At 35.8% G+C, this 66,875-nt stretch overlaps 8 protein-coding genes, 2 long non-coding RNA genes and 1 pseudogene across 13 annotated transcripts; 6 read left to right on the forward strand and 5 right to left on the reverse strand.

Annotated features, from left to right (window-relative positions):
- Window positions 1-1,009, reverse strand: part of LOC104746752 (peptidyl-prolyl cis-trans isomerase CYP19-1-like) — a 1,091-nt pseudogene extending 82 nt beyond the window's left edge.
- An 808-nt stretch (window positions 1,010-1,817) lies between these two features.
- On the forward strand, window positions 1,818-3,419 carry LOC104746753 (emp24/gp25L/p24 family/GOLD family protein). Its single transcript, XM_010468276.3, has 4 exons — window positions 1,818-2,223; window positions 2,477-2,663; window positions 2,819-2,926; window positions 3,155-3,419. Exons 1-4 carry the CDS (start codon window positions 2,008-2,010, stop codon window positions 3,286-3,288), a joined length of 645 nt encoding a protein of 214 aa, XP_010466578.2. The 5' UTR covers window positions 1,818-2,007; the 3' UTR covers window positions 3,289-3,419.
- Window positions 3,420-3,552: 133 nt separating this feature from the next.
- Window positions 3,553-5,278, forward strand: LOC104746754 (aluminum induced protein with YGL and LRDR motifs). The gene is made up of 4 exons (XM_010468277.3): window positions 3,553-4,052; window positions 4,338-4,578; window positions 4,660-4,780; window positions 4,883-5,278. Exons 1-4 carry the CDS (start codon window positions 3,853-3,855, stop codon window positions 5,065-5,067), a joined length of 747 nt encoding a protein of 248 aa, XP_010466579.1. The 5' UTR covers window positions 3,553-3,852; the 3' UTR covers window positions 5,068-5,278.
- A 116-nt stretch (window positions 5,279-5,394) lies between these two features.
- TIF3C2 (eukaryotic translation initiation factor 3 subunit C2) lies at window positions 5,395-8,543 on the reverse strand. Of its 2 annotated transcripts, none has more exons than XM_087489577.1 (3): window positions 8,415-8,543; window positions 8,226-8,274; window positions 5,395-8,112 (listed from the first exon to the last, which is right to left on the reverse strand). In XM_087489577.1, exons 2-3 carry the CDS (start codon window positions 8,253-8,255, stop codon window positions 5,677-5,679), a joined length of 2,466 nt encoding a protein of 821 aa, XP_087345703.1. In that variant the 5' UTR covers window positions 8,256-8,274; window positions 8,415-8,543; the 3' UTR covers window positions 5,395-5,676. The 2 variants fall into 2 exon arrangements, with proteins under 2 accessions (XP_087345703.1, XP_087345704.1); XM_087489578.1 differs by lacking the exon at window positions 8,415-8,543 and adding an exon at window positions 8,382-8,406.
- Window positions 8,544-25,282: 16,739 nt separating this feature from the next.
- LOC104748453 (putative F-box/kelch-repeat protein At3g22870) lies at window positions 25,283-26,943 on the forward strand. The gene is made up of 2 exons (XM_010470092.2): window positions 25,283-26,576; window positions 26,921-26,943. The coding sequence occupies exons 1-2, from the start codon at window positions 25,283-25,285 to the stop codon at window positions 26,941-26,943; spliced, it is 1,317 nt and encodes a 438-aa protein (XP_010468394.1).
- Window positions 26,944-26,991: 48 nt separating this feature from the next.
- On the reverse strand, window positions 26,992-30,340 carry LOC104746756 (meiotic recombination protein DMC1 homolog). The gene is made up of 15 exons (XM_010468280.3): window positions 30,036-30,340; window positions 29,802-29,884; window positions 29,269-29,360; window positions 29,095-29,166; window positions 28,960-28,998; window positions 28,749-28,806; window positions 28,618-28,663; window positions 28,494-28,539; window positions 28,265-28,326; window positions 28,099-28,165; window positions 27,926-28,018; window positions 27,760-27,828; window positions 27,596-27,674; window positions 27,321-27,487; window positions 26,992-27,215 (listed from the first exon to the last, which is right to left on the reverse strand). The coding sequence occupies exons 1-15, from the start codon at window positions 30,050-30,052 to the stop codon at window positions 27,171-27,173; spliced, it is 1,035 nt and encodes a 344-aa protein (XP_010466582.1). The 5' UTR covers window positions 30,053-30,340; the 3' UTR covers window positions 26,992-27,170.
- A 969-nt stretch (window positions 30,341-31,309) lies between these two features.
- Window positions 31,310-32,357, reverse strand: LOC147926588 (uncharacterized). Its single transcript, XR_015581368.1, has 5 exons — window positions 32,231-32,357; window positions 32,073-32,141; window positions 31,903-31,968; window positions 31,500-31,800; window positions 31,310-31,398 (listed from the first exon to the last, which is right to left on the reverse strand). It is a non-coding gene; the product is annotated as an uncharacterized LOC147926588 (long non-coding RNA).
- A 9,664-nt stretch (window positions 32,358-42,021) lies between these two features.
- Window positions 42,022-44,603, forward strand: LOC104746759 (ATP sulfurylase 1, chloroplastic). Of its 2 annotated transcripts, XM_010468281.3 has the most exons (5): window positions 42,022-42,925; window positions 43,193-43,598; window positions 43,690-43,950; window positions 44,037-44,123; window positions 44,221-44,603. In XM_010468281.3, the coding sequence occupies exons 1-5, from the start codon at window positions 42,414-42,416 to the stop codon at window positions 44,356-44,358; spliced, it is 1,404 nt and encodes a 467-aa protein (XP_010466583.1). In that variant the 5' UTR covers window positions 42,022-42,413; the 3' UTR covers window positions 44,359-44,603. The 2 variants fall into 2 exon arrangements, with proteins under 2 accessions (XP_010466583.1, XP_087345705.1); XM_087489579.1 differs by having other exon boundaries at window positions 42,129-42,925; window positions 44,037-44,603.
- Window positions 44,604-47,827: 3,224 nt separating this feature from the next.
- Window positions 47,828-49,122, forward strand: NRPD7 (RNA polymerase Rpb7-like, N-terminal domain-containing protein). 2 transcript variants are annotated; one of them, XM_010468283.2, is made up of 2 exons: window positions 47,828-48,111; window positions 48,455-49,122. In XM_010468283.2, exon 2 carries the CDS (start codon window positions 48,476-48,478, stop codon window positions 48,998-49,000), a length of 525 nt encoding a protein of 174 aa, XP_010466585.1. In that variant the 5' UTR covers window positions 47,828-48,111; window positions 48,455-48,475; the 3' UTR covers window positions 49,001-49,122. The 2 variants fall into 2 exon arrangements, with proteins under 2 accessions (XP_010466585.1, XP_010466586.1); XM_010468284.3 differs by having other exon boundaries at window positions 47,932-48,101.
- On the reverse strand, window positions 49,054-52,599 carry LOC104746761 (putative calcium-transporting ATPase 13, plasma membrane-type). Its single transcript, XM_010468282.2, has one exon. It carries the CDS (start codon window positions 52,225-52,227, stop codon window positions 49,162-49,164), a length of 3,066 nt encoding a protein of 1,021 aa, XP_010466584.2. The 5' UTR covers window positions 52,228-52,599; the 3' UTR covers window positions 49,054-49,161.
- Window positions 52,600-61,865: 9,266 nt separating this feature from the next.
- On the forward strand, window positions 61,866-62,995 carry LOC147926589 (uncharacterized). The gene is made up of 3 exons (XR_015582903.1): window positions 61,866-62,004; window positions 62,088-62,275; window positions 62,778-62,995. It is a non-coding gene; the product is annotated as an uncharacterized LOC147926589 (long non-coding RNA).
- The last annotated feature ends 3,880 nt before the right edge of the window (window positions 62,996-66,875 follow it).

Here is a 66,875-nt window from a genome sequence, read left to right on the forward strand (position 1 = left end):
AAACGACATAAAAGAACAAAAAAACAGACCAAAGTTAAACAAGAAAACAAGACAGGGCCTGCACCAATAATTATAGGCTTTCTAGTCATAGTAGTAGGAGGGATCAAATGGTTCTCTGTGAAAGCTGACCGCAGTCTGCGATAACCACGGGCTTGGAAGGAATGTTATTAAAATTTCTGATCACCTCGTCTTCAATGCTCCTGATGACGTCGAATCCTGCAATAACTTGGCCGAACACGACGTGCACACCATCGAGAAGCGGGAACTTTTCCAAGACAATCTGGAATTGACATGCGTTGGTGTGTGGATCACCGACGGCCATGGAGAGGACACCGGGACGGTCGTGCCTCTTGATGTAGTTCTCGTTCCTGAATACACCTCCGTAAATCGAGTCGCCTGCCTTTGTGGACGAGCCAACGATATTTCCACCAGTCCACATGAAACGTGGTTTAATACCGTCGATGGTTGTTCCCTTGTAGTGGAGTGCTTACCATAAGTCTTTCCTATGCCTCTCTCTCCGGTACAGAGTGCCCTGAAGTTCTCCGCCGTTACTGGCGTCGTGTCAGCGTAGAGCTCCATCACGATCCGACCAGCTGGTCTGCCGCCGACGGTAAAGTCGAAGAAAACCTTAGGGTTAAAGTTAAACAGAGCCGCCAGTTGCTGATAAGGGGAGACGACGTAGTGATAAGGGGAGATGTGCTGTGTGCTATTTCCTACAGCAGTTGCTCCCAATGCCCCAACCGTCGCTGGACCTGGACATGTGCAATTACTCCCTAAAACCGTCTCAGTCAAGCAATCTAGATCATTTTCAATGATGGATAAACGACGATTTGTGTCAGCAGTCAGTTTATCATGACTCTTCTCAAGTGCTTCAAGGCGTGCATCAACACTGGTGTGCGTCATCGGACCAATCAACAAGGTAAAGAAGATGAAATGATTCGGAGATATTTAGGTTGCAGAGGAAGGAATCCGTAACGTATCATATTTAAAGAGAATTAGAGAAGGATTAAGAGGCAGCATTAATTGTTTTTTAGTATTTATTATTTTTGTGAGAGAGCATTAACTATTTTTTCCTTAGGTCCGAGAATTAAATGTTTTGTTTTCTTGTTTTTTTGTAGAGAGCATTTGATGAACCTTAAAGGTTTGGAGGTCCGTCTTGTTGAAATGTTGGTTGTATAGTCATCATAATTCATAAGTGGTTTGATAAAATTTTGTCTACTAAAATCGTTCAATAATTAGTATTATTGCTCATAACGGGCTGTAGATAAGGCCCATCAAATTCTAGCTTAGCCCTAAATCTCTTATATTTTACATGTTTCTCATATTTAGAAAATCTCCCTAAAAAAACTGAAGCTTTCTAAATCTAAAAACCCTGATGATATTTAGAAAGCTTCAGTTTTTATTTTCTTTCTAATTTCTATGGTAACATAAAGATAAAGAAAGGAAATATGAATCTTTAGATTTTTTTTCCCAGAAGAAAAAAATATTTCTTAGAATTTATAAAGGGAATCTTCGGCATTGTTGACCCAAAAAATAAAATATTAATATTTTATTGTGATTTAGGTGTTGATATTATCATCAAATTATTCTACTCGAAAACAAATCGAAATCGTCATGTCTTGGGTTATAGAAAAGCTCTAAACTCTATTTTAGGGGCCAGAAGAAGAAAAAAACCTATAACAAAAGAACCAAACCAAAATAATATTTGTAAAAGAAGAAAAAAAAAAAAAAAAAAGAAAAAAAATCATAAATTTAGACTGATCATTAATACTAATTAAGTAGTACTTTTTTTTTTAATCTCAAACTCTTTTAAGTAGTAAAGACCAAAAACCGTTGACCAATCTCAAAAATATCACGGTTTCGTTATAAACCGTTTTTAATTTCCGGTTTTAGTCAGCTAAAAAACGCAATAAAAAACTTCCTTCCTCTTTTTGTCTTCTTATACTCGGCGAATTTTCTCGAGAAACCGAAACTGAAAATTTTCAATCGAAGATCTGAAGAAAAAAGATGGAGAGAAGACAAGCGAAGATCCATGTCTTTGTATTGATCGGTCTGATACTATTGAATTCGATCAATCAAATCTCATCTCTCTCTGTAACGGTGAACGATGAAGAATGTGTTCAAGAGTACGTCCTTTACGAAGGCGATACTGTTTCTGGAAACTTCGTCGTCGTTGATCATGATATCTTCTGGGGTTCAGATCATCCTGGTTTGGATTTCACGGTTAGAGATCTTTACTTAATTACCTTTTCCCCCAAATTTCATAGCTTTCGATGTGTGTTTCCTTCGATAAATCCGATGGTTAATTTTGAATTGATCTGATCTTGGAATTGATTTAGGGTTTGATTAGAATTGTGGGTTTGATTTGGATTGTGGAAAGTTTCAATCTTTGATTGGTTTGGGGGTTTGTAATTGTGTTGGGGGTATAGGGTAATGTGTTGGTTGATTCATTGGGAATGTGTGTTTTTGTAAATAGGTGACGTCTCCAGCTGGGAACATTGTACAAACATTGAAGGGAACATCTGGAGATAAGTTTGAGTTTAAGGCACCAAGAAGTGGGATGTACAAATTTTGTTTCCACAACCCTTACTCTACTCCTGAGACCGTCTCCTTTTACATTCATGTTGGTCATATTCCCAATGAGCATGACTTGGCCAAAGACGGTTCGTTTCCATTCCATGTTGTCATTGATGCAATGAGAAAAATGTGCTTTGTTGTGTGATGATGGTTCTCTTCTTAGATATATCTCGTGGCATTGAGTTTGTGCTGTTTTGTGTGATGCCTTGTTCGTTCTCTTTTTGTTGTATGGTTATCACAGAACATTTGGACCCGGTAAATGTTAAGATAGCTGAGCTGAGAGAGGCTTTGGAATCTGTTGTTGCTGAGCAGAAGTATTTGAAAGCACGTGACACTCGTCACCGTCATAGTAAGTCTTCTCCTCCGTTCAGCTTATGCTCTCTGTTTCTGTTTTATCCCTTTTTGGTTCCAGCCTCAGACCACTCCAGTAACTGGCTCCGAAGCAGTATAACAATATAGTGAATTTGGGAAAAGAAAATATGTTTCTCAACTAGATACGTTTCAATGTCAAAAGATGCAACCTTTACGATCTAACATTGCTTTGAATGATGGTTTTTGTTTTGTTAATTTGGTGCAGCAAATGAGAGCACAAGAAAGCGTGTGATATTCTACACAGTAGGAGAGTACATGTTCCTTGCAGCAGCAAGTGGGCTTCAGGTTCTCTACATCCGCAAGCTATTCAGCAAGTCAGTCGCATACAACAGAGTTTGAACATAACAAAAACCTCACCAAAGGTTTTATGTCCTTTTATATGTTTGAAACGGTGAACCAATTCAAAACACAATCGTAAACAGTTTTAGTTTAATTATTAAGAGCTTATAAAGACCACCCCTTTTTTGTTCTTTTGGTTTCTTACGACAATTTTCTTTGACTTCAGTTTACTTGAGAAGAACTTGTTTAGCTTTATTTCTGATTCATCGATCAATCATCAACTTGGTTTTAGCATACACAACTTGTTATGAGATCCTCATAGACAAAGCCCAACCATTAAAGTGAAAGAGTTAAAAAAAGGAAGTCACAAATAATATACAGTTTCATACAAATATCTGCAAAACGTGGAGGAAAAGGAAAAAATCGAATAATTCTATGATTCTCTATCCAAGAAACGAAAAAGTCGTAATGAAGTGTTGCCATTAGTTTATAAAATAAGGTTGTCACAAGAAGAAGTGGTTGGCCATTCAACGCATTCTAAAGTCATTTACTTTACCATTGATTGATCTCGCTCTCGCTCTTGCTGTGTGTGTGTTAACTGTGTGTGATCGGGAAAAAGAAAAAATGTTGGCGATCTTTGACAAGAACGTGGCGAAAACCCCCGAGGCTCTACAGGGTCAACAGGGTGGATCTGTTTGTGCTCTTAAAGATGGGTTCTTGCCGAACCATTTCTCTTCTGTTTATCCTGGCGCTGTCACCATCAATCTCGGATCTTCTGGTTTCATCGCTTGCTCCCTCGAGAAACAGAACCCTCTCCTTCCCAGGTCCTTTCTAATTTCGTATATGGGTCATGATAGTGACTGTGGCTTGTTTGGAACAATCTGATCCTAGATATGAGAGATTTGTTTCCTTGCCCTGCAAAGATATTTTAGGACATGTTTAGATTAATTGTTTTGGTGAAATGAATCTGAGCCATTTGATATGTCGGTTTGTCTGATGACAATGTCTTGATGGTTTATTTGTCTCGTCTTTTATTAAATGTGTTGGGAACTGGAAGGATGTGATTTATTAAGTTTTGATTTTTTTCTATTCAATTTTGTGTGTGATAGATTGTTTGCTGTGGTGGATGATATGTTCTGCATCTTCCAAGGACATATAGAGAACGTTCCATTTCTTAAACAACAATATGGACTAACCAAAACAGCCACTGAGGTCACCATTGTGATTGAAGCCTACAGAACTCTTAGAGACCGTGGTCCGTATTCAGCTGACCAAGTTGTTAGAGATTTTCATGGGAAATTTGCGTTTATGCTCTTTGACTGCTCCACAAAAAATGTCTTCCTTGCTGGGGTGAGTTTGAATTTTGGCTTCTTTCCCATTTGACACTTGTTTCTGCATATTGTAATGCTGAGGTTATAATGCACGGTGCAGGATGCAGATGGGAGTGTTCCTCTCTTCTGGGGAACTGATGCTGAAGGCCATCTCGTTGTTGCTGATGATGTTGAGACTGTGAAGAAGGGTTGTGGTAAATCTTTTGCGCCATTCCCTAAAGGTATGTGTAGCAAACCATTTTGCGGGTTTTGAAGACATGTCACTGTTCTTTGATCTAGTGGATACATGAATTAGGATTTGATTTTTTGTATACATAACGCAGGATGTTTCTTTACCTCATCGGGAGGCTTGAGGAGTTACGAGCATCCATTAAATGAGTTAAAGCCGGTACCAAGGGTTGACAGTTCGGGTGAGGTGTGTGGTGTAACTTTTAAAGTGGATTCCGAGGCCAAGAAAGAAGGTGTGCCTAGGGTCGGAAGTGTCCAGAATTGGTCTCAACAAATCTGAAGCTAATATGTGAACTAGCTGGAGAAAGGCTTGTTTGTTTTTTCTTTACTTGTTGGACTCCTGTGGCTGTGTTCCACAGATTTGAGATTTGATCACTTTTACTCTTTTTCATGATATTCTCACTGAGCCATTCTAAGGACTAATGGTGCTCTTAATGCCCTGCATCTGTACTTTGTAATAACAAAGCTAAAAGAATAAAGCATTTTATAAACGTCTGATGATTCTCAGTGCATAGATAATGTATGTTAAATATACTCTGAAGTCTGAAAACAACATTAAGTTTCCTGCAACAAAGCATAAGTTCCAAGTTCTAAAGGCTCTAACCAATAAGACTTCAAACCTATTCAATGGGTTTAGACCAATAACACATTTCAACAAGGGACGAAGAAACTAAGCAAACAAAGAGAGTATAAGACCTCACAAAAACTAGACCTGCAAGCACATGAGAAACCAATGTGATGAAACAAACAAAATCTTTCTCCTATTCAATAGGAGTGACGCAAAAATTAAACTAGTTAAACTTTCCAAGAAAGCAAAATTTCTAAAAAGTTAAAAGTCTTAATAGAGCCTAAGGTCAACACTGCCTGCAGATCTCTCTCCTCAACCTCTTTACGCAAGAACACCTTGGTTAAGACTCACCATACGGCTTGAGCCATCCATTTGCATACCTCTGTCTTCTGATTTTGCTGCTGCATAGTCCTGACTCTTGTCCCTTATCCTTGAGCTCATATCCCCACTAGTTCTAGACGCTAATGCTCTTTCGTTGCTTTCTGCTAGAATCAAGACTTTATCGGTTAACTGAAAAGCCAAGGATTGTAATCTGTTGTGTTGCACTCCATGGAAGACGATGCATTGAGTTGGCTGGTCCAATCTTGCATCAAGCTCCTCGTTGATCATCATCTTGTTCACAATCTTATGGACCTGTGACTCAGAGATGTCAAATATTTCGGCCAGCTCGTCAAGACTTACAGACTTGTAGCAGGAGCTCGAGTATGTGAACAGGTAACTCCTTAGAGCCACTTCAATGATCCTAGCTTTCACCATATCGAGGATGCTGTCACGGTTCTTGAACACTCTCCATACATCAAGAGAGTTCAAAACTTCAAACGCCTCTTGGAATCCCCCTTTGGTCAGGGCTCTTGTGGCTGCAATGACATGGTCACGTATAGTTACAGGCGGTGCAGTGAACGCTTGCTTCTCACTTTTCTTAAGCAGGAAATGAATGTTCTTGCTAAACAATCTGTGGTTAGCATCATGTGAGTTTGCTGCCATGTTTGGGACTTCAATTAGCATGGCACAGGTGAGATGAACAGCCTCCAATAGATCGAGGTTTATGTGCATGTGGTACGGCATTTGTCTTCTCCTCTCTAAAAGCACCTGCTCTGGTGTCTTGTTTTGATCTCGACTTTGTGAGACACCTTGGCCAAGCAACTCCCTCACTCTATGACCAGAGTAAAGCTCAGAGAGGCAGCTATGTGAATCAGTTATCATTCCAACCCGGAAGGCGCAAAGACCAAGTTGTGCCATTGTCCTGTTAAAGAGAATCTGTGTTGAGATGTCCATGTATTGAATGTTGTCTTGGAGATGACTCATCAGCAACAGGTCTCTAGCAGTCACAAAATTGTCATTTAAAGCATGTTGATAGATATCACATAGCATTGCTCTGGCTTTGGTCCTTTCTTCTCCATTACTGTAGATAAAAGACACAAGAGTATCCATCATAGCTCTGCTGCTCTCTGCAAAGGTAGGCTCACGAGGAACAATCTCCGGAACAACAATGAATGGAGGATGAGTTGAACTTTCCTCTTCGGCTTCCTCAATTTCTTCATCAGCCAATTTCCTCATAGCATCAAATACTTCTTGAGGCTTGTAGTATATTGACTCCACTAGTCTTAAGGCTACCTTTGAAGCAGCTTTGTAATCACCTATTCTCTCCAAGTATTCTTGGATGTTCTGAGCGAGGACCAAGAACATAGGCTCATCCTTCAGTCTCGTAACATACTCGTTAGTGTGAGGATCAATGCACTGCAAACTCTTGAAAAACTCTGTCTCAATCCTCTCTAAGAATGCAACCAAATTTGCCTTGACTCGAATAGTTCCACCATAGTCTACTGGCTTTGAAGTTTCCTTCTCATTAGGTTCAACGGTGTCATCCACAACAATGTTATCGTACTTGACAAGAATGTCAAGTATGGCAAACATGTTAACCACAGATGTCTTCCAGAGATTGATCGGCATGTATCCGTTGAGACCACCTGGACTCACATCCAACGCTGCTGACATAACGCTAAACAAGATTTCGAGTTTCTGCGCAGGAGTCTTGGCGATCTTAGTCAAGTACATAAGCCTCTGTGCATGAGTCTTACCAGTTTTGAGTTTAAGTCTATCACTTCTTCTTTTGCTCCAACGAGCCGCCACAGTTTCTTTGAACTTCTTGTTGACCATGTTCCAAGTTATCTCCTCATCATCTAAACCAAACAACGTCTCCCAAGAAACAATAACATCATCAGGTTGTTCCTCCACCTCATCTTCATACTCATAACCGTCCTCAGTTTCTTGAAACATCCTAAACCTTGTGATATCTTCTTGGTACTGCACATTGTTCTTCTTCAACTTATGTCTCATTGCGTTCAAAGCCTTGGAGTTACTAACACTCATCTTCTTCTTTGTTTTCTTATTATCATCCTCCTCAAGCCCTTGTTTATTAAAGAAAAAGAAATCTTCCATCATCACAAGAGCTTTGATATACAATCTCGGAGCCTTCACAGCGTTCGTAACCTTCATGACCTTCTCAACCTGTTTGTTGAGTTTCTCAAACGTTTCTGGCACGCAAACCCAATGATTGATGTTCATATAATGCTCAATCATCCCTACGGTGTTGGTCATCTCCTCAAAACGTTTATCTTCTGTTGGCTTTATCACACGTTTAGTATCCGTACCACCACAAAACTCAGAGTCATCACAGTCTGCAAGGTAACGAAGGTTGTTACCGGTCTGAACCTCTTGTTCAAAATCACTCTCATCTTCATCACTTTCACCTCCACCCTGTAAAAGTGTAAACGAATCGTATATATAAGCAAGAAAAATTATTCAGAAACTGAATCAAAGCAGAGGAGAGTTATAAAGAAAGATTTTGATAAGTAAAGAAAGGTTCATACCTTAACGAAAAAACCAGAAGTCGTCACCATCTTCCTTAGAAACAAGAACCTGTTGCATGAGAGGAAACAAAGAAAAAAAAACTTCAGATCGATACGATGAAGATATATTAGTGTAGAGGTAACGTCAGCGATGAAGAAGAACAGACGATGAAGAACCTAATATGAAAGATGAAGACGAATGATATTTACCTTGATTGAGAGGGTTTGAGACGATGCTTGATGAGAATTAACGAATCGTTAAAAACAGAGAGGAGTATTAGGGTTAGCAACTTATAAAGTAGTAATTATTTTATTTTTTAAAGAAAAGTAAAATCAAAATTATAACTAGAAGAAAATGGCAAAAGTGAAATTAAAATAAAGAAATAATTAAGGGCGGTGAAAGCACCTCACATTAGTAATATATTATTAATATATTTAGTATAATTTAATAAATAATCTCATTACTAATAAATTTCATCACTAGAAGAATAGTTGTGTATAGTTACAAAATTTAGCTACAAAATAAGTAATAGCAAATATTTACTACAGACTGTGATAAAATGTTACTTAATTTGGTTGAATAATTTTTGTAGCTAATTCGTCTGTGTTTGTAGCAATTCAATAACAAATAGAGACGACATATAATTGTAGCAGATTTACTACTCAGTTAGTTACAAAAAAGTTTGTAGCCCCTGAGTTGTCGTAATTGTTTGTGAGGAAAAAATTATTTATAAACCGACATTATTTGCCACGAATCAATTGTAACAATTTGCGTCGCTTTATGTGTAGCCAATAGTAGCAACAAGTTGTTCGTAGCACTATAGCGATAGAGAATACAGTAGCAATTTTAGTGGGTACAGAGACACAATTAAGTAGTGAATAATGGTGAGGAATAGATAGTGGTTTTCGACAGATGATAGTGTAGCAACAGTAATGTATTATCACATCATAGCAAGTCGTAGAGAAAGCTCACCATTCATTTATAAATATCACCATTGATCCAAATAAGAATGAATTAGCAAAAATGAATTTTTCGGACAATCGTTCCTCCATTCTCTCTCTTATCTCTCCTCCTGTTCACAAAAAAGTAGATCTCGTTTTTTCTTCTTTTTTTTCTTTTGTAATCTGTGCTTAACTGAACTAAGAAGATCCAAGAGTGAGCAAAGGTCCTCTACTACCGACAGTGGTGGCTTGGTTCTCTCTTTTTGGTGTAGTTATGGCTCCGGTAAATGGAGAAGAAGATCCGGTGTAAAGGCCCCTTGTTTGAGGACGCCAGTGGGTTATCGCCGGAGCTTCTCGGCTCCTCTGTTTCAACGGTGGTCTGGTGGTTAAAGGAGGGGATAGATCAGAGTTTTGGCGGTTTGCTAGGGCAGGAACTGCCAACGTCGATGCCAGTTGTCGGAAGTTGTGCACACCGAGAGGGTTGTAGGGGGTCAGGTGGCTCGCCTCTAGCCGGCGGCTGCTCTATTTCGTTTTTCTGTAAACCCTAATTTTGTACTGGATCCGAATTGATATAGGCCAAGGCCCAGCCCATTTGGGAGTTTTAATATTAATTAAAAATATATCTATATACATATATATATATATCACCTTTTATGACTCTAGTATATAATATATACATTGCTTTGAAGTCTACTTCTTTACGATCACACATGATCTCTTTCAAAAATTATTCTGCATTATATACTATGTAGATACCAATTACTATCAATATTGTAGCTAATAGAAGCAACTTTCCTACAAATACCCTAGGCAAATTGAAGCAAGGCATTACGATGAACCCGAAGGTAATTGTAGCTAATTAGTTACACGCATTGCGTAACAAATGATAACAAGTTTAAGACAAAACCTTGGATATCCAACTGTAACAAAGTAGCTATGGAATGGTATGGCTATTTGTAACTAATTGTTACAAATTATCTTGTATCAAATTGGTAGCAAATTACCACAATTAGTGACAGATGGAAAATTTGCTACTACCAAATAATTACTAAATTATTTTGCGGCAAATTAGTAACAAATATTTTTTTGCTACAAAAAATGAGTTATACCTACAAATAAAATCGTGACTATACACAACTATTCTTGTAGTGCATCTCCAATGTTAAAATCTATCTATACATTTTTGGAGTACAAATTTGTGCTCCTTTTTTTTCCAACGGGTCGAGCTTTTTTATTTATTCTAAACCGATTACAACAATCGGATCTTTCCAAAATATAAGCTTTTTCTTTTAAACATTAAAAGATATTCATCCCTAATATATATAACTATTAGGATTCCAACATCCCTACAATATAGCAACTAATTGATAATTATTTACATGTTAGGCAACATATAATTAATATAGAAAAATTGCAAACACATTTAGGTAAATACTTATACGTATTATCAGATCCTAACTATAATCAAGATAAAAATTAATGTGCATCCTATAAATAAGGGAAGATCAGTTCGTTTTGTTAATGTGCCTTTTATAAATAAGGGAAGATATGGATTCCAGATTTGCAAAGTATTCAATCGGAATCCACAAAACCATATAACAATAATATAGTTTTTAAGCTATAAATTCGGTTATGGTAGGGAGTTTTATAAATAAGGAAGAAAAAAATGACGATTTAGTGCTAACATAAGGCCATTAAATCAAAATAATATCTATATTTAAGTTTCTTCATTAAATCCCCTATTTAATAAAACGGAAGTACACGACTTCAAATTTGTAGACTATATAATTTTAATAGTAAGTTATAAATGGGTTATAAAAAAATTATATTAATTTGTTACAATATGTTAGGTGTGCACGGAAGATCGTAGGAGATAATCTTAATTACAAAGAATAAAAACAATAAACCGAATATTATGTAGGAGATGTTAAGTAAGTCAATTACAGAATATACCTGAAACAACCCGACCCCTTTTTTTTTTAATAATTAAAAACAATATATAATTAAGCATCCTATACTACTTAATTAACCAACCCAAACCACAACTCAACATTAAACCAGCAATAACATTAAGCACAGCGGAAACATACCAATAATACAAAACCAACAAATCATCAATACAATAACATTCCTAACCATTCTATCCGGCAACCTACCATAACACTAACCAAGGTTCCAACAACATAACCAACAAATCCAATAACACACAAACGAGACCCTAGATCATCCTCCTCCTCGTCGCCATGATTCCACGATCACACTTTTGCCTTTACCTGCACACCACAAACAACAATTGAGATGCGTAAGTATTATCATAAATACTTAGTGAGGCCGTCCTTCCATCTACTAGGTTATAAACACAAGCATATGAGACCCTCATGTTTAAGCAAAACAAACAACACACAACAATACATCAAACCAGGAAAACAAGTCTCGGCTGAGACCAGTGTCGACCGATGCATCACGGTGTCGATCGATACTACAAACAATGGTGTCGACCGATGCTAAACAGTGTCGACCGATGCCTCTTCTGCAGACACGATCTGCGCGAACACGAACGTCGAACTCCCCTTCCAAATCATCTCGAATCCGTCCCAAACACACCCAATTACCTCGGAAATCACTGGGAATCACAAAAGCAACGAACCCAAGCAACAAAACAACACAAACAGCAAAGAAAACACCCAAACAAGAGAGATCTCATGCTTAGATCAACCATGGTCAAGCACTCACCTTATCAACTGATTATAACAACCAATACAACCAGTTGAGACCCTCCTAATGTCTGAAACAGCCCAGAAACGCCCTACAACAAGCCACACAACCAAAAACGACTTATAGCAAAACTGGACAGAAACATCAGAAAAGAACAGTCTCAAAGACGAAACCCTAAAATAAAAACCAACCGTTACCTATCAAATCGCTCCGGTGAAAAGCTACCACTAGACGTCACGAAGCTTCCCAAAAAATTTCAGCACGATCAGGCACCACACGAGACCACGATCTCAGTTACAATCTCCGATGGTCCCAACTCGCGTCTGAGAAAACGTGTCTCACGAAACTGCCAATAACTCATCGAGTTTAAATCCAAATCTACTTCTGTAAAAAGGCGAATTACGATGAAAGACTTGGGAATAAACCTACCAAATTTCATTACCTTTGAGAACGATTTGATATGCCGAAACTGTTTCCTCCCAAACCCTAACGATTCTGATCTTTCTCCTTTAATCTCCTTCACACCACAATAGGCTCTCTCCTCTCTCTCTATCTCTGAAAACGGCGACAAGACACCCTAAAACCCTTAATTTGTCGCTTCTCCACTTATAACACGATTTAGGGATTTTCCTTGTACCAAACCGAATCAAACAGCAATTAAAACGAACCGGACCAAACCAAAAAACATGGTGTCGATCGATACACCAAGGGTGTCGATCGACACCCACACCAAAACCTTAAAAATTGGTTCGCGGATGTTACAATTCTCCCCCACCAACAAGGATTCGTCCTCGAATCCCGAAAAACCGTCCAACTGTCAAGGACCTCCGTGCCACCGTCAACACGGCCCGCACGTCCTCGACCGGACTAAATACCGTCAGCCAAGGTTTCCCGTGCACTGTCGCAACAGCCCGCACACCTCCGACTGAACCATGAGGTCTCCCTCTAGCCAATATACTCGCATCAAAGACACAATTTGCTCACAACTCAGTGCTTCCCCCGTCCGTGGTTGCAACCAACGAATCATGCCGGCTCGCTATCAGGCCAACCGCCTTAAACTACGGCATCCAGGAAGTCACTCACACACACTCCCCCCGCTCTTGGATCGCAACCCTCGAGACATACCGGCTCACTGCCAAGCCGCGGCTCACAGCTACGGTATCTAGGGAGTCTCAAATATCCCGCTCTTGGGTCGTCACCCTCAAGCACGCTCTCGGATCGTCATCCGAAGCCTCATACCACTCCCACTCTCTGGCCACAAAGTCCACCGAGCTATCAGTATCACATGAGTTGGGCCCACACGGCCTTGAGCAAAACAAACCTGATGCCATCGAGTATCTCCCGGCTAGATCTACCTCAACACTTCCCACAAAAATTCCCCTTTTAGAAACTTTCTAATTCTGGAAACTTTCCTTTTGTGGAAACTTTCTATTTATGGAAACTTCCAAAAATAGAAACCCGAGCTATTTCTCTTTTTCCCATGACGACAACATTCAAACATAAAGGAAAATACTCATCTTATTAATTTCAAAATGTCATAATCGTTACAACCTCAACGAAAATACAACAGAAACAATAAGATACAACAATCCAATCCATCAACCCGCATTCCGAGCACCACCTCATCTTAGTACTGAGTCGCCCAACCAACCACCCCTAAGCGACCAAGTATCAAGAGAGATGGGCTGGAATACTCCGTACCCGCTCCAGCCACGGACTACAACTCAGACCCGGCTAGACAAGCTCAAGTCGCGGCCTGCTTCTCAAACCACTTCTTAAACCTTGCCTTTATCCTCGCCTCAGGCTCCCAAGTCTGCTCCTCTACTTCATCACAGTCCTACAGGACTCTCATCAAAGGAAGCTTCTTCTTCCGAAGTTCCTTGACTCTCCTCCCGAGTACCCTCAACGGTCTCGCCTCCAACGTCATGTTGGGCTGAAGATCCTCAGGAATCTTAGGCAACAGCCGATCACCCTCGTGAAGACACTTCCTCAGCATCGACACATGAAATACCTTGTGGAACGCACGCATAACCTCAGGCAACTCTAGCCGATATGCCACTGGTCCCACCCGCTCAACCACTCTGCACGGACCCATCTACCTCGGACTCAACTTAGTCTCTGACAATGACCTGTTCGGACCCCGCAACATAGCCATCTTGAGGTACACTCTATCGTCAACCTGAAACTCAAGATCCTTTCTCCTCTTATCAGCATAGCTCTTCTGCCGATCCTGAGCCTCCCTCATGTTCAGCCTCAGAACCCGAATCTTCTCTGAGGTCTCCTGAACAAAATCCGCACCATATATGCTCCTCTCCCCCACCTGAGTCCAACATAACGGTGTACGACATGGTCTCCCATACAAAGCCTTATAAGGAGCCATCTTAATACTTGCCTGATAACTGTGGTTGTAAGCAAACTCTACCAGGTTCAGGTGATCTGCCCAATGGCCACCCCAATCCAACACACAAATCCTCCAGCGTCTGGATCGTCCTCTCAGACTGTCCATCTGTCTGGGGATGATAAGCTGTACTCATATGCACCTTAGTGCCCATCTCTGCCTGAAATACCTTCCAGAACACCGAAGTGAACTTAGAATCCCTGTCAAACACAATGCTCGCTGGCACCCCATGCAATCTGACTATCTCTCTCACATACTTCTTAGCCAAGACCGCTGCTCCATCAATCTTCTTAATGGATAGAAAATATGCTGACTTAGTCAACCGGTCCACAATGACCCAAATAACATCAAAAGTTCGTGACACTGGCAATCCTACCACAAAATCCATCGTGATCATATCCCACTTCCACTCTGAAATGGGTAGACTCTTTAGTAATCCGCTTGGAACCTGATGCTCAGCCTTCACCAGCTGACACACGTCACACTTCGCGACCCAACTAGCTACAACCTTCTTCATCCCGACCTAATGATAGTACCTCTTAAGATCACGGTACATCCTAGTCGCTCCTGGATGAATAGAAAAACATGCTCGCATGAGCCTCCCTCAAGATCTCCTATCTCAAATCCTCATCCTTGGGCACACAAATCCGACCGTGCACCAAGATAGTACCATTAGTTGAGACCTGATACTCTGAATCAACATCCTTAGAGACATTCACCAGCCCCAAATCCTTCTCCTCAGCCAACCACATCCTGCTCAGAAGATCCGCTCCATAAGCCGCCTCCTAACCCAATGGTTCTCGAGGAACCACACACAAGCTCAACGCACTGACCTCTCCTACCAGAGACTTCATCTCATGGTCCTGTAGTAACCTATCAAACCAAGGAAACTCCTGATCTTAGTGACATTCTGTTGTCTAGGCCAATTCCTGATAGCCTGAATCTTCTCCGGATCTACAGAAACTCACTATGCAGAAACAATGTGACCCAGAAAGCCCATCTCACGCTGCTAAAAACTGTACTTGCTCCACTTAGCAAACAACTTCTGCTCCCGCAGCTTCTCCATAACTGCCCTCAAATGCACTGCATGCACCTCAGGACTCTTAGAATAAACCAGGATATCGTCGATGAAAATGATGACAGATACATCCAGAAACTCCTGAAACACACTGTTCATCAATCTCATAAACGCTGCTGGCGCGTTAGTCAATCCGAAAAGCATCACCACAAACTCATAGTGCCCATACCTCGTCCTGAAAGCAGTCTTCCTCACATCTGCCTCATTTATTGGTATCTGATGATAACCTGACGCCAGATCTACCTTAGAGAACCGAGTAGCACCTCCCAGCTGATTCAACAACTCATCAATCCTGGGAAGAGGGTACTTGTTCTTGACAGTGACCCGGTTCAAACCCCATTAGTCAATGCACAAGCGGAAACTCCCATCCTTCTTCTTAATAAATAACACCAGTGCTCTCCACTGTGATACACTAGAACGTATAAATCCCTTGCTCCATAAATCCTCTAGTTGCTTCCTCAGCTCAACTAAACAAATACTCAAGTATGCCGACATCAACTCGCCGCCACCTAAATATCAACCCTCTTGTTCGTCCAAGAACCTCTAGTAACTTGCCACTTAGGGAAACTTCCCCAAGATAACTTATTCCAGAAATAGCTTTTCCACTTGGCAATTCTCCACAGTAAATCATCAATACGAGCGTAATAAAACAAACAAGTACCATACGTTCGCATATTCTGATTCACCGCGTCAAATGCTTTGCAGGCAGCTAACTCAAACCACTTGACTTATTCCCTCCAACAAGTTTACCAAAACCTTGGATCTAGCAACCCTGTCCAACTCCAATGAACTTCATCCAGCATCGTTACAACGATTAGTTTATCCTGCCATGAAGGCTTTTCGTGAACTTATGTATCTGGCAAACATGCCTCTCCCGGCTCAATCCTGTTGTAACTCCCCTTCCCGGGACTCCGGCACCACCGGCCTCACAATCCTGGCACACAGCCAAACATTCATAAACGCTATGGTCATAAAACCTTGTCCCAAAAGTCAACACATTCAAAACCCGAGATTAAACCACCGTCAATCTCTCAAGGTCTACATTCAATCTTTATGTTTATACTCACGTCCTAGGAATTTCTTGCTCCCAACTCTTCCACTCTTAGGTCGCAACCTTCGAGTCATACCGATCTCACTCTCAAACCAGCGTCTTCGAGTTATACCGTCTCACTCTTGGACCACAATCCTCAAGATCTCGGTATCAGGGGAACTACTCATCCCCTCAGGAGAACAACATCTCCTCTGCCACTCTCGGAGCCCTCAGCCCCTCGAGCTATCGGTATTCAGGGGAATCACCATCCCCTCAGGAGCAACAATCCTTAACGACTATAAACATCTGTCGACACAACTACCTCCTGTGGTCCGAGTATAACATTGCAATGTTACACCTGCCCACTCAACTTATATCCAACTGGATTAACCACCAAGCAGAGAAGTATCTGCTCCAACTGCATATGTCCACCTATCCGCCTCTCTAGGCCCGATACCTCTTGAGAATAATCTCATACCGGTCATCTACAACCGCTCCATCCTCTTAACATAAGGTGGAAATTCCTCAACATCCGCAGCCCTCGACTGCACCCCGCCACATGCGGCACAACTGGAGCCTACAATGGTACCCCTCTCAGTAACCGCTCCAACAGCACGCCAACAGATCCGCCAAGCGATCATCTCGACCCTGGGCTCCACCTGCTGCAACCCCACACCTGGGTTCCCAGCACCCCCGGCACGCTCACCAGCTAATCCCCTCTGGTCCCTCCTGATACGCTTGCGACCCTCTGACGTACCTCCTCGTGGAACTCTGGACCACACACTCGCTGGCTTCGGGACCCGCCCGACAATGACCACGACCACGTCCCCGTCCACGACCAACTACTCAAACACCTTAACCACTGATCTTCCAAGAGCAGAGGCTAACAAGCAGAAAACAAATCAATACCACACAAAGAAACATAACAATAACTCACCGTGGAATCTCATTGAAGGCTTGCAGAGGATGTTCTAAGACTCCATGCCACACACAATTGACTAACTCACATAATCAATTCAAGCATGCAAATCCCAAACATCTACAGCACAAAGCCTAGTGAACCCAAACCTAGAACCGTAAGGGCTCTGATACCAAAATGAAACAACCCGACCCCTTTTTTTTTTAATAATTAAAAACAATATATAATTAAGCATCCTATACTACTTAATTAACCAACCCAAACCACAACTCAACATTAAACCAGCAATAACATTAAGCACAGCGGAAACATACCAATAATACAAAACCAACAAATCATCAATACAATAACATTCCTAACCATTCTATCCGGCAACCTACCATAACACTAACCAAGGTTCCAACAACATAACCAACAAATCCAATAACACACAAGCGAGACCCTAGATCATCCTCCTCCTCGTCGCCATGATTCCACGATCACACTTTTGCCTTTACCTGCACACCACAAACAACAATTGAGATGCGTAAGTATTATCATAAATACTTAGTGAGGCCGTCCTTCCATCTACTAGGTTATACACACAAGCATATGAGACCCTCATGTTTAAGCAAAACAAACAACACACAACAATACATCAAACCAGGAAAACAAGTCTCGGCTGAGACCAGTGTCGACCGATGCCTCACGGTGTCGATCGATACTACAAACAATGGTGTCGACCGATGCTAAACAGTGTCGACCGATGCCTCTTCTGCAGACACGATCTTCGCGAACACGAACGTCGAACTCCCCTTCCAAATCATCTCGAATCCGTCTCAAACTCACCCAATTACCTCGGAAATCACTGGGAATCACAAAAGCAACGAACCCAAGCAACAAAACAACACAAACAGCAAAGAAAACACCCAAACAAGAGAGATCTCATGCTTAGATCAACCATGGTCAAGCACTCACCTTATCAACTGATTATAACAACCAATACAACCAGTTGAGACCCTCCTAACGTCTGAAACAGCCCAGAAACGCCCTACAACAAGCCACACAACCAAAAATGACTTATAGCAAAACTGGACAGAAACATCAGAAAAGAACAGTCTCAAAGACGAAACTCTAAAATAAAAACCAACCGTTAACAATCAAATCGCTCCGGTGCAAAGCTACCCCTAGACGTCACGAAGCTTCCCAAAAAATTTCAGCACGATCAGGCACCACAAGAGACCACGATCTCAGTTACAATCTCCGATGGTCCCAACTCGCGTCTAAGAAAACGTGTCTCACGAAACTGCCAATAACTCATCGAGTTTAAATCCAAATCTACATCTGTAAAAAGGAGAATTACGATGAAAGACTTGGGAATAAACCTACCAAATTTCATTACCTTTGAGAACGATTTGATATGCCGAAACTGTTTCCTCACAAACCCTAACGATTCTGATCTTTCTCCTTTAATCTCCTTCACACCACAATAGGCTCTCTCCTCTCTCTCTATCTCTGAAAACGGCGACAAGACACCCTAAAACCCTTAATTTGTCGCTTCTCCACTTATAACACGATTTAGGGATTTTCCTTGAACCAAACCGAACCAAACAACAATTAAAACGAACCGGACCAAACCAAAAAACATGGTGTCGATCGATACACCAAGGGTGTCGATCGACACCCACACCAAAACCTTAAAAATTGGTTCGCGGATGTTACAATACCATAAATTATATATAATTAATTAGACTGATAATGCATATCTGTTTCAAATTTATTTCCAGGAATAACATCTTAAACTGTTCTCTTTGGGGAAAATGGGATCAAGTGAACCAAATATCTAAAGAATTGGTTGGTGGGATGGTCATATGTTTAATTTGATGGGGCAAAGTAGTAGAGTACAAAGGTTATCCCCTTTATAATAAAACGCAAGTCTACAACATTAACATTGTTTTAGTAGACTTTATAATTTTAATAAATGGTTACAAATAGGTTATACATAAATTATAAATTAATCCATATATTAACTGTAACAAATAAAACCTTCATTGTAACCGAAAATCTTAAACGGGTTATTCCAAATTGATAGTTCATGGATATTTCAAACTTTATTTTCTGAAGATCACGTATATGGTTCCAAATATCTAGAATCACAATATTACCAATTTATTTTCCACAAATTTTATTGATAAATCATATCAATAAAAAAGTTATTAAAGGGATAAAAATATACTCTCAATCATAAAAAAGGAATTAAATCTCGCTAATTTAACAAGATTAATCGTGATCTTCGCGATCGTATTCAGAAATTAAAAATTAAACCTTAATTAATGCTAGATTATGATCCGTGCTAGAGCACGGCTTGAAATTCTTTTTATTTATATTATAATTTTAGAATAAAATATAATTTATATGATTGATTTAAAAAGTTTTTAAAGTCCTAACATTAATCTTGATCTTCAGAATTATATTTTATTATAAAATTATAGTATAAATAAAAAGACTTTTAACCCGTGATCTAGCACGGGTCCTAATCTAGTATTCATGAAATCGCTAAAATACAGTAATAAAATCTACTAATTAGTACACCTACACGACACTTTAATGGAGTATTCCTTATCTACATAATAAATATTCAATTTGATATCACACCAAATTCTATCATCACGAAAAACAAATCTATAAATAACGTGTGAAGAGAGACCCAAAATGCCCAATGGTAAGATTTTTGTATACTAATTATACTGGCATCTATAATGGTAATATATAGATTATTATTTTTACTATACTATCAACTAAATAATTGTTTGTTTTTGTAGATGTGCTTGACCAAATCATTAATAATGGGAGATGCAAATGCTAGAGCTGAACAACAAGCCAACAAGCTTTGGTAGAGATTAAAAGTGAGTATAGACTGTTTTTTTTTTTTTGAACAAACTGTGAGTTTAATAGACTTTAATATTTATAATATAGAGTTCTTTTTATTGTATGGTATAGAAGTAATTTATACTTTTTGGTATAGTGATGAGAGATTGTTGTGTACCTTGTGGGGTATGTTTTTTGAATAGGTCTTTCATATTTTCATTCAACTACCGGACTTATGAATCAATTTTGTATAAATTTTGTTTCTTCAATTTATTGTATTTAATTTTACTAAATATTATCTTTTTCGTTTTTTAAAAGTCAATTTCCTCACTAACAAAATCAAATATATATTAGTTTAAACTATCATAAAATGGGGTTATATGATGTAACAGTTTACTATAATAAACATAAAATATCATAGAGCATTGGTTATATGTCATTATTTATTTTGTTGATACCATCAATATTAACAATAAATTTAATTCACATAATTTGGGTAATGAGTTGTATTAAGTCTTAAAAATATAAATATATTTACAGATATAAATGTACTTTACTCAAACATTATTTTAGCAAATCTGAGTTTTATTATACTTAAAATACACATATTTTGTTTCTTCGATTTATTTATTTTAACTTTTACTAAATATTATCTTTTTCGTTTTTTTAAAGTCAATTTCCTTAGTAACAAAATTGAATAGTTAGTAGTTTAAACTATCAAAAACGGGGTTATATGATGTAAAAATTTATTAGAATAAATATGTAATATCATAGAACATTGGTTGAATCTTCATTATTTATTTTGTTAATACTATCAATATTTACAATAAATTTAAGTCACATAATTTGGATAATGAGTTGTATTATTTCATAGAAAAATAAATAAATTTACAGATATAAATGTATTTTACTCATACATTATTTTAGCAAATCCGAGTTTTATTATACTAAAAATACACATATAGTACTTATAGTTCTTTCAAATCTAAAACATAAATTCAGTAACAATTACAATTTTTTATTGTAAATTTATCAAGATCTATAACACTGCAACATCTATATTAAAAATCAAAGAAATCAATCATTTTATAGCACAAAATCATAAAATTTATATATAAAAGTATAAAAAGGTATTTGTTCCGTGGTGTACCACGGGGTAAATCTTAGTCTATACTATTAATTGGGGAGTACACTTAGGCATAAAAAAAAGACAAAAACATAACATATATCCATGTTGCCAAACAGACCCATTTACCTACATAATTTTTTTTTTAAAAAAATTCCTAAACTAATGGTAACAGTTTTTAAAGAAATAAATGATTAAATCTTTTCATAATTGGTTAAACGATGGATACTTAGATTTCAAATCTAATTTTGGATATGGTAATAACCCATAAATAATTAATTTCGAAAATATTAACTTTTCTAAATAGTTTTCTAAATTAGCTATTAAACATTTATAGTTTTCTAAATCCAGTTAGTTGTCGTGTGTTAAATTTGATTCAAATCATTCCAGTATTTTAGGAAGATATATTAACTACAAAATAATACATCCTATATTTTATGAAATTATATTCAGTATAAATAATAAGTTCAAATATTTTAGGAAACTATATTAGTGATTAAGTATAAGAGATCTCAATCTTTAAAAAATATTCTAATAATTAAAGTTAGAGATTTATACAATTTTTTAAAAACACTATTACAGATTAAAACATGACATTAAATCTCTTTTAAAATGATAACTTAAATTGATGCGAGATGCTAATTAGTTGAAATTAATTAAATATTTCGTAAAATATGAAAAATATTTTTTAAATATATATAATAATACAAAAACGAAAACACAATAATTATATTAAAACATTTTGTTATCTTTCTAATATACAAAATGAAAAGATTAATGAGAAGAAAAAATATCAAAGATGTTCTGAGGCTTTCTCATATCTTTATCAATTTAAATTAGACAAATTTATATTTAAATTAAATTAGACAAAGTTATATTTTCTGTCAAAATTTATGTATAATAGGTCTTCTCACTATTTTTAATAAAATACAAACAATTAAAAAAAAACCTGCACTAAAGTGCGGGTTGATCCATAGGTTTAGTTTATAGAAATTAACCCCAAAAAATTTGAGTTTTACTAATATATAATTAATTAAAAATACTAATGTATAGGGGAGATCGAGTAAGAGACGGGAACGAATAATTTTTTTGAAAACATTATATAAACTATTTTTATAGAAAAAAAAGAACAAGAAATATATATATATATATATATATATATATATATATATATATATATACCAAGATGGGATTATAAAATTTGGATAGTTAAATTAAATTTCAAGTGAATGCAAAATTTATGGTGAAGCGATTATTATTTCAAACATTTAGAAATTTGATGAAAGAAAACCAGTATAAGTTTTATGTTATAAATGATGTACCAAATAATTATATTTACAAATAAAATGTATGTGGATGCGAATCATTTACCTACTTCCTTATTTGTTGGACTAAAATATATAATCTCAAATTGATAAAATCTTATAAGAACTACGGTTATAAGATAGAACAAAACACATGACATACTGTATATGAGATGGGACGGGTTCCCGAAACAGACATACTATCTTTCTTTTACTACTTTTTAATGTACGTAAATCTAATCATCCTCTTTTCTAAATCAAACTAAAAATAAATTGGCACAAAGTTGGATTATGAATGTTAATAACATTTTTAACAAATAATAACTCTGCATAGTCAAAACCTAATTGCAAACTTCGTTTTTTTTAATTAACCCCGCACGTATGTGCGGGTCCAATCCCTAGTACCTATTATTGGGTATCCCATCAATGCAATGTTAATATATTTAATAATTTTTATTTTTTTTATACAAATTATATTAATTTTTCATTAATATTTTTAAAACATATCAAACTAACAAAATCAAATTTATCTATAAGAAATGTTATGAATGAAAATAATGAAAGACTGTGAGACCCCGTGCTACAGCACGAGATTATATATTTTGTTAGTTACTTTTTTTTGTAATTTGTATTTTTGTAATATAGTTTTTTTTTTTTACTTATTTTCTTTGTTTATATAGTGTTTATTTGTATATTTGGGGTTATACAATAAATTAAAAATCCTAATAGAGTAAGTAGTTTGTAAAATATAGCTTTTCACGGAAACAGACACACCGCAATAGTAGATAGTAGTTTTGTAAGAGAATAGACACTCCACAATATCGGATAGTAGTTTTGTAAGAGGATAGACACACCCCGCTTCCATGGCTTAAATTATAGTTTGATAAAAATACATGTTTTAACGGGTTTAACTCAAACTTTTTTTATATATTAAAATTTTTAAGAGTAAAAATATTAATATTACTTAAATATTTTATAGACTTTAAATATATTATAATATTTTAAACTTTCGACGGAGTTCAAATATTTATAATAATTAAAACATTCTATAAAATTTTAAATATTTATAATATCTTAAACTTTTTAAAAAAACGTAAATATATTATAATATGTTTACTTTTTAAAAGTTTAAATATTCTCAAATATAGAACCAAATTAAACTGTTAAATTTGGATACATGATAAATCAAGCTTCTTGCTCATTTGTACTTAAAACATTTTAGTCATATATTTATAGTGATTATGAACCATATTCCAAAATATTTAGTCGATGTGGGATATACAGTACATTTTTTCTGTAAATTAGTTTACAACTTTACATATATATAATTTATGCGGTTTTAGTTCTTTCCATCTATACTACTCATAATTAATTATTATAATATCGTTAAGGAAATATTAAAAAATCTAAACTAAATGATGATTTGTTTTTATTTAATTGTATGAAGTTGATTTGTTGTTTCCGTAAATATCTCACAATATAAAAGCAAATCAAATAAGTTTACTTATATATACAATTTCGTATTTAATCTATTAATTATTTTGGAAGCAAAAAAATATACAATCGATAAGTATTAAAAATTTCTCATTATTATTAATATTCGTAATAATTATAGGGATTAAGTATGGTAGTAGTTAATATTTGATATTACTGAAGTCATTAAATACTCGGATACCAATTTCCTTATTTATAGGGATTATACCTCTGTTTGGTGATGGGAATAATTATTTGTGAACCAAACAACATACATGATCTGAATATTATGAACCTGGAGTACAAACAGATCCGCGGATTTTTTCTTCTATTACCAGGTTAAAGAGGATCCGCATCCCAACCCGGTGGTAATTAAGTGGGCGAGCAAGGGGTATTTTTGTCATTTAGTGAATTCGAAACTATAGGGTAATTTAATTAAATTAAGTGATTCTCTAATATTTTTAATGAAAAATGTACCAAAACAAAGTCATGGTCCAATTTGAGTCTAGTGAGTACTTCAGCTTTGATAGTATAGATATGAAATCAAAATATAAAGAAAGTAAGTAATATAATTAGATATAATTTTTACTAATTATTTTTAAAAATAATGGTCATTTTATCATACATTTAAAAGAATAAATAAAAGCTAATCAAGAAAGAATGAGTTTTAGTGTTCATTTTCCTCTTAACATGGATCAAAGTAAATCACGATTCTACTTTCATTAAATTGATCAACAAAATAATAATTAGATATGATTTTTACTAATTATTTTAAAAAAATAGTGGTCATTTTATCATGTTTTTATGATAATCAAGAACCAATAAGTTTTAGTGGCCATTTTCTTCTTAACATGGATTAAAGGTAAACTTAATGAAGATAGGAATCGTGAATGATCTCACCTGACACCTTGTGAAAAATATAAAGCTAAATTTATATATTGGTGATGAGTTTTGTGGTGGCAAAAAAAAAGAAGAGTAAAAGTGATTCCAGTGTTAGAAACCCTTTAAGTGAAAAGCCAAGCTTCAAACTATACTTCCTTGGTCAAGAAGTCAGCTCCAACGGTTTGCCTTGGACTGATTTGCTCAACTGTTTAATTAACATACTGATTCATCATAGAAATATTTCCATTTTTTTTAACTAAAACAAAACGTAAAACCCTACTTCTTTTTCTAATTAATTTAGGGTATGTGTATATAGCCGCGACCGTGAGAGAGATTAGAGAGGGAGAGAAAAGGGTTTGAAACAATGACGAAGTTGACGATCTCCCATCTTCCAAGAGATCTGTTAGAGAGGGAAATTTTCTCAAAAATTCCATCGAAATATGTGGGAGCAGTGCGATCAACCTGTAAAGAGTGGCAAACTTTAATCAAAAGTTTTATGACTATGAGCTTCAAGATCCGTAACGAAGCTAGGGAAGAAGGGGAGTCAGAGATGATCGTGTTGACAGATAACAATATTTGTTTAATCAGCTTTTTCTTGAATGGAGGAGATCCATATATAGAGTTTAAAGGCAAACGTGTTTGCCTAGACAAGGATTCAGAAAATTCAGAACAATTCATGATATCTAAAGTGTTTCATTGCGAGGGTTTATTGTTATGCATCTTGAAACACGATGCTACTAAGATTATGGTTTGGAATCCGTATTGTGGGCAAACATGGTATATCCAACCTAGGTTTTCTTACCGCGCACAAGGACAGGACAGGTTCAGTTATGCTCTCGGATACTGCGAGAATAATAATAGGAATAAATCTTTTAAATTCTTGAGGTTTATAGATTATGTTTATGAGCAGTTTTTTTGGTATGAAATCTACGATTTTGACTCTGGTTTATGGACAACTCTTGAGATCACCCCACACTGGCAGATAAATTTTGATGACCTTGGCGTTTCTCTCAAGGGAAACACTTACTGGCTTGCTACAAGAAGGAACTCATTCTACCTTTTCGTTACTCACATCATCTGTTTTGATTTTAAAACTGAGAAATTTGGCCCACTTTTGCTTCTGCCGTTTCATGATAAGTATCAATTACCCACAGCTAGGAATCTTATGACGTCCCTATCTTGTGTTAGAGAAGAGAAGCTTGCTGCTTTACTATATCAGAATGGTCTTGTTGAGGTATGGATTACGACTAGGATTGAGGCCGAAGAGGTGTCGTGGAGCAAGTTCTTGGCTGTGGATGTGGGTAACTGCCGCCATATTGGTATTTGTAAAGGGAGTTTCTTCATTGACGAGGTGAACAAAGTCGCCATGATTTTTGATAACGACTGGAAGCCCGACACGTTTTTCGTCATTGGAGAGGCTGGACACATTGCAGACGTTGATCTCGGAAGACCAACTTGCGACCAAAGATGTATGCCATTCGTGTGTCCTAACTATGTTCCAAGTTTAGTGGAAATCAAGCAACCTCCACGGTTCAAAAGGAAAAGACAAAGCAGTTTAGAAAACTGTCGATATAATCGAAACATGCTGAAACTTGTCTCTCTTGAAAAGCTTATGAAAAAAAAGGAGATAACGAGGTTATCAAAACGGAGATTACGAGGTTATCAAGTCTCGGTTTACAGAGCTGAGCTTAATTTATTTTTATGTATACTCCTTTTGGTATTTATTTTAATGTTTAGTATTATTTATATCAATATATAATCTGGTTTCTTTTTTTTTAACTGTATTGGACTCTTATGTCTGTGTTCCACATATTTGAGATTTAATCACTCTTAACTCTTTTCATGATATTGCTCACTGGAGCCACTCTTTAAGGACTGGTACTCTTATTGTTCTGCAGCAGTTTTAAATTTTGTTAGTAATTATTGATAAAATATTTATTTATAGCAAACTCCTAAAACAACTTTGATGATTACAAACAAACCAGAGTTGTTTTGTTTGCAGCTTTTATCAGATACATAGATTGATTTTGTACTACGCTATAATGATCGTCTTATTTGGTAACAAGAAGAAGCTAAGAATAAAAATAACTCTATTAATATTCTGATTCGATGCATATATCTATCAGTCACGAGTAAAATAAATCCCCTTTTGTAGAAATCGTTTGGGGCTTAATAACGCATAATAGAAACAAGCAGCAAAGTTAAATAACAGACATGATTTGGTAATTAAGGCATGAAAGAGCTCGCTCGCTCTAATCCTTCGCATCTGCAATGCCTCCTGAAGTAATCTGGAAAATGTGATTTCTTCTGTTAAGGAATACAAATATAAGTCATTTCATTATGGATGAGTAATCAAAATCATATCAAGTGTGTCTGTGTGTGGATTTGGTAAAAAAGGATATGGCTTCAGCTTCAGGGAGATTTGGAGCATCGAAGACTTTGCAGACACGTTGCTCTCCTTTGCCTTTCCTGAACGAGAGCCTGATTGTGGCTGCGTGAGCTAGAACATGTCCACCTGCTGGCTTCTTTGGATCTGATATGAACATCCCACCGCCTGGGTCGGCTATGACTGCAACCACCAAATTAAACAGTGATCCTTGTCAAGTTAGTGCAACCAAGAAACCAAAAGAATCAATGCTATATGACATTATTTCACACAAGTTAGTGTAAAGTAAACCTTGGTTGGTCATGTAGATAGCAACGTTGAATTCCTCTGCGATTTTGATTAGCCTGGAAAGCATCTGAGCTAGTTTTTGCTGCAACATAGATAAATGACTTATTGAGCAAAGCCAGATTGTGTCAATGCTTATGCTGTAGTAATGTGTGGGAGGCAAAGTTAACCTGGCGGTCTGCGAGTTCTCCTCTTCCAGTGAAATCGACTCGGAATAAAGCAATGACTGAGTCAACAATCTGGAAAACATGGTAAACTCAGCAAAATTAGTTGATATTCGTGTTGAGTTTTGACGGATGTATAACTAAACTAAGATAATCAGATGTGTTTGCTTACCAGAATCCTAAATGGTTCCTCAGACATTTTTGCAGCAAGGCCAAGAAGCAAGTTGTACTGATGCTCATATGTATAAGCACGAGCATAAATGATCTGTCACATCAAGATTCTGAATGTCAATTGCAGTTCCTGAGGCTGAGAGTAAGTAAAGATGTGAGCTTAATAATGCTTACATTGTCAAGCACTGCACCTGGATCCATTCCAAATCTTTCAGCAATTGGGACAATCCTATCAGGGCGGCTACAAAATTTAATGGTTAAGGAAAAATCATGGAACAGAAAGATTCTAATGACGCTACAAGATCTAGCCAGAAGATTTTCTATAAGATATTAAGGATACAAGGTTCCCTCAGTGTCAATGTAAGCCACTTTTCCATTTCCTCCTTTCATGTTTGTAGGAAGCTGCATAATATAGATACAAAAATGAATATACCAATGGCAGTGAGAGACAGAGAACCTCAATGGTTCTATGCTGAAAGAAAGTAAAATCTCATCTCATGCATTTGAAAGGTGAACGGGACACCATAAAAGCTAATTCATATTGAGACAGTAGGAAAGAAACAACAAACCTGCGTAGTGACACAAAGGGTATGTGCTAACTGAGTTTTCCCAGACCTGAAGTGAAATTAAACTCTGTTAGAATACAAACTAATTGACAGGAAAATTCTAGAGCGGGGAATAGTTGCTTCTCACCTGAATTCCCCAAAAGCCTCTGTGATTGCTGAGGTTTCGATTCCACCTACCAAGCATTGTGAAACAGTCAAACCATAACTCTTAAGTAGTGTGATTAAGATTGAAACCAGTTAAAGCAAAACTTAGTATACCTCCTAAGAGATCATCGAGAGCTTGGCACCCTGTAGTGATTTTCACAACTGATTTTCTCTATAAACAAAAACCAACTTGAAGGTTTCAATAGCTAATAACGAAATGTTGAATAAGCCATCAAAATTTCATGGTTCAGTTAGTGGGATCAAGCAACAAGACTTAGATATGCAAGACATACTTCTAAACCTTAGTAAAATCAATGAGTCTAACCTTAAGAAGAGCATCACTTCCAGTCATATATCCAAAGTTCTGAAGGAGAAACGTTTTGACAATTAAAATGAAGCAAATGCAGGAAGTTACATTACATAGATAAAGAAACAACAGATGGGAAACGTTTAAACTAACCACAACTTTCTCAGCAGCTTCACAGATTTTTTCAACTTTGGCCTCTGATAAACCTTTGATTCCAGTGAGGTTCTGCGTCAATCAAGAGGTTTAAACAATAAACTCATGCAACCAACATTTACACAGTCTATATAACCAACGAGTGATGATGATGCTTAACAAGCTGGTTAATACCTTCTTGGTATGCATCATGAGACCATTGCAGGTATGGATCCCAGCATCCTGTAGTTTCTTCACATCCCCAGCGTTGATACCTTGAGCGATCACTGTGCACACGCAAAAATAGAAGGTACGAAATCAAAATCAGCTACAGATTTGAGAGCCAGACACAGAAATCGAACTACAAAATTCATTGGAATACACTCGAATTTCACAAACCGTAAACGAAATAGATGTAGATTTAACACTTAACCATCATCTATTCGCTATCAAGGAGAATCCATGCTCAGAAATCAATATGTATCCTAGATTCATACTTAAATTCGAAATCAAACAGAGGCTTAGATGAACGATTCGAGATCCGATTTCATAAGACCCAGCGATTAAGCAGCAGCGATGTTTTAGATAAACAAATTGGGTAAAAATTAGAAGAGATAAAACACAGAGAGACGATTCCGAAAACAGATGATGAAGATTCGAAACGAAATTTGAAGAAATCAGCTAGAAATCGAAGATCCTAAAAGCGTAAAACGAGTTTATAATCTTACATTTGTCAATCGCTTCAAACAGATCGTCGTCTTCATCGATTTCTTCACGCTCAACGAGCTGCATCTGGCTCGCTTCTTCAGCTCTATAAATCATCATCGGAACAAATAAAACAAAACGAGAAGAATAGAATCAGATACACGATGAACGAAGAACCAAATCGATGAACGGAGAAGAAGAAGAAGAAGAAGAATCGTTGGGGAGAAAGAGAGAGAGAGAGAAGAGAGATCACTTACTTAAGAGCAGCCAACATTTTCTCGCACTAGGGTTCTCTAAGCTTGAAACGAGAGAGTAAGAGAGAGATAGAGAGAGAGAGAGAGTAATAGAGAGTAAGAAAGAGGTTTTGAAATTCGAAATTTGAAAAATATTCGCTGGAATTTGCTTCTGAGGGGGTTCGTTCAAGGTCTCTTTTAATGGCGGGTTTCGGAATTGAAAAGCGTTCTTCAAATTTCGTTTAATTGAACATTTGGGTTCCGCAACTGAATTTGTTTACACTGTGTGTGCACTGCGTGATAAAATTGAACAGCTGTGATTTCGCCACGTCGTAGTGATAATCATTCTTATGGACGGTCAGATAAGGAAGCTGCGTGAAAAAAATCAACCCACTTGCATAGCCTCACAACAGCGCACGTTATACAATTTCCTAGGTCCGCGCGCACGTTATACATTTAACACATTTCTTAAAAAAAATATACGGATGGATTTAGGCCCGTAGGCCCAGTTAACTAACTTAGCCCAACCACACATTGGGAGAGGAACAAAACAAACCATTTGAATCAGACCAATAACCATGTGAAATGATATATATATATATATATATATATATAATTATATATTGTGAGGCTGAAAGTCCAAGTTTCATTTGCTTGTGCTCATGAAAGGTTAAGCCTGTCAAGCCATTAACACCACATTCTTTCATGATTTCGTTCTAATGAGATTTATTTAAGAAAGGTGTAGTGTGAAGTCTCAACGTCGAAACGACCACATGTAATGTCATACAACAAAGTGATATGAACCTTAGTTGGGTAACCCTGAAACCAAAAAAGTCAAGCTAGGATCATGTATAATTGTATATAGCTTAATTGTACACATTTTATTATCAAAACATAAATCAAACTAAAAGAAAAAAAAAAAAAAAGATTCTTCTAGGTCAATATAAGAGGGGGGTATTCAACTTAGATTTATAAAGATTTGGTAGGATTTTAACATTTTAGGATTCTGGAAGATTTAGGTGAGTTTTAAGGAGATTTCATTGTGTTTTAGAGTTTTTATATTTTTAAAAAGGAAAGGAGATGTGATTCTATGAGATTTGATTGTAAAACTTTAGGTGATTTTAACATATTTTACATCTCAAATATATATTTTTGTGGTCTTGAAAAATAAGAACAGTTGCATCTTCTAAAGAACGTAACAATATATATATATATATATATATATATATATATATATATATTCATTTGCCAATGTCATTTGTTCACCTCCTGAGTATTTAATGGGAGTTGACAAACTGTTTGCAGAAGCACGGGTTTAAGATTCAAAGGACCACTAAAGCTAGGTGCTCTGCGGTCTGTTGGTGCCGTCTGCTGCTCACTCTCGGATCTAGCAGACGAAAATTACAAGTTGGATTGTTTGAAAGTTTCTTTATAAAGAACAATCAGATATGAAATGTATTCTCAAACAACAAATAGCAAATGTCAAACCTTTCAAAGATATGGCCTTTCTCTGAAGCTGAGTGGCATAATACGGTCCTGCTTGTTAGTGGCCCACTCTGGCTTTGGCGTCTTACTGGCTTAACCTTGGCCTCGGGAATGTCATGCTCTGAATCTGGTGACATTCGTTCTAAAGAAGAAGCAGTTGTAATGAAAGTGAATTTCTCTTTGCAGTATGGTTCATCCACCTCAGTATTGGAAGCTTTTTCCTTTCCGTTCATGTTTTCACCTGCAGAGGTTTTTCCTTTCCGTTCATGGTTGCAGCCTATCAAATACTTGCTCTGTCATTCACCTGCAGAGGTTTTCTAAGATATATTCAGACCACCAGAATTTGATACTTAAAAAGTGAAAATCATATATACCTACGTCTGGTTTTTATCTACAGATTACTTGCCTTTAAACTGTGCACATATATTTCTTCATCTTCCTTACTCTCAGCTACATCATCGTCATCAATTCGCTTGAACACAAACAAACAATATAAGAACAAGGATTTAGTGATGGAACCAATGAACACAAACTACTGATAGTGCAATCACAGATCGCTTGGGAAAATTAAATTACCAGAGATGATTGTGTTTTCAAGTCTCTGACGTCAAAATTCCAAGCGCTCATTCCTCTTTGATATTCGCTCTGACATCAAAAATATTGTTTCATATCCACTCTACCATTCGACTCATAAAGTATTTAGGTAAAACTGTTCAGACTAAGGGGTTTGTCACCTTTGATATAGCTTCCTCGTCAGCAGTGGCCATTCTTTTAAGTGCAAGCTGTTGAGAGGAGGCCGGTGATGTCGAGAATTTTTGGCTTTAGAGCTGTCGTAGACTTTCATTTTTTTTTTTCTTGAAGTCTTTTAAAATTCTAACTCAAAAGGTATGATTTTGAGATGATATTTTTTAACTAGAAAACAAAGAAAAGTCTTATAGAATCATTCAAAATCTCAATTTTAAAAGAAGTTGTGATATTTTGAATAACAGTATATTTTATAAATAACTGATTGAATAACAAGAAATTTTAGATTATTTTAAATGATTTTACATAAATCCAAATTGAATAACATAGGATTTTAATAGATTTTTTAAAATCATCAATTGAATAACATGTGATTTTAAGAATACTCTAGAATCTTTTAAAATATCACTTGAATACCTCCCCCCCTTAAGTATTTCAATGAACCAACGGACCATTCGGGGTCGTTCATGCGTCATGACATTAAAGTAACATGATTACGACCATTCTTGTTCATCTTTTATGCTTAGTTATATTATATCACATTGGTTTTTAATAAGAATCATATGGAAGCTCTCTATTGTAAAGGTATATCAGTATATGTGGTTGGCTAGATACAGACAGAATAGTGTCGATTGAAAGAGCACATGGATGCTCAACGAATCTCCCCATATCAAAAGAAGTGGATTACAAAATACCTTTTTTATATAATTTTTTGTCCTAAAAGATTTCAAAACTTTGTATATAATTTTTTGTCCAAAAGATTTCAAAACTTTGTATAGGATATTTTTATATTACACTACATTTTCCTCTCACTTCGCATATGCATTTTGATTATAAAATTCATATATTACCATCACTTTTTGCAACAAGTTTTTTTTCCCCCCTTAAAGTTGATGAACATAATAATATCCAAACTCTACCGTCTAAATCGAAGTTTTATGTGTTAGCTATTTCTTTAGTACGAATGGGTAAACATATGGTACTCATATGGTGGTACTCAAGGTTTAGAAGATTATTCAAATTGGGGTTTATATATTTAGATGCATTTGACATGAGTGTTCAAAGTACACAATCTCTATATGTACTAAATGTACAGTTCACAAGTTCAAAATATTCTCGATCGAAGTAATATCATGGAGAGAAAAAGAAGGAGAAGGCTTTGCTTTTATGGGTGTGAATCTATAAATGGGATGTTTCCTCCTCAGTAAACACTAATTTCTTTAAATAAAAACAGTAAAGGGGACCATTTTGCATGTTGCATCTTCTATTACATAGACTTAGCCCCACTTGCAAATTCACTACCCCCACCAAACGTTGCCGTGTTAGTAAACTCCATGCTCTAAGGTACGTACAAGTTACAAAACACACCAATATGTGTTTGTATGCATATATATATCCATGGTCCTAGCTAGCTAGCTACAACTCCTAGGGTACACATACCGGAGCCATCATCATCAATTTATCATCGACATCGATTTATCATTATGATCATCGGGACTCTCTCTCTCTCTCTCTCTCATCTCTCTCTCCTCCAATGTATGTAGCAGTGGCAGTAATGTGGGTGATACGTTTGTATAAAGCTGGAAAGCAACGTTTGGATCCACTCTCTGTTGGCTTAAGCATGCTTCTTTTTAACTCTTCTCATGTATTCTCTCTCTCTACATATTCTAATAACGTTATAACAACTCACAATTTGCAACAGATATTATCACATACATGAAACAAAGAAACAGTAGTACGATCATTTATATTTTAATGAAGTTAAATATCATCAGAAACTCAAAAGTGTACAATTGTTATATTCATTTTTACATGGATTGTGAGATATATATTGATATTACCATTTTCTACATAAGCTTTAATGGCTTTTAGAAGTAAATAAAATTGTTTTCAAAAATACCACACATTATAGCAATTTTATAATTGTAGATTCGTATATAGTCGTTTGGCGAATGGCTATGAATATGATCACTTTTTCTTGGCTTTGGATGCAAAGTTACTGATGTCATTAAAATCAAACAACCCTTTCTATTTAATTAGCATCTATGTTATTGCTTTTTACGAAAAGAAAAATAAAAGAAACATAATACTAAAATATAGTACCATTGTATTCGATAGATGATCCAAGACAAAAAGATAAGTTCGAGTCGGTAGCATCACATATATGTCTGATCAAGTGCTTCTCAATTTGCATACGTACACATCAAACAGTTGCATCAGCCTCCTCGTGAGTCATGTCAAAACATGTATGACAAATTTGTACGCCTAATCTTCTCAAGTCGTGTATACATCTAACAACTCAAGCGGGGATATTTATGTATACTATTTTTTTAACCAAGTTAATCATTGAAACACTACAAGTAAACTCACAGATGATTTTGTCTCTTGCTTAGACTTATAAACGATGTTAATTAACAAAAAAGGGACCTTGATTAATTAGGCATATAAACTTTTCTCTTCACCATGAAGCTTAACTATGTGAGCGAAATATCTATATACCCTTTCATTTGCAATTAGTGTTGTGACTTATTTATTTGTACCAAACCAAATAATATGGCTTCAAGTTTAACTTGTTAATGCATTGTAATTATCGGACATGAAATATAGTATCTAAATATTACTAAAAACAAAATTAACGATGTATATAATACTAAAAACCATTATAAGTTATTCTTTTGCGTACACACACCAATTTTTATTAACAATTTCGTCACACACATCCCTAATTACTGGAAAATTTAGTTGACCGGCTTGAAGCTTATGTGAGTAAAATATCATTACTCTTTTCATTTGCAATTAGCGTTGTTGACTTATTGGTGCCAAACTAAAAACCTTAAAAAAGGAACAATGAAAATGAAAAACTTCTAAGCCAATAAGAGGTTTTGCCTTTTTATCTTTCTACCAAATACAAAAAAAAGTCGTTGTCAAAGGATTGTCCATATCAATAATTTTCAATAGCTTGCAATGCAATATCGCGTAGCTGTCACAAACCAACAGCTTGCCCAGAACCTATCGAATTTTGAGTAAGTTTTGCATAGAAATGGTATCATCCCATTGTTAGTGATAAGGAATCTTTTTGAGGAAAGTTTGTTTTATTATTCAATTCTCTTTCTATACATTTACAGCAATAAACAATTAAATAACATCAGGTTCACATAGTACTTTATTTATTACACATCTTCCAGATTTATATATATTTTTTTTGTTGTTACATGTTAAAGCTATTTATATTATGTAAATAAAAAAGGTTGCTGTAACGTCTCTAGAGCTATTAATTACTACAACGGTAATTGGCATTGTGGTAGATTACAAGAACAAATGGTCGTAAAACATGTGTAGTCGGTAATTAAGCATGGATTCTGTATGCACATAGATAATTATATAGTTTAGCTTTACAAAAACTCAAATATATTTTGTGTGTGACAAAGACTGGCACTTGGGTCAATAATTATATATATATATATATATATATATGCACTTTAAATAGATCATGAGAATATTCCATATGAGCTCACTTATAGGTATCACCTCAATTGGTTAAAATTATATTCAAAAACCAGTTTTTTAAAAAAAGAAAAGTTTTTTTCCTACAAAATACTTTAATGTCTTGTAATAAAAATATCAAAAATGTTTGAAAGGGTTATAAGCAAATTGTACGACATCTAATATTTTTCAGAGCTCTTTCTAGAAAACATATATATTTGTGGTGTATATTGGATTTTTTTTTAAGTTGTTTGTATACAGTTTGGCTTCTTCGTGAAATTTAGATTATACAATATCATTAGTGGGAACACAAGTATACAATCTTTCATTTGCTTAGTGGTATATGAGAGAATTATAAAGTAGTTAACCATGCACGATGAGCTTATATATAGAAGCCAAAAAATGTAATGCTTCACATATATTATATATAGTCTAAGAGTTTCCGTAGGTTATACTTTATGCATGTGTTTAACTTCACTTTTTCATGACTTAGGCCTTAGTTAAAGCCACTATTTCTTAATTATATTGAATATGAATCATAAAGATATGTCTCTGCGGTGGAGTTTGAAAACTAAATTAAACCTAATGATGAGTCTAATTAAAGTCTATATAATCAATTCGAATAGGACAACAAGAAAACTGTCGTATTTTTTCTCTCCGACATAGAAAATAATAATTCTGAACATACTATTAAATAAATGGTTAATATAACTAATTAAACCAATTCGTACTACTATGTTTCAAATTAATTAACCAAGAGTGGATGTATTCAGACGTATACAAATCGAAATCGTCATCAAGTCTTCTATAATAACATAGTGATAACTGATTAAGTAGGTTTAACATTTGATTAACAAGTCTCAGAGTGATCGAAATCTCAAAGAACCTCCTATTAACATCTAACATCTTCTAGAACATTAATCTCATAGAAAACTATAATCAATTTAAAATATTATTATTATTTATTGAATTATTCTTTATCAAAACAATTTTTTCGGTATTTCAAAACAAAATATCAAGAACTAGTAAAGAAGAGAGAAAAAAAAAAAAAAAAAAAAAAAGGGGTCCCCATCAATATATATATATAGTAGAGATCAGTAATTAATAAGAGTTACAGAAAGAAGCAAAAAACAACAACACACAAAACTAATCCGTCTCTCTGTAAGAGATGAGAGAAGAAGTAAGTGCATGAGACTTAGAGAATCGGCGTGACATTATTCAATTTTATTCACGGTTCTTACTTTGGACCACACTCTTTTCTTTAACGCCTTTTGTTTGTCACTCGTTCTTTTTTTATTTTTAGTTTATCTTTTTCTCTTTCACTTTCGACCCACAAACTCTTGTTTAATTGTAAACCTGACCCTTCTCAAACTATGTTCTCTTATCTCTCTCTCCCTCACGTTCTCCTCCTCTTCTCTTCTATATAAACACCCGTCTTCTTCTTCACTTGATGAACAGACAATTTTTATCTCTTTTCTTTCTCACTCTTTTTTTTTTTGGGTTCTTGATCTGGTTTGGTGCACCGGCATCTGATGAAGCTGCCAGCATGATCTAATTAGCTTTCTTTTATATCCGTTGTTGTTTTTCGTGACGATGGTTTAAGAGATGAGTGTCGATTAGATCATGTTCGCAGTTTCACCCGTTGACTGTCGCACCTTTTATATAAACCCTAATTTTTTCCATCTCAAAATCCACAATATATATCTAGGATTTTTTTCACCTTTTAAGACACTTTGTTTTTTTTTTTTCTCTCTTATCTGATCTGCGAGATTAATTCTCTTTTCTGAGGCTTAATATACTGTTTCATCTGAATTTTCATCATAGATATGATTGTGTCTATCACTGTATGCAGATCTGAAGGAATTTTGTTTTTGTTAGGGTTATAGAGTTATATGACTATAGGAAACCCTAATTCGTCATTTCGCAATTTTTTTTTTTTTTTTTTTTTTTTGTTAAATGTGAAAATGTTATTATGATGAAGCTAGGGAAGAGGAGATTTGTTTTTGTTTACAAAGATTAGAGAATTTTATAGATTGATGAGTTGATTATCTATAATTACTTTTTGGGGATCTCAAGAGAGACTTCCAACTTCTTACCCTGTTCTTGTAGAAAAGACTTTCATATACATCTATATTTTTGTTATTATAATAGCTTAGGGTTTCTGGGAGTTGAAACTGAAGTTGTACACGATTGATACATATTTGAGTAAAGTTTTCTGGTGTTAGTAGTTACTTTGCGCGGAGCTAACTCTACTTGAGGATCCTACTATATTTACCAGAGATATGCAAATAAGTGTTAAGAATTTTGAGAAATTAATATATCCAAATTTTATAAGAGTTTACTACACCAGTAATGATGGTTGGCCAATAAATTACTGTTGTGAAAACCTTAGGCTAGGTTTTAGAGCCATTTCAACTTTGGCCTCGAAAAAAATAGATGTTTTCTGTGATTTGAATGGCTTCGTAGATCTTCGTAGATGTACCATGGCGAGTGATAGAATGATTAAAGAGTGTTTCAAATTAAACCCAAAAAAAAAAAAACATTGAACAACTAAAACTTGGATATGTCAATTTTACTGTTTCATTGCTCGAAAATGGTCCCCTTTGCATTTTAAGATATACACATGAACCAGTTAACAATTGTTTCAATCACTACATTTCAATTGTATAATTCAAAGTTAATTATGTACACAAAATATACGTTAGTTCATATGATCGAAACATTTCTTGACCTTTTGCCTTATCAATTATCATAATTCATAAGTAGCAAAGTACAAACGATCATCCATATATCATCATCGGTCGTCATCATCTCTCTTTTTTTCTTGCTTTTAACTCATCGATCGTCATCATCTAATAGGTACGTCTATAATAGGGATGATATGATTCGGTTAATGGGATTTCGAAACTTTGGCTTTTCTATTTGTATGGGAAAGCTCCACCGAGTGTACATTTTTTTTTTTTTTTGCCTAATTTAAAATGAGATTCTCCAAGTTGCTTTCGTCTCTTTCAAACTTTCCTTTAATGGTTTTAGTTCGTCAGTTACAAAAAAAAATTCGTCTGTATGTACATAATTACATATGTGGAAATCCTTACACTAAAATGTATCAATCTGTTCCTACATCACATTCAATTTTCTCCAACCGTTACTTTTACTTATCCAAGAAAAGGCCAAGCATTAATTCGCCCTTTTTCTGTATTCTAACGTTAAATTAAACATTTTAATTTATGTAGGAATTTTTTTTTTTAACTATAGTCAAGACATTATTTATTTAGGGATCTGAGTAAACTTTAGGAAAATCAAAACCAATATATTATAGTACTAAAGAAAAAAATAGAAGCTTGCATGAATCAACCAATTATTAGAAATATCTTATAAAAAGCCTACAGCTTAATTTATAAATCGTTAAAATGAAAATTTCTTACACAACTTTCAAATGAGAAAAAAGGCTATTGAAACAATATTTGTAAGAAATATATGCATTGAAGGATTTTGAACTAGACTGATGAATTTGTTGGTGAAAAATACATACTTATTTGGTCATTTAAATAAAACTCCCTGAAAAAACTTGTAGTTAAATGTAGAATAGTTGTACTCGTATGTGTTAGTGTCGTATAAATATTTCACTAGTAGAACTGAAACCTCCTGTGACCTGTCCATGATTATTGAACAATACAAAATAATCTACTGCTAGACGACCACACATGAACGAAGAGCCCGAACATGACCTTTGGAGGTGGACCATAAACTACAACCCGAACATGCCCTTGGCAAATACTATAAATTCAGCCCACCATAATTGAGCCTCTTTTTCTCCATAATACTTGGGCCTAATCTTCGTTATGTCATTGCTACTTTATATAAGACGCATAGACATGCCCGGAATGTAATCATATTGGAGACCTACTTTTCAAAAGGTTCGTCAAGTACCGGTTGTTCTTGGATTGAATCAGACGCACGTACGCATGCCTGTCCTTACTATAGTTACTATATTCCTCATGCGTTAGAAAAGTGCGGATATATAGTACATGGAGCTTAGACTCACTCAAGTCAACCTTGTTCCTTTGGCTCATTTGTAATAATTTGGTGAAGTCTTCTTTAGAACCTTTGGATGACTTCGAGTTTCCATTCTTAAAGAGACTCGGATTAGTCGAGAAACTTTGGCATCTCCTCTCATATGGATCTTACTTAATTACTTTGGGTAAGTGGACTTGGACAGTGAGTCCCAACAAAAGTTTTAATTGGGCATGCATGCATTAATTAATTTATGTTCAGAAAAACAAGAATATTTATAGTTCAGGAGTTATATAATACGACGGACTTTAGTCATAAGACAATGTACGATGAAATTTGAAATATTGGATTTTAGGAGTTTATATATATTAAATTGAATAAATTGCGATTTCTGCTTACAGTATTAAATTAATTATCTGGTTAATGATTACGAGAGCAAAGCAGGTAGGTCGATCATCAATGTTTTAATTTTGATTTTTGACACATGTTGAATGTGAAAAAGGTCCCCAGCCACCAATAAACTGGTCATTAAGCCCTACATAATCCAAGTCCTTGATTGTCTTACATTTACTTAAATACTTCCTCTGTCTCACAAATATTGAAGTTTAGGATTTTACACACATATTAAGACATGGAGAATATATGATTTATTTTTCTAATACTTTTTCACTTTCCCACCTTCCCACTTTTACAATCCATACACTTTACAACATCAGTAATCATTAAAACAAAAAATTATTAAAAATATTCAAAACATCAATCTTGTTGGGACAAAAAAAATTCTCTAAAACTTCAATCTTTGTGAGACAGAGGGAGTATATGAATTAGTCAAAAAAAAATTGTGTTAACATCCAAACTGAATAATTTTTAAGATAAGAAGAGTAAACTTGTAAGTTTGTAACGTTTGAGTATTTTGGAGTTCATAATGGGAAAAAATGGTTAAGAACATAATTGGGAGATAAAATTCATTCATCTACCAGTCTACCAACTTTCCAATTTTGACAATATTTACCACGTGCACGGTGCATCTGCGCATGCACAGCATCATTGTCAGATTAACAAACACATATGTTTATCTATAAGAAAGAGAAGAAGAAAAAAGAAGATGAGTTCGTGGCTGCGCTTCGGGGTCAAGATTGGTCTGATTCAGGTCAATATTGAGGAGCTTTTATAATATAAGTAGTAGTAATCAATGGGTCGGCAAAATGTTTTCTAAAATAACATTTTTTTTATTGTATTCACAATGATACACACCTCGTGTTTTTTTTTGTTTTTTTTCGCCCTACAATAATATCCAACTCAATAATGTTCCTATCTTTATCAAATTATATCGAGTTTTTTTTCGTAACGTCGTTGTCAAGAGCCGATAGACACACATAGCTACGATCCTATGGATAAGAGTAAAATTGGAAACATAGAATTATACCTAAATTTATCCAAATCACGTTCTAGTAGATGGTAAATACTAGATGGTAATTTTTTTTTCTTTTTAAATGAATGGTTATATAAGATAAGAATAAGAGAGAATAATCTACAAAAAAAAATGAAGTAAATCTTATCAAATAATTGAATAAAATTCTTAAGAAAGTAAATATAGCAATGGCATGAGTGTTACATGATACATCTATAAATTTTAATGTTTAGCTTCATTTTTGTTTATTAAAATGAGATTGATTACTCAAAAAGTAGTACACTAGTATTATTCTTAAAAAAATGAGAAAAAAGGGGAACAAATATTCGTGATGTGACGTGGCAGATCGAGTGGTGTAATATTCTAATATCAAGTGGTTTGTGTAGTAAGCAAATGCGTGGTCGAACCTGACCGTATTCTTGGGATGTATTCAACTGTAGCATCATCGGTCCTCACCACACAGCCTCTTACCTCACCTTTCCTAACTTTTATTTTTATTTTATTATATATATATATATATATATATATATCCTTAACAACATACAATAGCTAATTTACTCTGGAATCTGGATATATCTCATCTAAAATGTCCCAAAACATTAAATAAAAATTTGTTTATTTAAAATAGATTATGACATTTTATTTTAAAATATGTTCATAAGCCTCTCAAGTTATTTTTAATCACTAACGAGAGAATATAAAGAAAAGTATATTCCACTAATAGTATATTTATGTAGTACTATACTACTATCATTTTGGTGGTCAATTATTTTTATTTTCAGAAAAACTTTCTTCTTTAATATTTTTTTTTTATAAATCACACGTATAATATAATCGTATTTAAATACGGATTATGAGTAAATATGATGACATAACAACGATAATAATACAAACCAATATGAAAACATCGATTAAAAAAAAGTAGTACTAGTATATGTTTAATAGTAATAAAAGAAAAGTATAGAATGACTCTGTAGTCTGTACTATACCAATAAGGTAACCTCGTTATAATATATGTCACACTACTACTATTAATATAATAATCATACACTGAATAAAATTAATTAAATAACTAATACCCGTCCAGGTACATAATAATACGGTCCTTAATTACTATTAACTCTATAAAACCAATCCAAACACCAAATCTCATTTTCCAATTGAATTGGGAACAAACCATACCATCATCTCCAAGCTCTCTCTCCTCCATTAGAGAGCCAAAAGCTTGAAGAAGCAGCCATTAGCCTAACAAACCATTCAAAAACATGGCTTCCATGGCTGCCGTATTAAGCAAAACTCCATTCCTATCTCAACCACTCACCAAATCATCATCCCCAAACTCCGATCTCCCCTTCGCCGCCGTTTCCTTCCCTTCGAAATCCCTACGCCGTCGCGGAACCGTGGGATCAGTAGTCCGAGCCGGATTAATCGCGCCTGACGGAGGTAAGCTAGTGGAGCTTATCGTGGAAGAGCCGAAACGGCGGGAGAAGAAACACGAGGCGGCGGAGCTTCCTCGCGTCGAGCTAACGGCGATTGACTTGCAATGGATGCACGTGTTAAGCGAAGGCTGGGCAAGTCCACTCGGAGGTTTCATGAGAGAATCCGAGTTCCTCCAAACTCTTCATTTCAACTCGCTCCGTCTTGACGACGGATCCGTTGTTAACATGTCTGTTCCTATTGTTCTCGCTATCGACGATGAGCAAAAGGCACTTATCGGCGATTCTAAACGTGTCGCTCTTGTTGGTTCCGATGGTAACCCCCTCGCTATCCTCACCGAGTAAGTTCTTCTATTATTCTCGAATCAGTTTTGATAGATTCATGAAGAAGAAACTGAGATTAGAATTTGATTTTTAGCTTTTATCTGTGTTGATGATTGGAGTTAGACTAGATCTGATTCGTTTGACAATAGACACAAAAGCTGAATACTCTGTTTATGCATCACTGTAGATATAGTACTAGTCAATGATTATAAATGCATGATTGAAGTTGGATATGGATTTATTAATTGGTTACTCAAAAACTTGTTTGTTTCTGTTTTGATCAGCATTGAGATTTATAAGCATCCGAAGGAAGAAAGGATAGCTAGAACTTGGGGTACGACAGCTCCAGGTTTGCCTTATGTAGAAGAGGCGATAACTAATGCTGGGAACTGGCTTATTGGGGGTGATCTTGAGGTTCTTGAGCCAGTTAAATACAACGATGGGCTTGATCGTTTCAGGCTTTCGCCTGCTGAGCTACGTAAAGAGCTGGAGAAGCGTAACGCGGATGCTGTGTTTGCTTTCCAGCTGAGGAATCCGGTTCACAATGGTCATGCTCTTCTTATGACTGATACACGTAGGAGACTTCTTGAGATGGGATACAAAAACCCTATCCTTTTGCTTCATCCGTTAGGAGGGTTCACAAAGGCTGATGATGTTCCTCTAGATTGGAGGATGAAGCAACACGAGAAGGTAAAGAAACAACACTTATTGATTGTGTGTCTCTGAGTGAGAGCAACTAACAATTGCTGTATACTAAATGGTGTTTTTGATTCTAAAACAGGTGCTAGAGGACGGTGTTCTTGATCCAGAGACAACAGTTGTTTCGATCTTCCCTTCTCCTATGCATTACGCTGGTCCAACCGAAGTGCAATGGCATGCCAAGGCCAGAATCAATGCTGGTGCTAACTTTTACATTGTGGGTCGTGATCCAGCTGGAATGGGTCATCCCGTAGAGAAACGTGATCTTTACGATGCTGATCATGGAAAGAAAGTACTAAGCATGGCACCAGGACTCGAACGACTCAATATCCTTCCTTTCAAGGTATATAGAAAACACAATTGAAAAAGATTCACCCCTTATTGTTTAGGCAAATGTTGAGATCTGATTTCTTGGTTCAATTTTCGCAGGTTGCTGCATATGACAAGACGCAAGGCAAGATGGCTTTCTTCGATCCGTCAAGGCCTCAAGATTTCTTGTTCATCTCTGGCACTAAGGTAAATCTATCAGTCCTCAAGAGAAATATTACATTGTTTAATTCTTCATGGTTATACTTACAAAACAAATCTGTAACGTTTTTCGATTTTTTTTCAGATGCGCACATTGGCAAAGAACAACGAAAACCCGCCAGATGGTTTCATGTGCCCAGGTGGATGGAAAGTTCTGGTGGATTACTATGAGAGTTTGACTCCAGCAGGTAATGGTAGAAAACCAGAAGTGGTTCCGGTTTAAGACAAAAGACAAAACTGTCTCTGCTTCGTTTCAAGTTGTAACGTTTGTATTGTAAGCCTTGTGGCAACAGTCATTGTTGTATAGGGAGAAAGCCTATGTATGATTAGGCTGGACCTTTTTCCAAATAAATTACAGATAAGACTGTTTCGTTTTGCAAGACAGTTTACGAAACTTGTAATATTGGGGTCGAAAACTTTGTACCATACTGAATGAAACGATTGTGTTTATATATTCAAAATTAAAAACAGCCAAGTAACTTTCTTACAAATTTACGAGTAAAATAAATCATTGAATCTTTCATGTTTGACTTCATAACAGTCAGGTAAGTTTGTTCGACAAAAAGAAAGTAATCACATATATAAAATTAGAGTTTCAGTCTCTTCTTATTGGTCCACTTGGCAATACAATTTTAACAAAAAAAAAAATTTCTATTAAAACACAAATTTAAAACAATTAATTTTCACATTTAACTCACATAATATAAAACTGAAATCTTTATACCTTCTCCCTATAAATTATTCATTAACTTTATTTCTCCACTAAGTTGTATTAATCAATTGTATTAAAACAAAACAATAAATTAGAATTGTAACTCTCATTTTTCTAAATGTAATTTTTCATCATTTCTCTTCCTATAAATACTCATTATCTTATTCTCTTAGTCTATCACTCTTTCATTCTCTCATCTTCTTCCAATACTCTCAAATCTCTTTTTTTTGTTTTGTTTTGTTTTGTTTTGTTTTGTATTTTTTTGTTATTGTTGTTATATGGGTTATAAAAAATCAAATCAAATATCATTGTAAAAGCTTAGTTTTAGAGTTTGTATGATATGTATATCTTATATATTTATTTTAATCTTTTAAAATGTTTATCTCCCTTTTCTATTTTATATTAACATCTTATAAGTCATTATTTTCATACTTCCTTACAATATTCACCACACAATAAGATCATAAAGTTGAAATGATCTATATGTAATTATCTATTATGTTTCTGGTTATCTCACATATTCATGTATCATTTTTAACAATTTATAAAGATCAATATAATATTTAAAGATCAATATAATTATCCTTTTATCCATTTATAAAGACTATTTTGTTTTGTGATCCAATTGTTAAATCTGCAGATATCAATATAATATATATATATTTTTTATGATTTGAGGTTTTTGAAAACAAAAAGAACATAATTAAACAATTGGTTTTTTGTGTCTTTAATCAAAATAAAAAATGATCCAAAAAACAAAACATATTCAACTGGAAATTAAATATAAAAAATAAAATATCATTTCACTAAATTTTCTAAAGATGAAACCATTAGTATGAAATCTAGCACTATAAATTAAATTGATGAGTGAAAACCAAAAAATATAAGTTATCCTTGGGATTTTAAAAATTATTGAGATTGAAGAATTCATATAATTTTATAAGTAATTTAGTTTGTCACTTAAAAAGTAATATTTTTTATTTTGAAATATTATGTGTAAGTGTTGAGTTTATATCAACAAACAACCAAATCATGTGAATTTTGATTAAGCCACTTGGTATTCCCTTTATTTTAGTTTATAAAAAATTAAAATATTTATTTATAATTAAAGACATGTAACTCCATTTAACTCAAATGTAACTCCTATCCAATAATTGTACATTAATTCATTCCTCCTACTAACTTATTATCTTTCAAGAGAATTTAAATTTTAATATCTTTTTATTTATTTTGGTTGGCTAAACTTATATTCATATTTTGGTTGGCTAAATTAATATATTTCTCATGTAAAATTATTGTTTATAATATATTTCTCATTTCAAAGTTTAAAGCAATATATCATATATATAAAAGTAAGGTTTTGGTCTCTCCTTATTGGTTGATTTTCATTTAATGTTTTCTATTTTTTTTTTTTGCTTTCTAATTGCTTTAAACAATATTTAAGATCCAATAAACACAATACATTTAACTCACACATTAAAATAAAATTATAACTGAAAATAAAATAAATTATGCATTAATCATATTCTACCACTCAATTTTATTCAAACACAATAAATTACTATTGTAACTCTATAGTTCTAAATGTAACTTCCATCATTTCTTATCATATAAATAAGCATTCTCTCAATCTATCATTCTCTCATATTGACATTATTTTACTATCTCATTTTCACATTCTCTCATTCTCTTCTACACTACCTCAAATCATTTTTTTTTTTTTGTTATTTTTGATTTCTTATTTTTGTTGTATGGGTTATAAAAAAAAATGAAATATCATTGTAATTGTTAATGCTAAATTTTAATTTTAGAGACTACATGATATATATTTTACATTGTTCTTATTTTAAAAGATTTATCTCCTTTATCTAATTTGGATTATTATCTTATAAGTAATCATTATCTCTTTCTCTCCCACCAATATCAAATGTTGTTATATCTCATATGTGTTGTAAGAGTTTGATTCTATATTTTAATTTAGAAAGTATTATATATATATAGATATTACATTGTTCTATTTTTTTAAGATTCATCTCCATTATCTAATTTGGATTACCATCTTACAGTAAACATTCTCTCCTCCTCTCCTACCAATATCAAATGTTGTTATATCTCATATATGTTGTAACTTGTAAGAGTTTGATTCTATATTTTAATGTAGAAAGTATTATATATATTTAACATTGTTTTCAATTTTTATTTTATTTATATAAAAAAATATTTCTTTTACATTTCTTGCCTTTCTAATCTATTCATATTTATTTTTTAAATTTGCATAGTTAAATTTAAATTCACATATGTTGGTTTTAACAAAACAATCAACTTTATTTGAGAATTAGATGTTCATATTCACTTTTAAACGATCAATGTGTAACATATAAGCATTTTGTCTTGCAATCACAAGTTCTATTTCCATTGCTTAACTCCATGGTTAAACTATAATATATGTTGTCCTATATATATATATATGTTCAAGATTGTATTTAAATATTACATAATTATTCAGTTAGCTAAATTTATAGTCACATATATACAATATATATACATAAGAATTTATATTACTTATTAACACCATAATTCGACCCATTATTTGCTTAACTCAATATTGGTTTCAAAGCCAACTAAAGAAAAGCAGAAACGATCTTATTGATATTAGACCAAAACATGGGCATACAAACATAATCACTTACACGGAAGATATTTTAAAAAATAACTTATTATTGCAACATCAACTTATGAAGAGTTTACATAATCAGTTAATTAGAAAATCTATAATACAATAAATGTATTGGAAACAATATCAGTCAATGATAAGATTGGATCCTCAAAAGCAAGAAACAACATCTTCATAATTCATAAAAAATAAACGCCACAATTATACATATCTGAACGAAATGGTATAAACATATAGTGTATAAATAAAAGTGATGGCAAAGCCCGTATATGCCTAATTAAAACGAAATAATACAAAAGAGAAAACGAAAAAGATCAAAAAAACAAGAAAGTACCAACTACACCACAACCCACGAGTTGCGTGGGGAAGCACCTAGTCATATTAATGGATGAGTTATGTACGGCCCAGTTGTAGTAATGGGCCTTTCATATGTAAATTAGGAAACCAACTTACGTGGTCTACTCTCGACGACGACGGATAGTGTTGTCTTCTCCGACGCTTGGTTGATCCTCACTCAGCAAGTGGAAATTGGAGTCTGATTCCGAAGTTGTTCCATCAGAGCTTCTAGTTTCGTCTTTCAGTAAGTTCAGGTTAGAGCTTTTGATTTTTCAAACCGAATTTTTCAGTAGATTCAGCCTTAGGATTTGTGCAGAACGATGGTGTATTATAACGTTTTGGGACTACAAACTGGTTTAAGCTTGGTGGTAAACTCAATGTTGGTTTGATGGTTAATGAAAAGTCGGAAACTTTTTGATTCTTCTTTATTGTAGAGTTTCATTTCTATAATTGCATGCAAAGTGTTTGTTAAAATGTCTGAAAGAAAACTTAAAGTTGATAATTTTATTTAAGAATTAGTAGGTTGTTTCAGTAGAATGCATAATCTTTTAAATCAGAATGTGATTTGACTATTTCTGATTCTTGGAAATGTCACAGTTTCAGGCTGTGAAGAAAAAAATGTTTATCAAAGTCAAATTGCCATGGGACGTTTTGATTCCAGCTGAAGATATGGACACTGGCCTCATGCTCCAGAGAGCTATTGTAGTTCGTCTACTCGATGCGTTTGCTAGCAAGAAGGCAACGAAAGATCTTGGATACTTCATAACACCCACAATTCTTGAAACAGTCGGCGAGGGCAAGATCAAGGAACAGACTGGTGAAGCTGTGTTTCCCGTGGTTTTCAATGGAATCTGCTTTAAGATGTTTAAAGGAGAAGTTCTTCATGGTGTGGTGCACAAGGTGCACAAGCTCGGTGTCTTTTTGAGATCTGGTCCTTATGAAACCATTTACCTATCTCACTTGAAAATGTCTGGTTATGAGTTCATTCCAGGAGAGAACTCTATGTTCATGGATGAGAACATGTCCAGGATTGAGATCGGTGCCACAGTTCGTTTTGTCGTGTTGGATACTGAGTGGAGAGAGGCAGAGAGAGACTTCATAGCTTTGGCTAGCATCGATGAAGACAATCTTGGCCCGTTCTAAAGATTGTAATCTGAGTTTTCACTCTATAAATAAATATGCTATTGTAAAAACGCTTTTCTATGTAATTGATCAAATCTTTATTTCAAATCTATTTAACATATTAAATGAAAAAAAAAAACAAATCAATGCTTCATAATGTAAGATCAAATTAAGAGCCTCTTTCATGATCTCTTCTTCCATTTCAGGTAGCTAAAGAAGTGTTTCTCTGGAACTGGAACAGACTTCACTAACCATCCAATAGGCCACGATGCAGCTGCTATCGCAATGCAAACTCCCCATTGACCCCAGTTCAACCTCTCAGTATCAGCAAATCGCTTTAGAAACTCAACCATCACCACTTGCAAAACCACAGTCACAACTATAATCCCAATGAAGAGCCTGTTCTTGTGTAAACCCTTGAACACGTTCTTCTTCTCCAAACTCCTCGCGTTAAACTCGTTGAACACCTGACAAAGCACAAAGGTGTTGAAGATCAAAGTGTTCTTCACCTTCTCTGTCACATCGAAGATGGACCTTCCTCTAAACTGAAGCACCAAGAGCACAGAGATTTGATAAAACGCTTGAGCCAAAAGATTCCTCCACATGATGTTTGTGATCAATGGCGCCACTCTCCCTATAGGTCTCTTCTTCATCAAATCATTTGTTGGTTTCTCTGTAGCTAAAGCCAATGCACCAAGTGTGTCCATGATCAGATTCACCCACAGTAACTGAACCGCCGTCAAAGGAACTTGTCCAGCTGAAACCGCAGCCACGAAGTTGATCACAAGAGCTGCAACATTCACAGTGAGCTGAAACTGAATGAACTTCTGAATATTGTTGTACACGCATCTCCCCCATTTCAAAACCGTTGCAACAGAAGCAAAGTTATCGTCCAAGATCACAATATCAGAGCTCTCTTTCGCAACTTCTGTGCCTTGAATCCCCATAGAAAGTCCAATATCAGCTTCTTTCAACGCCGGTGCATCATTAGTACCGTCTCCAGTAACGGCCACAACATGGCCTAGCTCCTTGAGGCATTTCACCATCAGTAGCTTATCAAACGGTGAAGATCTCGCCATTACTTTGATTCTTTCCACTTTTGCTAACCTTTCTTCTTGACTGTAGTTTCTAAACTCTTCTCCTTCTACCACAGCTTCACTGTTCATCTCATCTTCAGGTGTCAAGATCCCACACTCTACAGCTATTGCTCTCGCCGTGAAAATGTTATCTCCAGTGATCATTTTGATGTTTACACCAGCGAATTGACAATCCTCTACTGCTTTCTTCACTCCAGGTCTACATGGATCTTTGATTCCAACAATCCCAAGTAAGCTCAGCTTCTCTTCTTTCAACTTCTTGATGTCTCCATTGTCTTCTGAATACGCAAAGGCTATGCAACGAAGAGACTTAGCTGCCATAGATTGGATAATGTTCTCGAACTGAATCTTATCATCTTCTTTAATCTCTCTCACAACTCCAGAACCATCATAGAACGTTGAACACATAGCTAGAATCTTCTCAGCAGCTCCTTTCCAATGAACAACATTAACTTCTCCACTCTTCTTCTTCATCAACACACCACTTCTCTTCTTCTCTGAGTTGAAAGCTTCCACATGAACAACGTTATGTTCTTCAGTCACTTCCTCCATATCCATCTTCAACTCCTCAACCGCCCAGCTCAGAATCGCTTTCTCAGTTGGACTACCAGAGAACTCATACTCTGTTCCTGACTTAGCCTTAAACACACTCCCTGTAGTGTTCATCCCAACTCCTTGATGAAACAACTCAACCAATTTCTGAGACACAGAAGAAGCTTTTCCTGACTCTAGACCAAACCAGAAATCAGTTACCTTCATTTGGTTAAGCGTCAAAGTACCGGTTTTGTCAGTACAGATAACCGTTGCAGAGCCCATTGTCTCACAAGCAGAGAGCTTCCTCACCATAGCTTGATCTTTCATCATCCTCTTCATCGAATATGCTAATGTTAATGTCACAGCTAATGGTAATCCTTCTGGTATCGCAACCACAATGATTGTAACCGCTGCTGCAACCATCTTAACCACAGCGTTCACTATCTCATCGCTCTTCGTCTGCTTCCCATTATACTCACGGTTTCCACTCTCGTCTTTTGTCGTTCCAGTGAAGTAACGGACTAACAGAACCAAAAGAACCAAGAAAGCTACAAGTAAACCAACTTTACCTATCGAAGAAGTAAGCTTATCGAGACGAGACTGCAATGGAGTTTGCTCGTTCGTGTCACGCGAGATATGACTCATCATTTGTCCCCAAGCTGTGTTCATTCCGACAGAAGTAACCGCCATTTTACCAAACCCATCAGCGATTTTAGTCCCGGAGAACAAGAATGTGTTTCCTGTTAAGCTAACCTCGACGTGATCGCTTTCTCCAGTCATGCTTGATTCGTCAACGTGCAATGAATGTCCCTCGACGAACACACCATCCGCTGGAACTTGATCTCCAATGTTCAAACAAACGATATCTCCAACGACAATGTCAAAGATCGAAATCTCTTGACGACGTCCGTTTCTAACTACATCGATCTTGATGTTGCTACTTACTTTAGAGAGTTTATCGAACTGTCTGTTCTGTCTGAAGTTACTGACCGCAGAGACAGCTACCACCAAGAAAACGGCTACGAATATACTTCCTCCATCGTACCATCCTTCTTTCACTCCGTGTTCTTTGATACCGAACCCGAGAGATAGCGTTGCACAACCGAGAAGGATGAGAATCGTGAGGTCCTTGAACGCTTCCACCACGAAATGGAAGAGACTCTTGGATGGTTGTCTCGTGTAAGTATTAGACCCGAACGTCAAACGCCTACGTTCAATCTCATCAGCTTCTTCGTTGATACCGACACGTGTGTTAGTCTTCAGAGCCGAGACTAAACCGTTAGGACCACCAAGAGACTCAAGTTTCTCTTGGTTCTTGTTCTTGACGAGATCGTTTAAGGTTTCAGTATCAATCTTGAAGTGATCTCCATGAAGATCATCTTTTTGATGGTGGTCAAGATCAATGGCGGTGTAAGAAAGGGAACGAGGGAACAAACCGGGTTTTCGGATAGCGTGTTTGGCGCAGTTGAGGAGAGTTCTCGAACAGTAGATCTTGATGAACGCTAAATGCCATTTCTTGTTTGGTTTGCTTAGGGTTTTGGGAAGTTCCAGAAGAACCTCAACGCCTACCACCTTGTTCTTCTTCTTCTCTGCATGATCAGGAACGTTTCTTCTCATTGTTTCTTGGTATTTCTTAAACCGGAATTACTAAACCGAAAAGACGAAAAAAAAGAACCAGGAAACTGTAAAAATCTTTTGTTTTGTGAAAGCGATGTTGTAAACGGATTGCAAAATAAGAGAGCTGATGATGTAAAGATGATAGTTTCAATTGGTTTTATAGTTAGTTCATTAGTCGGTCATTACGTATCATCTACGAAGTTTCGTAGCAATGACAACGAAAGTCATGTTCGCCAGAATCTACCGCATTAAAAGCGAAGCAGTTACCATAAAATCGATATTAATACTTTTTAATTGAACGTATCAAATTTTAAATCAAGTTATCCACAATAATATAAATGAAAACGAGTGAAAAGATATACAATTGAATACAAACTTAACCTATTAAAAAATCAAGCCACATTAAGTAAAGTATCTAAGTAACCAAAAAAAAGAAGTAAGTAAATATTTTCTTAGATTTTCTAAATTAATATCCTTACACTAGGGGAATAATTTTAATTGTTTATGTTTAAAAATTACATACTTTTTAATGTAATTAACTAATTAATGATTAAAGAAAGGTGTAATGATTTTCTAGAATTTTTTCTTGTATCACCAAGATTGATTTTTATCAATTAATGTTAAAAAATTGTAAGTTTCAAGAACCATTAAATGAAAATTTTAAAATTTGATGAATTACTATTGGTCAATAATTATGAGAAATATTATTATAAATACATAATGCATCTATATCTAAACATTAAATGTTTTTCTTAATTAATGTGAAAATCTTCAAACATTATCCTTATGATACCGAGGGAGTATTTATTTAGATGTATTTTTTTTTAGATAAATATATAATCCATAAGAAGAAATACTTAATATCAGTAAACAAGTGTAATTTGAGTCAAAACTCTTTTGGAAAAATATACAGCCTTGTACGAAATCTTCAAATTATCTTTTAAAAAGAACAAAAAACCAAACAAAGTCAAGTCTACTAGGAAACATTATGAACAGCAAAATCGAAACCGTTTCGAGTTTTTCTTTTCTTTTTTATTAAAAACGATGAAAACATCTGAGTCATTTAGTCATGGACCTGACCTGGAAACGTCACGGCCAACATAGATGACTTGTTTTACAATTAGGATATATGTATAAAGTGTGTATAGTCCGTGTTTATTTAATTTCGGTGTAATAGTATATATCTATCTAACATTCGTTATCAATATAAAAGCAAGAAGAGATAGTTGGCCTCGTAGTGGCATATCGACATGCCTACTTTTCTTATACATATATAAATGGTATAGTATATTCTTTGTTTAACGATTAAGGAATTGGAATTGATGATATATTTATTTAGTTCTATGACTTCTATCTACTTCTCCAAATTAGTTAATCACCATTTCAAAGAGTTTAATACGTGTGGATTTTGAATCTATCACAATTTGTAATAACGGCTGATCCTAATATGAGTCCTAATTGTCATTACACTTCATATGGTGGATAACATTCCATGTAAACTTGTGGCCTAGTTGGCCTAGTAGTGGTATATAACTATATATATACGTGTGGCTTGTTCATGTGTTTTTAACATAAACAGATTTGCTAAATTTTTTTTGAAAATGTCCTTGATATTTTACTCTTAGACCGCACGTTGTAAAATCTTATTTGTCCAAAAGTTACGTTTCGGTTTTATTATCTACAAACAAATGACTTAGAATTTTTGTAAAGTAGGAAGGAGTAACTTCCTAACAAAGTTATCGTCTGGTGGTGTGGAGAAATTTAATATGCTATGCAAAGACTTTACTTAATAGTCTTATACAGTATTAGTTAAAAAGATGACTTTTGGAAGATGAGAACAAAAATTTCCATGTCTCAAGTCTAAACCACCATTAATGGATTCCTTGTAGGAACCACTGAGCATTTATCACCACATTTTCGTATACGATATATTCTCCGGCAAGACAAAAAGAAAGATATGACATCAAGAAAGAAAACGTAAGCAACAAAGGAGTCGTTAGCAAGTGGAAAAATATGGGGAATATATTTGGTATATTATGGCGGAATGGTTGTTTTACAATTTGATATTCGACCCAATTTGTAACTAATTTGTGGCTTACCTTATAGCTGAACACATGTGTTTTGTAACTGATATTTTCTTTAGTTTTTAATCATATGATTTTTGTTTATTGTTATTCTAATTTAGCATTTCGATTGTTATAGATGGTACTTTTTATAAAACGAAGAACTAGTATCTAGTTAATTGAAGAAACGATACTAAACAAAATAAATATCGAAATTTTAGTCCTATATATAGTATATTTTTATTGGTTTGGTAAGACCGTCTTAAATCTGTCAAATTTTTTATTTATAATTTCGTAAATACGTTGAAGTTATTAAATTTAGTGGTTTATATACTTTATACTACGGGAAAATAATGTTAGATTTCTTGTATTTCGGTTTCGGATAATACATCATATTTTTCTAAGGATGAAAGTGACATAGGTCAAACAAAGAATCCGCTAGTCGACAGATTTTAAACTTTTGATATTTTTCAGCAACAATATGAAGAACTAAAAAGGGTAAGAGTTTTGAATATTATTCTCGTGTGCAATGTAAATAAAAGTGGACCAACTCTAAAAAGCCAATACTAATAAACAAAGACTTTGGTCAACGTACGTTAAGAATAAAAAATTGACTTGTATATAATTTTATAGTCAATAGCAAACAACAAAAGATTCTTCCACATTGGATAATGTAAGGTATTTTTTTTTTTTTAAATCAATTATATTAAACGAGAAGTGAAAACATCCCACATTCAATCTCAGCAAAATTTTACCATTTTACCATTAATGAAATTGTCCTTAACGTTGAAATATTTTTTCCCTGGACGTAAAATTACCTATTTTCGCATTAAAAAAAAATCAAAAATTGGTTTAGAAATAATCTAATTGCATAAAAAAGTTATTTGCAAAACTAGAATTTACTAATTTAATCCCTAAATTTCCTGGAAAACACCTTTTTTACAACTATAGTTCTATTTTATACTATAAATTTTACAGATTTGAGATAATTAATGGGCCTAGATTGTTTATAGATTAATGGGGGCCTAGATTGTTTATAGATTAATGGACTTCTGCAGGAAAAAAAAACCGTAGACAATACACCTGTAACACCCGCAAACCAATTTGAGTGTTTTGGGTGAGGGTGTCGATCGACACCAAGGGGGTGTCGGTCGACACCAAGGGGGTGTCGGTCGACACCACTGATTTTCTGGTTCGACCAAATTGAGTTTTTAATCGATTTGGACCGGTTTAGTTTAGGGAAAACCATTAAACCGTGATATTTAAGTGGGAGAACAACCTAGGTCGTGTTTTGTTGTTGCCTAGCCGCTAAAAACAAAGAGAAAGAGGAGAAGGAAGAGTAAACTTGATTTTGGTGTTCAAGCAAAAAGGAACAGAATCGTCAGGGTTTGGGAGAAGGTGGATCTGTATACTTAAATCGTTTTGAAAGGTATTGAGTTTTGGTAGGGTTGTAGCTAAGAGATTTTCGTACACTCTCCTTTTTACAGAAGTGAATTTGGGTTAATATTCTAGGAGATATCGGCAGTTTCGTGGGGTGTTTCTGCTCAGTCGCGGATTGAGACCAGCGGGAGTTTCGGGATCGATTGCGGTTTCATCTGAAATCTGATCGTGCTGAAATTTGGTGGGAAGCTTCGTGACGCCTAGGAATAGCTTTTCACCGGAGGGATTTGATAGTTAACGGTTCATTTTCATTTTAGAAGGTGAGTGCATGACCATGGCTAATCTAAGCCTTTGATTCCCTTGTTCTTGCTTGTTGTTGCTTGTTTGTGTGTTTTTCTTGCTGGGATTGGTTGATACAGGTTCCTAAGGAGGTATAAGGCTTGGGTATTGAGTATTGGGTGTTTTGGAGGAGATTTGGGAGCGAGATTCGACTCTCGACTTCGCGCGGATCGCAGTTGCAGAGGGAGTGTCGATCGATACCGCTTGGTGTCGGTCGACACCAGCAATTTGGCATCGATCGACACTGTAGGGTAGTGTCGGTCGACACCATTGAGCCAGTGTCGGTCGACACTAGGCTGGTGTCGGTCGACACATCCCTTCCAGCGAGACGATGATTGATTTCCTGGTTTGTGTGTTTGTTTGTTGCTTGTTTTGGAACTTTGGAATCATTGTTGCTTGTGTGTATAGCCCAGTAGATGGGAGGATTGCCTCACTGAGTGTTTATCAAATACTCATGCATCTCAATTTGTGTTTGTGGTGCAGGTAAAGGCAAAGTGTGATCGTGGAATCATGGCAATGAAGAGGAGGATGTTCTTGGGACTCGATTGGATGTTGTCTGGTATTGCTAGGTTGCTAGAGTTGAGTCATTAGAAACATTGCTAGGTTGCTGGTTTCATGTTTCTTGTTGTTTGGTATTGGAATATTGCCTTTGCTATAATACCAGATTGTTATTGGTTATTATTGGTTTATTATTGAATATTGATTTATGTTATTCTGCTGTTGATTGTGAATATGGTTAGGTGGCTAGTGGATATGGGACCACTAGTTGTAGTTTATTTATATATATATATATATATATATATATATATATATATATATTATTTATTATTTATTAATAAAAAAAAGGTCGGTCGTTTCATTTTAGTATCAGAGCCCTTACGGTTCTAGGTTTTGGGTTCACTAGGTTTCTGTTGTAGATGTTTGGGATTGCATGTCTTGATCGATTATGTGAGTTAGTCAATTGTGTGTGGCATGGAGTCCTAGAACATCCTCTTCGAGCCTACAGTGTGATTCCACGGTGAGTTTGTGTTCTTGTGTTTTTGTGTTATGTTAAGATTGCTTGTTAGCCTCTGTTCTTGGAAGTGCATTGGTTAAAGGTGTTTGAGTTGTTGGTCATGGACGGGGACGTGGTCGTGGTCATGTTCGGGCGGGTCCCAAGGCCAGCGAGTGTGGGGTCCAGAGGTCCACGAGGAGGTACGTCAGAGGGTCGCAAGCGTATCAGGAGGGACCAGAGGGGGTTAGCCGGTGAGCGTGCCGGGGGTGCTGGGAACACAGAGGTGGGGTTGCAGCGGGTTTAGCCCAGGGTCGAGATGATCGCTTGGCGGATCTGTTGGCGTGCTGGTGGAGCGGTTACCGAGAGGGGTACCAGGGCAGGCTCCAGTTGTACCGCATGTGGCGGGGTGCAGCCGAGGGCTGCGGATGTTGAGGACTTTCCTTCTTATGTTAGGAGGGTGGAGCGGTTGTAGATGACCGGTATGAGATTATTCTCAAGGGGTATCGAGCCTAGAGAGGCGGATTGGGGGATATATGCAGTTAGAGCAGATATTTTTGCAGCTTGGTGGTTAATCCAGTTGGATATTATAAGTTGAGTGGGCAGGTGTAACATTGAAATGTTATACTCGGACCACAGGAGGTACTTTGTGTCGAGAGATGTTTATAGTCGTTAAGGATTGTTGCTCCTAAGGGGATGGTGATTCCCCTGAATACCGATAGCTCGAGGGGCTGAGGGCTCCGAGAGTGGCAGAGGGGATGATGTTCCCTTGAGGGGATGAGTAGTTCCCCTGATACCGAGATCTTGAGGATTGTGGTCCAAGAGTGAAACGGTATAAATCGAAGACGCTGGTCTGAGAGTGAGATCGGTATGGCTCAAAGGTTGCAACCTAAGAGAGGAAGAGTTGGAAGCAAGCAATGTATAGAACGTGAGTATGAACATAACGACAGAATGTAGACCTCGAGAGTGATGATGGTTTAATCTTGGATTTTAGGATTATGTTGGCCGGTGGGCCAGGGTTTTATGACCGGAGTGGTCAAGAATGTGTGGCTGATGTGCCAGGATTGAGTGGCCGGTGGTGCTGGAGTCACGGGAAGGAGAGCTGCAGCAGATATGAGCCGGTAAGGGCATGGTTGCCAGGTACATAAGATTCACGAGAAGCCTTCATGGCAGGATAAACTAATCGTTGCGACGATGGTGGATGAAGTTCATTGGAGATGGACAAGGTTACTAGATTTAAGGTTTTGGTAAGCTTGCTGGGGGGAAACAAGTCAAGTAGGTTAAGTTGGCGGTCTGCAAAGCATTTGGTACAGTGAATCGGAATATGCGAACGTATGGTACTTGTTTGTTTTATTACGCTCGTATTGATGATTTGCTGTGGAGAATAGCTAAGCGGAAAGCTAATTTTGGATTAATCTATCTTGTGGAAGTTTTCCCTAAGAGACAAGTTACTAGAGGTTCTTGGACAAACAAGAGGGTTGACTAACGTACCAACAACGTTTATGAGATTGATGAACAGTGTGTTTCAAGAGTTTCTGGACGTGTCTGTCATCATTTTCGTCGACGATATCCTGGTATTTTCTAAGAGTCCTAAGGAGTATGCAGTGAATTTGAGGGCAGTTCTGGAGAAGCTGCGGGAGCAGTAGTTGTTTGCTAAGATGAGCAAGTGTAGTTTTTGGCAGCGTGAGATGGGTTCTCTGGGTCACATTGTTTCTGCAGAGTGAGTTTCTGTAGATCTGGAGAAGATTCAGGCTATCAGGGATTGGCCTAGACAACAGAATGTCACTAAGATCAGGAGTTTCCTTGGTTTGACAGGTTACTACAGGACCATGAGATGAAGTCTCTGGTAGGAGAGGTCAATGCGTTGAGCTTGTGTGTGGTTTCTCGAGAACCATTGGGTTAGGAGGCGGCTTATGGAGCAGATCTTCTGAGCAGGGTGTGGTTGGCTCAGGAGAAGGATTTGGGGCTGGTGAATGTCTCTAAGGATATTGATTCAGAGTATCAGGTCTCAGCTAATGGTACTATCTTGGTGCGCGGTCGGATTTGTGTGCCCAAGGATGAGGATTTGAGATGGGTGATCTTGAGGGAGGCTCATGCGAGCATGTTTTCTATTCATTCTGGAGCGACTAAGACGTACCGTGATCTCAAGAGGTACTATCATTAGGTCCGGATGAAGAAGGTTGTAGCTAGTTGGGTCGCGAGGTGCGACGAGTGTCAGCTGGTGAAGGCTAAGCATCAGGTTCCAAGCGGATTACTAAAGAGTCTATCCATTCCAGAGTGGAAGTGGGATATGATCACGATGGATTTTGTAGTAGGATTGCCAGTGTCACAGACCTTTGATGCTATCTGGGTCATTGTGGACTGGTTGATTAAGTCAGCACATTTTCTGGCCATTAAGAAGACTGATGGAGCTGCGGTCTTGGCTAAGAAGTATGTGAGGGAGATAGTCAGATTGCATGGGGTGCCAGCAAGCATTGTGTCTGACAGAGATTCTAAGTTCACTTCGGTGTTCTGGAAGGCATTTCAGGCAGAGATGGGCACTAAGGTGCATATGAGTACAACTTATCATCCCCAGACAGATGGACAGTCTGAGCGGACAATCCAGACGCTGGAAGATTTGCTGAGGATGTGTGTGTTGGATTGGGGTGGCCAGTGGGCAGATCACCTGAACCTGGTAGAGTTTGCTTACAACAACAGTTATCAGGCGAATATTAAGATGGCTCCTTATGAGGCTTTGTATGGGAGACCATGTCGTACACCATTATGCTGTACTCAGGTGGGGGAGAGGAGCATGTTTGGTGCTAGTTTTGTTCAGGAGACCTCAGAGAAGATTCAGGATCTCAAGCTGAACATGAAGGAAGCTCAGGATAGGCAGAGGAGTTATGCCGATAGGAGGAGGAGAGATCTTGAGTTTCAGGTAGGAGACAGAGTGTACCTCAAGATGGCCATGTTGCAGGGTCCGACCAGGTCATTGTCAGAGACTAAGTTGAGTCCGAGGTATATGGGTCCATTCAGAGTTATTGAGCGGGTTGGATCAGTGGCATATAGACTGGAGTTACCCGAGGTTATGCTTGCATTCCATAAGGTTTTCTATGTGTCTTTGTTGCGGAAGTGTCTCCGTGAGGGTGAGCGAGTGTTGGCTAAGATTCCTGAGGATCTTCAGCCTAACATGACTTTGGAGGCGAGACTAGTGAGGGTTCTCGAGAGGAGGATCAAGGAACTTTGGAACGAGAAGATTCCTTTGATGAGAGTCCTGTGGGACTGTGATGGTGTTGAGGAGCAGACTTGGGAGCCTGAGGCAAAGATGAAAGCGAAGTTCAAGAAGTGGTATGAGAAGCAAGCCGCAACTTGAGCTTGTTTAGTCTGGTTCCATCTGTAATCCGTGGTTGGAGCGGGAATGGAGTATTCCAGCCCATCTCTCTTGTTACTCGGTCGCTTGAGATGGTTGGTTGTGCAACTCAGTAACAAGATGAGGTGGTGCTCGGGGTACAAAGTTTCCGTGAGGCGGGGTTTCTGGAGGAAAGTTTCTTGGAATAGGAGTTTTCCAAAAGTGAAAAGTTTCCAAAAATGGAAAGTGCTAATTATGGAAAGTTTTACGGGAGTTAGAATTTGTCCATTTTAGCGGTGGAGAACCTGGGAGGGGCTTGTGTGTGGCCTTAGTGGCAAACTTTTGAGTCAGTGTGCCCGTGTGTGGCGGTCTTTTTAGACATTGTGTGGCCTTTGTGGCGGGCTGTTTAGCCGTGTGTGGTCTTTGTGACGGGCTTTTTAGCCAGAGTGTCTTTGTGACGGTCCTCTTTAGGACATTTGTGTGGCCTTGGTGGCGGTCCTTTTTAGGACATTTGTTTGGCCTTTGTGGCGGGCTGTTTAGCCAGAGTGTCTTTGTGACGGTCCTTTGGGACAGATGGTCTTTGTGACGGTCCTTCGGGACAGATGGCCTTTGTGGTGGGCTGTTTAGCCAGAGTGTCTTTGTGACTGTCCTTCGGGACAGATGGTCTTTGTGACGGTCCTTCGGGACAGATGGCCTTTGTGGCGGGCTGTTTAGCCAGAGTGCCTTGGTGGCGGTCCTCTTTAGGACATTTTGTTTGGCCTTTGTGGCGGCCCTTGTGGCGTGTATATGATCCTTGTGTGGTCATGAGGTATTCCAGTGAGGGAATATGTGGCTGGTAGAACATTGAGATGTTTTTACGCGAGTCACGGGAAGGAAACCTGGATAGGGATAGGACTCAGACGTGTTCAGAATCGTTTGCTCGCGACTCTTGGAGGACTTAGGTTCTCCTAGTACTGCCATATTCAGAGACTTTGTGGCTTGGGAATATGGTTGGTATATCGACTTCGGATGACGATCCGGGGGCGCGCTGTAGGGTGGCAACCCGAGAGACGAGTTTGGACTTTTCCTTATATATTATGGCATGCGGGCTTCGGCCTGATGAGGAGCCAACATTTGGCATGTAGATTTAGGTCTGATGAGGAGCCAATAAAACTCAAGGTTTAGGCCTATGAGTAAAGAAAAGTCCAAAAAGTCAAGAGCAAATGACGCCTGGAGCGTGAGTCTATCGCCTAGAGGTGACCTTCTGTAGATCAGTCGGAGGAGTGCGGGCCGTGGAGACGGTTGCACGGGAGTCCTTGGCTGATGGTTGTTCGAGATTCGAGGACGAATCCAGTTTGGTGGGGGGGGGGAATTGTAACACCCGCAAACCAATTTGAGTGTTTTGGGTGAGGGTGTCGATCGACACCAAGGGGGTGTCGTTCGACACTACTGATTTTCTGGTTCGACCAGATTGAGTTTTTAATCGATTTGGACCGGTTTAGTTTAGGGAAAACCATTAAACCGTGATATTTAAGTGGGAGAACGACCTAGGTCGTGTTTTGTTGTTGCCTAGCCGCTGAAAACAAAGAGAAAGAGGAGAAGGAAGAGTAAACTTGATTTTGGTGTTCAAGCAAAAAGGAACAGAATCGTCAGGGTTTGGGAGAAGGTGGATCTGTATACTTAAATCGTTTTGAAAGGTATTGAGTTTTGGTAGGGTTGTAGGTAAGAGATTTTCGTACACTCTCCTTTTTACAGAAGTTAATTTGGGTTAATATTCTAGGAGATATCGACAGTTTCGTGGGGCGTTTCTTCTCAGTCGCGGATTGAGACCAGCGGGAGTTTCGAGATCGATTGCGGTTTCAGCTGAGATCTGATCGTGCTGAAATTTTGTGGGAAGCTTCGTGACGCCTAGGAATAGCTTTTCACCGGAGGGATTTGATAAATAACGGTTCATTTTCATTTTAGAAGGTGAGTGCATGACCATGGCTAATCTAAGCCTTTGATTCCCTTGTTCTTGCTTGTTGTTGCTTGTTTGTGTGTTTTTCTTGCTGGGATTGGTTGATACAGGTTCCTAAGGAGGTATAAGGCTTGGGTATTGAGTATTGGGTGTTTTAGAGGAGATTTGGGAGCGAGATTTGACTCTCGACTTCGCGCGGATCGCAGTTGCAGAGGGAGTGTCGATCGATACCGCTTGGTGTCGGTCGACACCAGCAATTTGGCATTGATCGACACTGTGGGGTAGTGTTGGTCGACACCATTGAGCCAGTGTCGGTCGACACTAGGCTGGTGTCGGTCGACACATCCCTTCTAGCGAGACGATGATTGATTTCCTGATTTGTGTGTTTGTTTGTTGCTTGTTTTGGAACTTTGGAATCATTGTTGCTTGTGTGTATAGCCCAGTAGATGGGAGGATTGCCTCACTGAGTGTTTATCAAATACTCATGCATATCAATTTGTGTTTGTGGTGCAGGTAAAGGCAAAGTGTGATCGTGGAATCAAGGCAATGAAAAGGAGGATGTTCTAGGGACTCGATTGGATGTTGTCTGGCATTGCTAGGTTGCTAGAGTTGAGTCATTAGAAACATTGCTAGGTTGCTGGTTTCATGTTTCTTGTTGTTTGGTATTGGGATATTGCTATCAGGTTGTTATTGATTATTATTGGTTTATTATTGGATATTGATTTATGTTATTCTGCTGTTGATTGTGAATATGGTTAGGTGGCTAGTAGATATGGGACCACTAGTTGTAGTTTATTTATATATATATATATTATTTATTATTTATTAAAAAAAAAGGTCGGTCGTTTCAACACCTCCTTATTGGAAACCCTAAAAAGATAGGTCATTTACAATTATAAATACAATCGTTTGCTTTCACCATAACTCAAAAAAAAAAAAAAAAAAAACTCTCTTCTCTTGAATTTATAGTTTTATCAATTTCAATAATTCTTTAATCATGTTCTCAAATTTATATTTATATTCTGATCTTGATGTTTTTTATGATTCATCGACTGATCCTGTTTATTTTCCTGTTCATATAGTGGTTTCTTGGAAAACAAGATCCAAGAATCATAACGCTTTGGTTGTTGTTGGTTCACCTTACAAAAATGTATAATATTGTGCTTTTTTGGTTGAAGTTTTACGTTTAATTCTTTAATCATGTTCTCAAAAAAAAATCTTCTATTGAATTTATATTTTTATTAATTTCAATTATTCTTTCATCATGTTCTGAAATTTATATTTGTATTCCGATCTTGCTGTTTTTTATGATTATCGATTGATCCCATTAATTTTCATGTTCATATAGTGGTTTCTTGGAAAGCAAGATCCAAAAATCATAACGCTTTGGTTGTTGTTGGTTCACCTTACAAAAATGTATAATATTGTGCTTTTTTGTTGAGGTTTTACGTTTAATTCTTTAACCATGTTCACAAAAAAAAATATTTGTATCCGAATTTCTATTTTTATGATTAATCGACTGATTCTTTTTATTTTTATGTTCGTATAGTGGTTTCTTGGAAAGCAAGATTAATAAATCATAAAGCTTTGGTTGTTGTTGGTTCACCTTACAAAAAAGGTATAATATTGTGCTTTTTTTTGTTGAGGTTTTACGTTTAATTATTTAATCATCTTCTCAACATTTTTTATTTGTATTCTGATTTTCTGTTTTTATGATTAATCGACTCATTCTTTAATTTTTTTGTTTGTATAGTGGTTTCTTGGAAAACAAGTCCATAAATCATAAAACTCTAGTTGTTGTTGGTTCACCTTTCGAAAAAGGTATAATAATTATGTTTTTTTGATGAGGTTATAAATTTAATTCTTTTATTATGTTCTCAAAATTATAATAACATTCAAAAAAAAAATTCTTCAATCGAATATTTATAATATATTCTTATATTTATCTTCCATCTTTTTTAAAAAATATATTGCATATGGATCTTATTATTCTTTTATTTTCCTGTTAATGTAATAGATAATATCGATCAATAAATTTGTTTCTAATTAATATCAGGTATTATTTTATATAATCGGAATGATTAACGTGTTAAATTATTTCTATTATATATAATTTCTTTTTCATAAGTTGATTACACTTGGATTGCCATATTTGCAGGATAACTATGATTGTTAATAGCCATGTATATTTTTGGGAATATAGAAACGAAATTGTTTAATTTTTATCTTTAGCTTAAATTTCATGTAGATTATTTAAATAATCATGTTATATGAGAATTGATAATAATTCTATGTTTTAATTATTACTTTTCTTTATAAAGAAAATATTGAACAGGTTAAACCTAAAGAATACTACAATGAAGATAGTCCTAAGGATGATGTTATGATTCCTTCAACGACTACAACAACTAAGTTATCATATTGGACTATATTCAATACACAAGCTCCTCAAACCAAAGAAATCGCTTATGCTGAAATTTCAAACCCATCTGTTTGGTATCATAAAGACATGATGTGGAAGCCAAGATCAAAGAGAAGACAATTTTTTCACCCTATAATATTCCTATAATATTTGTTTCTTTAATTTAATCTAATTTTTTAATTGTAACATTAAAGTTTATTTAATTTATTAACAATAGAATTATTTATTTTATGACTTTTGTATAATAGAATCTTAAATTTTTAATAAAGCTTGGATTTATGAAAATATTTATTTATAAAGGTTTCTGAAAAAATTCTAATTTATTCTATAATAGATTAATAAATTATACATAAATGAATGACAAATTAATTGTGTATAATCGATTAGTCTTTTATTTAGATTTTATATAATCGATTGATTAGGATGTAAGTAAGTATTGTTTAAATCAGTAAATTAACATATAGAAAAGATATATATGTTATATATTTACACATATCTATTATTATAAATACACAAATTTTATATTATTAAATAAATTTATATATTTAGGAATATATATAGCAATCTCTTAGGTTATATATATAGACGTCGGTCAGAGCTTATGATTGATATTAAATCTCGAATATTTTCCAAGGTTCTTAAAAAAAATTATTCATTCAATGCGTTTGAAAATCTAAATTTGATTATAATTACTGGTTTCGTTTAGTGCAGGTTATATTATGGTCATGTATTCTCTGACTGATCGTGTTTCACGTTTGAATCCTTCAAAATACGAATGGAAAAATCTTATTGTGATGATTACTTGGTCGGTAAGTTACCTTTGCTCCATAATTTAAAATCTCCCGTAATTAACTTCTAATGTACTATGTACTATTTTGATATGAGTTTACGTCTTAAATTTTAAGATGTCATTGGAAAAGTAACCAATGTTGGGTAATTCAATACTTGGGATCATATAAAAGACTCCATGGTTCCAAATAACAGAAATAATTATGAGCTTAGATCACAAACTGATCATATTCGTCAGTTGGTAAAGATGTGTACAAGGAATTTAAAGATGCCTGCTTTGCATTGGGATTATTGGATAACGACAAAGAATATATTTTAGCTATAAAAGAGGAAAGTACATGGTGTTTTGGGCCGTTTTTAAGGAAGTTGTTTGTCATACTATTGCTTTCGAAAGGTATTGCAGTGCCTCTCGATCTCTGGGTCGCTACAGAAGATATATTGTGCAAAGATATTTTGTATTTGCAAAAGAACCGTACGAACAACCAAATTACATTTATAGTTATTTTTTATAAATATATATAAGAAAATTTTAAGATATATTGGTGTACACAGACGTTTACGATTATTATTCTGATCATAAATATGTCAACTAAAATCAAAATACTCTATAATGCAGGTCTAATGTTAAGTCAGGATCAGATAACAAACCTATGTTTAGCTGAGATTGAAAAGATTATGCGGTCTAATAGAAGCTCTCTGTCAACTATTGTGAATTCTAAACCAGACCAATCTATGGTGGATAATAATGAGAATAGGCTTCTCATAGATGAGAGGAACTATAAACGTGCTGACCAAAGAGAGGATTACGACAGGTTGTTACGTATGTCAACCGATGAGCAAAAAAGTGTCTTCCTAGAAATTATTGATGATGTGAAGTATTCTTGGCGCTGATATACGATATAGGGATGATATTGTTCTTAATGTTGCATCAAGTGGTATACCTGCTTTACTTATGAAAGGTGGTAGGACAGCTCATTCTAGATTTGGTATACCCATCAATGTGGACGAATATACAACGTGTTCGATAGATGGTCAATCCTATATTGCCGAGTTGATTAGAGAAGCAAAGCTCATCATATGGGATGAGTCTCCAGTGATGAACATATTTTGTTTTGAAACGTTGGATAGGAGTTTGCGAGATATTATGAAGTGTGATCGAGTTTGCAAAGCTCATACAATTGTCATCAGATTTTCAGTTTTTTCCCCTTAATAATATTACCTTTTTCATATCAATATCTAAGTGTTAAGTTTTTAAAAATGAAAACGTGAAAACATCTTCAATATGTTAACATAAATTGTATTTTGTACATGCAAGTGTGACAAACCTTATATTAAAACTGTATTTATTTATATAATATTAGAATTTTTAATAATCAAACTAAAGGTGAGAAACTAAAAAG

The sequence above is a fragment of the Camelina sativa genome, chromosome 15 (genome assembly GCF_030686135.1).
Source record: "Camelina sativa cultivar CO46 ecotype springtype chromosome 15, ASM3068613v1".
NCBI classification, from domain to species: Eukaryota; Viridiplantae; Streptophyta; class Magnoliopsida; order Brassicales; family Brassicaceae; genus Camelina; species Camelina sativa.

Excerpts from the sequence above, each read along its gene's own strand:
- LOC104746753 (XM_010468276.3), top strand. The coding sequence starts at position 2,008 with ATGGAGAGAAGACAAGCGAAGATCCATGTCTTTGTATTGATCGGTCTG. Across the intron at positions 2,224-2,476 it reads ATCCTGGTTTGGATTTCACG|GTGACGTCTCCAGCTGGGAA; the intron begins GTTAGAGATCTT and ends TTTTGTAAATAG. Across the intron at positions 2,927-3,154 it reads TGACACTCGTCACCGTCATA|CAAATGAGAGCACAAGAAAG; the intron begins GTAAGTCTTCTC and ends AATTTGGTGCAG.
- LOC104746754 (XM_010468277.3), top strand. The coding sequence starts at position 3,853 with ATGTTGGCGATCTTTGACAAGAACGTGGCGAAAACCCCCGAGGCTCTA. Across the intron at positions 4,053-4,337 it reads CAGAACCCTCTCCTTCCCAG|ATTGTTTGCTGTGGTGGATG; the intron begins GTCCTTTCTAAT and ends TGTGTGTGATAG. Across the intron at positions 4,781-4,882 it reads TTTTGCGCCATTCCCTAAAG|GATGTTTCTTTACCTCATCG; the intron begins GTATGTGTAGCA and ends TACATAACGCAG.
- TIF3C2 (XM_087489577.1), bottom strand. The coding sequence starts at position 8,255 with ATGGTGACGACTTCTGGTTTTTTCGTTAAG. Across the intron at positions 8,113-8,225 it reads CTTCTGGTTTTTTCGTTAAG|GGTGGAGGTGAAAGTGATGA; the intron begins GTATGAACCTTT and ends ACACTTTTACAG.
- LOC104748453 (XM_010470092.2), top strand. The coding sequence starts at position 25,283 with ATGACGAAGTTGACGATCTCCCATCTTCCAAGAGATCTGTTAGAGAGG. Across the intron at positions 26,577-26,920 it reads ATCAAAACGGAGATTACGAG|CTTTTATCAGATACATAGAT; the intron begins GTTATCAAGTCT and ends TTTTGTTTGCAG.
- LOC104746756 (XM_010468280.3), bottom strand. Across the intron at positions 28,807-28,959 it reads GAAGTGATGCTCTTCTTAAG|AGAAAATCAGTTGTGAAAAT; the intron begins GTTAGACTCATT and ends TTTTGTTTATAG. Across the intron at positions 27,829-27,925 it reads AGGAACCATTTAGGATTCTG|ATTGTTGACTCAGTCATTGC; the intron begins GTAAGCAAACAC and ends CATGTTTTCCAG.
- LOC104746759 (XM_087489579.1), top strand. The coding sequence starts at position 42,414 with ATGGCTTCCATGGCTGCCGTATTAAGCAAAACTCCATTCCTATCTCAA. Across the intron at positions 42,926-43,192 it reads CCCCTCGCTATCCTCACCGA|CATTGAGATTTATAAGCATC; the intron begins GTAAGTTCTTCT and ends TGTTTTGATCAG. Across the intron at positions 43,951-44,036 it reads TCAATATCCTTCCTTTCAAG|GTTGCTGCATATGACAAGAC; the intron begins GTATATAGAAAA and ends CAATTTTCGCAG.
- NRPD7 (XM_010468283.2), top strand. The coding sequence starts at position 48,476 with ATGTTTATCAAAGTCAAATTGCCATGGGACGTTTTGATTCCAGCTGAA.
- LOC104746761 (XM_010468282.2), bottom strand. The coding sequence starts at position 52,227 with ATGAGAAGAAACGTTCCTGATCATGCAGAGAAGAAGAAGAACAAGGTG.